This window comes from Panicum virgatum, chromosome 8N, assembly GCF_016808335.1.
Source record: "Panicum virgatum strain AP13 chromosome 8N, P.virgatum_v5, whole genome shotgun sequence".
Taxonomy (NCBI): Eukaryota; Viridiplantae; Streptophyta; class Magnoliopsida; order Poales; family Poaceae; genus Panicum; species Panicum virgatum.
In genome coordinates, this window is record NC_053152.1 from 11,596,622 (window position 1) to 11,668,710 (window position 72,089).

Below are 72,089 nucleotides of genomic sequence, written 5' to 3' on the forward strand. Positions count from 1 at the left end.
TATTTGCATCAGCCTGCATAGTGAAACTGCAAATAGCTATTTATAAGTGTTATTTCCATGTAGTCAAATCTACATAAAAAATGTGTGTGTACTCCGTATTCCACTCTCAAAAATTTTGTGTGCATGCCACTAAAATTTTGTGTCCGTGCCTCCGCGTGTGTAACACTACAATGTCCAGGGAAGTAGCACACACACAAATTCCAGCAGCATGCGCACAAATAGCAACTTCGAGGCACAAAACCATGAAGTCTAAATTGTGTACGGACAAGATCAATTTTCAAAAAGTAAATAAATAAGTGCCATGAGTGTTGGAATTTATGGGCTTGGCCCATTTAATTTCATTAGCAATAAAAGAATTAAAAGCCCACTAATAAATGCAAGGGAATCAAATGCTTAATCACATATGGCGATTTGAGGAGGATCTCAACAAAATTAAATGGTGATTCTTGTGTACATCCCCTTATGGACATTTAATTTCATTAGCTCGCTCGCCTCGCCTCGCCGAGCCGGGCTGGGCCAAGGCCGAGGGCGTGGGTCGGCTGGGCGGTACAGTGCGACGTGCTGAGATGAGAAAACATTTTGATGTTGAATGCAATTATTCTGAGACATTAAACGTTGATAGTTATAGGTGAGTTATGACAAAAAATTAACCATTAACCTTGGCTGTTAATTGTGATTCATGGAACCAATGACTGACGCTCATCAAAGCCCCCATTAGAGTGTGCTTAGGAGACCTCTCCCTTCTCCCTTAGTTGCTCTCTGCATTCCCATCGCTAGCACTGCGCATACAGTACTGGCGATGGCAGGCCTCCGGATCCTTCTCGGGATTGTGGGCAGTCAGGTTTTCGGGGAGCATCTTCATGTGGCTACTCGCTTGCTTCTCGAATGACTATGTCCTCTACATCCCGGTGGCCGTACCTGTGTTCCCCAAGTGAACATCAAAATCATCTCGACTACTTCCTAACAGCCATCTGCACTGCAACGACTTAGATCGGATACATCGAACACCACTGACCAACACAATGTCCAGCCATGGGAATGACACACCCGATGCCCCCGGCACTGGTTCCATCTTGGGGTACATACTGAATTATATCTGGTTTATTATTTTGTTCATGTTTATTAGTGAGATTAGCATTAACACAAGCATATATTTTGTCTTTGCAAAATCACTAATTTATGTCATGAAATTGATAACAATATTTGGAATTAAAATATACCAAAAACGGCCAATATTTCTAACAATGAGTTTGAGAAAGTACCCTTCACGGGAATCAAAAACCACAAGAAGTGGAGGGCATTGGCCTCTTTATTGCATGGTTCTACATAGCTCCATGGTTTGTTGATCCTCTTTGTGAAGAACCTTGAAAGTTGAATGCAAAATAAGATCAAAACACTGAATCGTTATAACACTGAGCCCTATTTTGCCCAACCTCATTAGTGTTGGATGGGTCATAACTTTTGTGGTTAGCTAGAGGAAATGAAGAGTGGGATATCACGGCAGGCCACCAACTTTTATGGTTAGCTGGAGGAAATGTTGAGAAAGTTTCTTTTCCATTGTAGTCACAATATAGCTTTTCTCCACAAGCTATATCACGGCAGGCCACCAACAATATATGGCTCTCCCCATCAATGTTGTAACCCACAAATTTGACATTTTGCTTCTTCTTTCCATCCCTTCATCAATTTAAGGGTTTCGAACTTTAGAAACAATACAGTACCACATCCTTTATTTAAGGTGAGAACACTAGGATACCAACAAAAAGTCCACTACTTATGGTGTGTGGTTATTGATGTCGCTCATAAAGCGAGAATTGTTTCCACGTTTGTCCGGGCAAATGACCAGCCTTTGGGAAGGATCAGCTGTCCAAAGGAGTGTCATAAGAGAGTCACAATCGTCATTTTCTCTTTTCTCCAAATAATCAACATCTCCAGCAAATTCAGCTATCAAGGTCATATCCTTAATATTTGCATCAGCCTGCACAGTGAAACTGCAAATAGCTATGTATAAGTGTTATTTTCATGCAGTCAAATCTAGATAAAAATGTGTTTTTACTCCATAGAGTCCATTGTTTTGCTCAACAATTTTTTGTGCATGCATGCATGCGACAGTGGAATTTCCAGGGAAGTAGCACACACACAAATTCCTGCAGCATGCGCACAAATAGCAACTTTTAGGCACAAAACCATGAACTCTGAGTTGTGTCCGGACAAGTTTGATTTCCAGAAAGTAAATAAGTGCCATGAGTTCGAGAAAGTACCCTTGATGGGAATCAAAAACCACAAGAAGTGGAGGGCATTGGCCTCTTTGTTGCATGGTTCTACACAGCTCCATGGTTTCTTTATCCTCTTTGTGAAGAACCTTGAAAGTTGAATGCAAAATTAGATCAAAACTCTAAATTGTTATAATATATACTATTTCGGGTAAAAAGATGTGCTAACCTGGATACCACCTTCCTCAAATCTCGCCTGATTGGAAGATCTAGGAGACATGTGAGTGATGTATGTCAATTCATTACTGAACTCTGCATTTGAAGATGCCCAAGCAGTGGCCAGAGAAGCCATTTATTTGAGTCTAGTAGCTCTATCTTCAGTTGGGACAAATGGCAGTATCCTCCTCCACTTCTTGTGCATAACGAGTGAACGTTTCCTTCTCCTTCTAACATCTGAAAAGGATGAAGTAAATTCCTTGAGTTAGTACCATCGTAAATGCATCTATTTTTGAACCAGAGTTCAGTTTAATTTTACTAAAATCTTGGTATCAATATAATATTATGTGAGATGGAAGTCTATATTGTTGATCAAGTTTTACATTTTACAATATATATGTGAGGTATATGACATATACACTTAACTCGCAAACTAATAATTACCAGAAGAATCTACAAAGTGAGTTACACACATTCAATGAGTAGTGCAGAATAATCAAACATACAAAACCAAAAGACATGAAGGACGTACAAACTTGAATTTTCGCTACAGATAGCTCTTATAAGGGACATTGAATAAATAACTTGCAGTTATCGAACCCCTCATAAGTAGAAGATGATGTGTTAAAACTATGGGCTCCTTATAGAAAGGCCAAAGGCGGGAACTATTATTTTTCGGGTTGTGATGAATACAATCAAGATGATAAAGGGGAAATCAACCAATCCATAAATGGTGCATAGAGTGAACATCATGATTTGCTCGCGCCGCTTGCCGAGCCGCGCCGCGCCGGGTCGCGTCGGAGCCGAGGGCGGCTGCTGTCGCTCCGCGTCACGCCGCCGCCCCCTCCACCGCCACCTGCCGCCATCTCCAGCGCCGTATCAGAACGGCCCCATGCCGCCGCGGCACTGGTCTCGCACCGCCGCCGACATGCGCCGGCTTCGCCTCCCGCCGTCGCCACTGGGGAGCCTCGCCGTGGCCCGGCCCCACCATGTGCCGTCAGGGACTCGCACCGCCGACGCCGTGCACTGGCCCAGCCAATCGCCAGGGATACGCCTCACGTCCTGAGGAGAAGAGTGTAGGAGAAGGGATAAAGGAGAGAGAAGGCCGCTGTGTGTGAGACAAGGGAGAGAGAAGGCCTGCCAACCATAAATAAAATGGACACCCACGCGCCACTAGTTTTGGATTCTGCCGCCACTGGTTTTTGATTTTTCTAGGGGCGGGTGACATCACCACCCGCCCCTGAAAATGGAGGGTGGCATCACCTGACCCTAGAAATGATATTTTTAGGGGTTTATCACCCCTTCACCCGCCCCTAAAAATACGTTCATTTGTAGGGACGGGTCAGGGGGTGATCCGCTATAGTAACTCAGCGACATTTGTTGCAATGGTTCAAACTTTGATCCGCCCCTAGAAAAAAAATCGAGGCATTCCTACAAATCATTTTTGTAGTAGTAGATGTTACTTTAGCATCTGATCCATCTTTGAAAATGAATTTTAAAGGGAGGGTAATAGCATCACCCGCCCTTGAAAATAGCATTTCTATAGTTCCATACTATAGTCTAGAAGTTTCACTTTTTGATTTGTCTCGCTATATTTAAAGATTTAAATAAATTTTCAGAATAAAATAAAAAATATATTCAGGAGCGGATGATGGCGTTTCCCGTCCCTAGAAATGGATTTCTAGGGTTAGTGATGATGTCACCGGCTCTTATAAATCGATTTCAAAGTTAATACAAAAGTACAGCATACCACGTAGAGTGATAAGTAACTATGTATTGTGGTGGGGAAGAGAGTACACACGAGGTTTTAGGTAAGCGCAGTTCGTAAAAGAATTGTAAATCTATATTAGAGGGGCTTATGGTGGTTGCTTGTTAGCTGGGATCCGCTCCTAACAAATCGATTTCTAGAGGGGGTGTCGTGTCCTAGAAATGGATTTCCAGGGACGGGTATGATACCCTCTCCTACAAATAGATATTTGTAACTGAGAAATGAAAGAGCAGGTAACACACTCTCCCCTACAAATACTGTTTTACCCGCACTAAAAATTGTTTGTTAGAAGTGTTATTCCCGGTTCGCCACTGATGTGAGCAAAAAACTATGGCTTACTTTATGGCACAAGTTCAGAACGTACCCACACATCAGATATCAGTTTAATTGCTGGTGAGAAGCTCACTTTTTAAGTGCTTGAGGGGCGGGGCGCAGTCCGGGCAGAACCATGGGCCGACGGGGACCTTGGTGGCGATCGGGCGGAGGCAGAAGGTGGGGCGGCCACAGTTGCCGTGGTCGTAGGCGCCTAGGGCCACGGCCCCTCCGTATCCGCCGCCCCCTCCACCGCCACCTGCCGCCGTCTCCAGCGCGGCATCGGGCCGGCCCCATGCCGCCGCGGCACTGGCCTCGCGTCGCTGCCGACGTGGCCCGGCTTCGCCTCCCACCGCCGCCATAGGGGAGCCTCGTCGTGGCCCGGCCCCGCCATGCGCCGTCAGGGCCTCGGACTGCCGACGCTGTGAACTGGCCCGGCCAATTGCCAGGGATACGCCTCGCGTCCTGGGGAGAAGAGTGTCGGAGAACGGATAAAGGAGAGAGAAGGCCGCTGTGTGTGTGAGATAAGGGAGAGAGAAGGCCTACCACCCATAAATAAGATGGACACCCACGCGCCACTAGTTTTGGATTCTGCTGCCACTGGTTTTTTATTTTTCTTGGGGCGGGTGACATCACCACCCGCCCCTAGAGTGGCGTCACCTGCCCCTAGAAATGATATTTTTAGGGGCTAATCACCCCTTCGCCGGCCCCTAAAAATGTGTTCATTTGTAGGGACGGGTGAGAGGGTGATCCGCACCTAAAAATAAATATCTTTAGGGGCGGGTCATTTTCTATAGTAACTCAACGACATTTGTTGCAACGGTTCAAACTTTGATCTGCCCCTAGAAAAAAATTGAGGCGTTCCTACAAATCATTTTTGTAGTAGTGGATGTTACTTTAGCATGTGATCCATCTTTGAAAATACACTTTAAAGGGAGGGTAATAGCATCACACACTCCTGAAAATAGCATTTCTATAGTTCCATACTATAGTCTAGAAGTTTCACTTTTTGATTTGTCTCGCTATATTTAAAGATTTAAATAAATTTTTAGAATCAAATATAAAAAATATTCTCAGGAGTGGATGATGGCATTTCCCGTCCCTAGAAATGGATTTATGGGGTGAGTGATGATGTCACCGGCTCTTATAAATCGATTTCAAAGTTAATACAAAAGTACAGCATACCTCGTAGGGTGATAAGTCACTATGTATTGTGCTGGGGAAGAGAGTACATAAGAGGTTTTAGGTAAGCGGTTCGTGAAAGAATTGTAACTCTATATTAGAGGGGCTTATGGTGGTTGCTGGTTAGCTGGGATCCGCTCCTAACAAATCGATTCCTAGAGGTGGTGTCGCGTCCTAGAAATGGATTTCTAGGGATGGGTTAAATACCCTCTCCTACAAATAGATATTTGTAACTGAGAAATGAAAGAGCAGGTAACACACTCTCCCCTACAAATGGTGTTTTACCTGCATTAAAAATTGTTTTTTAGAAGTGTTATTCCCGGTTCGCCACTTATATGAGCAAAAAACTATGGCTTCCTTTATGCCACAAGTTCACAACGTGCATGCACCGACGCCTCAAGATAGTACCACTGGTGTAACTGGTACTACTCGAACTTCTCCCCTTTGGCTGGGCATTGCTTGGCCCATTACACCGGTGGTATAGCACCGGTGTATCCGATGCCAACCGGTTAGACCGGTGCAGTGTCACCAGTGCATCCGGTGCCACCGTTTCCTGCTGAACTCGTCCAATTCAACGTTTCTTTGAGTTCTTTCTTCGTGTTTTGTTTTTTTTTTGACCTTTTTGCTTCATCCCTGGGACTATTAATGTTCACTTGACACACTCATTAGTCCCATTGATTGCGTTGTTACTCAATCACCAAAATCACAAAACAATGGCCTAATGGGGCCATTTTCCTTACAATCTCCCCCTTTTAGGTGATTGATGAGCACACAATCAAAGCAAGTATAAATTTTCAAGAATTTAAAAATGATACCAATTGAAATCTAATTTAAACCACTTACACTTGTTTGGATACTTACCATCATCCAATGATGACTTGACCTCCCCCTAAATCCATCATCCCCCTTTATTTCTCCCTATTTTCTCTTCTTTTTCCCCCTTTGAATCAAAGTTGCTCCCCATTTGGGTGATACTCATTTACTCCTGGTTTTGATCCAAATTTCTCCCCTTTTGGATTGGCAAACCAAAATAGCTCAAAGGGAAAAGTTAGTAGCCTAGGGAGTTAGTTCCATGAATTATGATCTAATTTATATGATATTAATGAAGATACCAATTGAATGATTACTAAGATGGATCACAAAATCACGAAACTAGCATGGAGGTAGCCCTAAAATAACAACAAATTGACAAGAATACCAATTGAAAGGGTTATAGACCATGCATACCTCCGGGGGTTTTGTTACCTTGCATGTACCAATTTTAAAGTGACTTGTGTCAATTGAAATTAAATACCAATTGAAAGTCCTGGAGATCAAAAACACTTGGTACACCAAGGTGAGCACAAGCACGAGCACATAGTCTATGAACTTGGATATAGAAAATTTTGTTCAATAGATCATGGCTCACAATGAGACTACAAAAGATGAGTTTGAAAACATGTTAGTCTCAAAATCACAAATCATAGGATGAACTCTCCATAAATGTGTGCATTTAGTGTTTGAATCACCAACCAAATGTATGCACCGTGTTTATGACAACAATGGGAAGTTTACCCTATAACTTGTGTTCATGGTACACAAATGAAACACATACCTCATGAAGTCCATGTATCATGAATGGTAATCTTGTGTAGCTTTCTACACACTTATCAAACCATGTAGGTTGCTCATGAGTTAGAATCATGACACAAGCAACCCACCATATATAACACTAGGTGATGCAATACATACAACCTAGCAAGGGCAATGGAGCTACATGATGCTTTGAATTGAAATCTAGCTACCATTATCTTATGGGGGACTTGGGCAACGAATGTCCAAGATGCGAGCTTGGCTTCTTTAGCTTAAATCCTTCATCTTCTAGTTAGCCAAGCCTCCAAATCCCCCGAAGCCGTTTTTTGGGCTTCAAGTCTCCTTTGGAACCATTTGAGGCCCCTTCATATTGGTGATGACATCCTTGGGCACCCAAATGGAGTGATTCCAACTCCTTTCTTGTTTCCCAATCTTGTGAGCAACCACCTTGTCATTGGTTTTCTTCTTGATCATATAGGTGGTACTATTGCTCTTGTTCCTCCGGTTGAGCTTGGTGTAGATGAGAGAACTCATGATTGTGAGTTTCTTCTTGTTCTTCTCATCCGAAAGCTTCTTCTTTGATTAAGAACACTTGTTGGACTTGTGGCCTCTATGATGTCACTTTGAGCAAGTCACGGTGGACCCCTTCTCAAGCTTCTTCACCATGTCTTCACGGTTATCTTGAGAAGGTTGGACATTGCTCTCTATGCCTTTGCTCTTCAACCTAGCCAAGTCCTTCATGAGTCTCTGTACTTCTTGCTTGAGTTCATCATTCTCCTTAGCAATAAGATCATCACATGATTCTACAACAACATTCTCATAGCATTTCTCATTGCAAGGGTTAGATTCATTAATTAAATCAAAACAAGAAGTTGAAGCACCATTTTTATCATTAATGCTCTCAATTTTCAACTTGAGCTCTTCATGCTCTTCGCTAAGCAATTTGAATTTGCATAACAAGTTTTCATAATTTGTAGCAAAGATAGCATTAAGATAATTGAGGGCACTAAGATTTTCAATTTCATTTATTTGCTTCTTAATTACTTTTTGGTGCTCATGAACTAGTTCAAGAAGTTCTTCATATGAAGGAGAGTCAGAGTCATCATCACTTATATCTCTATCCATACCTTTGGCCATGAGACAAGTGTTGGATGATGATCCCATGTTAGTGCGGGTGGTGAATTTCTTGCTTGATTCATCACTTGAGTTTATACTTGATTCTTCACCACCACTAACCTATTCACCAAAAATGGCAAATGATTCATGTTGAGGTTTCTTCTCCTTCTTTTTTTTCTTCTTCTTGAATCTCCTCTCAACCTTCATTTGTTGGTGATGAGGCCCATTTTTGAGGAAGACCATATACCGCATTGAGTTGATTTCTTGCAAACATTTGTTCATTTTTTGACTTGCATGTAGAGGTAGGGGTCCATTCGCTCTTTTTCATCATTTGAGGAGTTTTGGCATGCATCCTCTCCTTCCTCTTCACTTGAGCTACCTTTGATGGCCATCTTCTTCAACTTCTTGACTTGTTTGCATGCAAGTGCGCTATGTGTTGGTGAAGAAGGTGGCGCTCTTGGCTTGATGTCATAGCATAGCTCATGGGCGATCATCTTGTTTAGGAGTTGATTTGGTGTCAATGTGTTGATCTCTTTCTCACAAAGAATTGTGATCACCAAATCATACTCCGGCCTTCGAAGTGAATGAAGGGTCTTGCGAATGAGCTCCAAATCATCAATTTTCTTCACATCTAAAGAATTAATCTCATTCACAAGAATATTCAACCGTGAGTACATAGTTTCGGCATTTTCATGATCAAGTTGCTTGAAGCTATTAAGTTTATCAATGAGAATATGATATTTTTTATTTGCAACATCTTTAGTGCCTTCACGATTCTCACCAATTGTTTTCCATAATTCCATAGCATTTTTACAAGCAAACACATGGTTGAACACATTGTCACCAAGAGAGTTTAAAATAGCGCATTTGGCTATAGCATCATATTGCTTCTCTTGTTGACTATTGCCCTTCATTCCTTCACTAGTTACCCTCCAAACATTTAGACCCTTTGCTTAGAGGTGAGATTGTATTAAGATCTTCCATCGTTGGAAGCCCGTACCATCGAAACGTGGAGGAGGTTCTAGAGAATCCATCCCTTCTCCAAAGAGCTAACACACTAGTCGGTGAAGCCTAACCGATCAAGTGAGCCGGTAAACACAAATTGCCAATGGAATTGGCTTTCTTTGTGAGAGGTGTGAGTCCCGGCTCTGATACCAACTGAAAGTGATCGGACCGCGCTCTAGCCTAAGAGGGGGAGGGGGTGAATTAGGCAAACTAAAAACTTAGACATATGGCTCCATCTAAATCGCACAAATTTAAACTAAAATATGCTATCTAGATGTGTAACTATGGTTGTTCTAGTGAAAACCCCTATCCCAACAGAGTTTAGCAACCTATAGCCTTTCCTATCAAGAAACTACTCTATGAAAGTAAAGGCATACAAATTGCTAGTAAGAAATGCGGAAGATTAAAGAGAGGGATAGGAGAAAGCAAACTCTTGATGCGGGTGTTTATCCTGTGGTTCGGTTAGTCACAAAGGCACACCTACATCCACGTTGTTGTAGCACTCACTAAGAGTATTGCTACTCGGCCACCAAGTCTCTTCCGTGAACACAATCACGGTCACCATGGCCCCGGGTTCCACTAAGGAGCTTCTCCACAAAGGATGGGGGTCTCCACGTCCCCCGCACAAAGTTGTCGCCGCCGCTCCACACCAAGTCGGAGAGTCGATGATGTGCCGACGAGCCTTCAAAGCTCCAAGGTGCCGGCACACCGAAATCTTCTTTTGGTTCACTCAAGAACCACAGCACAAAGGCACAAGGCTTTGCAATCTCACTCACTAAGAGCTAACCTTTACACAACACTCTCAAATTGTGCTAAGGGCTAAGGATATGAACACTAAGCTCTTGGCTGGCTTGGAGATGTTCTTGGGTGTATTTGTGACTTTCTTGAACTCCAGCAATCTTCAAATGGCCGGGGGATGGCATATATATAGGCCTCCAAATCGAACTAGCCGTTTAGAGCCGTTACCCAACTTTCTGCGCACACACCGGTGTATCCGAAGGTATAGCACCGGTGCATCCGGTCACTCTGCGCCATGGGGTAGCCGTTGGGTGTCTGACAGCTAACGTGTATGTCACCGGTTAGACCGGTGCCTTGTCACTGGTGCATCTGGTGTAGCTATTCTTCTTTGCAACTGTCATGGCATTGCACCGGTGCACCACCAATTCAGCCGGTGCTGAAGAACTTCGTCTTGGCCACTTGACGTGCTCTTCGATGCATGACAATGTGCATGCACCGATGCCTCAAGATAGTACCACTGGTGTAACCGGTGCTACTCGAACTTCTCCGCTTTGGCTGGGCATTGCTTGGCCCATTACACCGATGGTATAGCACCGGTGTATCCGATGCCAATCGGTTAGACCAGTGCAGTGTCACCGGTGCATCCGGTGCCACTGTTTCCTGCTGAACTCGTCTAATTCAACGTTTCTTTGAGTTTTTTCTTCGTGTTTTGTTTTGCTTGGTCTTTTTGCTTTATTCCTGGGATCTATTAACGTTCACTTGATACACTCATTAGTCCCATTAATTACGTTGTTACTCAATCATCAAAATCACAAAACAATGGTCTCCGGCCATTTTTGTTACAATTCCCCGACGCCTCCTCCCTCTATCTGCTCCCTGCCTCCTATAGTGCGCACCCGATGTCCGCTCCTGAAGTGTCACCAGACATTGGATAATGCAACAACTCTTCTTTTATCTATCTTCTCCCACCCCCGCCGCTGCTTGCTGCAGCCCCATCACTGCTCGCGGCCTACCTCTTTGACGGCGTGCCTCCGGTGGGATGGAGCGACTCCGTGGTGTCGTATTCCTTTGTCCTCACTCAGCCCTTTAATTTAATTCACCCCTCTCTGTAACAACTCATATCCGCCCATCGCTTCCCTCTAGATCCGCTGCTGGCCATGGAAATAGGGGTGTCCCTCTGGAGCTCCACGTAGTCTTTAGAGCTTCAATCACCCCCAACTCCCGCCGCCAGCCATTGATTTGGACGTGCTCAGGCTTTGGAGTTTAAGAGTTAAGATATTCTCCTCCCGCACCAGGTAGGCCGCCACAAGTACAGGTCTTCCGTCTAGCTGCATCATCCGAAAGGGCACAGGCAAGAGTGATGATTTCACCACAGACAACCACAAGCAAACTCTCCTATTGGTCAATCTTCATACAAATAAATTAATTGATGTAGTTTTTCTCCCTTCATTTTACCATTGATCTTTGCTTGATTTTATTTTTCCCTGCATATATTGCCGTAATCATGGCAGCAACATAAAAAAATATTTCCATGTTTAACTGGAGCATAATTCCTATATCTCATATCCATTATATTATTCGGATAACAATCGTAGGAGTAGATACAGTTAGGCTATGTTTGGGATGGCTCCGGGGTGCTCTGGCTCCATCACTGTAGCGCACTGTGCTGCTATTGTAGCGCACTGTGCCGCTGGAGGTGAAGCCCTCCCAAAGAGGGACTTAGTATCACTAAGAGCAAGGACAATGTTTATGACCCAACCAGTCTTTAAAGTGGGCCCTCATACCAGCAGACTATAAGCTAAAAGAACACCAGCAATGTTGAGTCATGTAGTAGTCTTTATACATGGGACCCGCAGTCCATGCAAGATACACACAAATCGGGTTGGTGAGCAGAGAAGAGAGAGAAAGAAATAATATTTTAGGTTTGTGGGTGGGCAATAGCACTATGTACTACTTTACCTCTGACAGTATTATAGACTGCTTTTAAAACTAGCTCACAGTATATATAGACCACTTTAGGAGGCTCATGGACCAGTTTGGAGTAACATTGTGGGTGCCCTAAGTACATTTATAATTATTCGTGTTTGCCAATTAGATTATTTTATGTATGTTAGAAGTTTGATTTGCATAGATGAGTGCATTGGAAAAATAGTTTTAACTACACTGTCTGAAAATGCAAATATATCATTTTATAAGGTCCAACCTGCAGGTCGATTCATTTGACTACAAGAATACGTGCAGGTCATACTCTTATGCAGTGGTTTTTTGTTTACTTCTCTTTTGAATATCTTAATTTCAATGGTCATTTGGTTTGCATGATTCACTGCAAGTTGCCTTGGATCACGAAATCGATAATGTAGCAGTGGATAGTGAAAAGAAGCTACACATGTATCCATTTCTCAGTGAACTTTAAATAATGAACTACTTTGGGTTGGCTCCTAAAGAGATCATGCATCTTCATTTTTCTTCTCCTCTTCAGACTTGCAGGAGTGTGGTCATTATACCACTTTTAGTTCAGATTGTGTTTACAAGGCTCCTATGTTTAGTTATATTTGACCTACATCATTTTACTACCTGTGCTTGTGTTCATCCCTCATCACCCGTTGTACTTCCCTCACTTTTATAGAGTACCATTAATCACATGTAAACCATAATTTAATATTTTAGGAGCTACAAAATCATATCTTCTTATATTCCTGAAGTCATGATAAAATTTTCCTATAAGCTTTGCATCAAAGAATGCAGACGTTCATGATAATTTATTTTATAAGTTCTTTCGTGGTTTATGTTGCTTTGTGTCCCTGAGCTGTTACGGTTTAGAAACTGCAAATCTAATAGACTGTGGCAATTGGGTATCTTGCTTCGGAAGGTATCAGGTTGTTAGCCTGTCTGTTGCTGGCGTTATCAAATCACCTAAGGCTTTCGGTAAGTTGAATGAAAAGGTAGAATTTTTTCTACTTGGTTTCTAGACTGTGATGATTAGTTTTGTAATATTACTGTAGCGAGCTTTTGAATGAAGAATCTGACGGGCGTTAAAGCTATCTATTGATGAGACATTGTTGTCAGATCTTGAATTTACGGCATCCCATAGAGTTGAGTTAAAATATTATATTATATGTGATGCGTGTTCACCTTTTCTTTTTTTTGTTTGCCTACCTATCTATATACCATGTGTGTTTTGCTCTATACAAGACATGTTCCGGATATTGTAATTATATTGTAATTCTACATGGGTACAAACATGCCGGATAAACTTTGTGGAATAAAAATTTTGCTGCTACAGGTTTTGTAATGGATTTGTCTTTTCATTAGCTGCATATTTTCATTTTGCCTTGATTCTTTCTATTTAGATGGTCAATGAATTCCTGATCGGGCGCGCAAAGCGCGCCTTTTGTTCTAGTCAGTTTAATTGCTAGTGAGAAGCTCACTTTTTAAGCGCTTGAGGGGCGGGGCGCAGTCCGGGCAGAACCATGGGCCGACGGGGACCTTGGTGGCGATCGGGCGGAGGCAGAAGGTGTGGCGGCCGCGGTTGCAGCAGTCGCAGAGGAGCAGCTCGTCGTCGCGGTCGCCGGAGCCGCAGGTTTTGGCTGACGGCGGCGTCGTAGATTGTCTCGCGCGCGCGGGCGACGGGGGGCGCGAGCGGCGCATGACGTCGGCCATGGTGGAGTATCGGCGCGTCGACGGGGCGCGAGCTGCGCATGACGTCGGCCATGGTGGAGTATCGGCGCGGCGTCGGGGGCAGCTTTTTTACGGGACCCGAGCAGCGAATGACATCGGCCCTAGAGCAGTAGCGCCGAGGCATCTGGAGCTCTCGGAGCCGCATCGGTGCAATGCGCTTGCGGTCTACCTCCCGCGAGGTCGAGGACGACGGCGCGTGGCTGCCCATGCCTGAGGGGATGTGGGGGCAAGGGGATGGAGGTCTCGGTCAGGAGAGGAAGGGGATGGCGGCCGCCGGAGGTGCAGTTGTGAGTTAGGCCCCTACGTCATGTAGGAGGTGAGGTGACCGTTGCTACTTGGCACCGCATGCAGCCGCCGCGCACACAGGTTTTTTTTGTCTTGCCTATTTTGTTTTCGTATCTCGTGTTTCTTTCATAACACATCTTCTTTGTGTCCAAGTTTTCAAATATTGTTTTGTCTTTTCTATGACACATCTTACGAATTCGGTTATGTATGTTATGTTTTTATTGCCATTTTATTTTTTTGCAATGAACCACACAAGATAGTGCCAGTTTCTATTGTTATAGCAGAGAAAATACAAGAGTACAGTCCTGGAAGACTATAGGTATGAAAAATAAAAAACGACAAAAAAAACTAACCTGGTAAGGTTGGGACATCAACACGGGGAATTCTAAGACTAAACTCTCTCGGCTGAATTGGGGGCATCAAAACGGGGGACTTGACACCTCAACTCTCACCCAGTTGGATTAGAGCATCAACACGGGTAAAAACTGAAAACTGAAGGGCCGTGGGGGCCGAGTAAGCCAAGTTGCCGCGGCTACCAACCTTGTCCTGCCCAGTAAGATGCCGTCGAAACGCGATTCTGCGTCGATAAGGTGTCGAGAAAATATATGCCACCACACCGAGGAGGCCACCGCCATGCAGGACCTGTCGCCGCAATGCTGCTGCCCCCAACATACACCATCTGATAGAGTGAAACCACCGAATCCGGACCTCTCGCAGGCTGTCTCGGTCGCCATCGCCACCGCGATGACACAACACACCGAGGGCCTCACTACACCCGCCGTTGGACCTCCTCCTCGCTCTCATTGCCATGCTGAAGATACCGCCACAGTACTCCATGTCGCAGATCCATTGCTTAAGTCGCCGTCAGGATGATGAACAATGTTACCCCATGTTCCAAGATCCCTATCAAACAGCTGAAACATGCCCGTCGACGACCGCATCGCGTTGTGCCACCAAAACAACAACCACCGCCGCCATACAAGCAAGCCAAGTTGTCTCTTGCGCCGTCTTACAATGATGTACCACACCGGAGTCGCCGAGCAAAGCTGAACAATCCTCTGCAGTCCGCTGCAAGCCAAGTCGTCCCACGATGATGGTTTTGCAAGCGCCGCCTCTTGACGTAGTCCCACGCCACACTGATAGTTGCCAAGCAACGCCAGCTGCCGCAGTCCGCTACACGCAACCAGATCCATCATCCATGGGACAACCCCCGGCTGCCAGCATAATTTTGGTCACCGCCGCATGAGCTCGGCAACCCCCTTTGAGCTCGCCACCTGCACCGAGACGCCGTGCCATGCCACCAGCAAGTCTTCCACCATCTACCTGAGAAAGGTCTCCACAAACGACGCCTCCGAGAAGGTAATGACGTCAATTGCATTGCCGTCGCTTGTCCAACAAGTGGATAGAGTTTTCACCTGGAGAAACCCATGCAGAAGGAATGGACTCTAAGACGACATGCCCAACAGTGAGAATGACACCCTCGGGTGCCGTCGTCATCACCACTAGCAGCAAAGTCTCTCGAGCTCGCATCGAACCAGCTCGACCGGCATGAACCTGTAGAAGCGCCGTGACGACGATGCTGAAACACTTCCCTGCTATTCAAGTTCACCGATTTGGGTTAATCCATCCAAAAGCCGGAGAATCCCGTCCCTAGGTGGACGTCCACAGCCCAGCAAACCATGGAAGTCTTCCCGGGACCGACGGCGCAACCGTGCCACCACGTGCCACGGCTACCTCGCACCTCCTCACGCCGCACCACCCTCAATCACACTGCTGCTCACCGCCGCCATTCCGCCTCGCACCGCCCACGGCCACAATGAGCAGCCACTCATGCCACCCTTAGAGTTATGTGTCACTGTCGGCCGCAGACCAGACGCAGCCCCACGATGAGGACCGCTGCTCCTGCCGCCTCCGCTGCCGTGGCTATCTACCGAAGCAGCACGCCACGCCGAACACACCGCCCTCAGAGTCACGCGCCACCGTCACCCACACTCCCTGTGACCTCCGCAAAGTCTGTGCTTGAAGATGGCCTGACACAACTTGTGGCACCACCGAGTGTAGACAAACCACCCAGGCCCCATCACCATGGTGGCACCACAACACCTTCGTCACCAACGAGGAGGAGGTGAAGGGGAGCGTAGGTCGGCCGCCCCCATGGCCGCAGATCCGCACATGGGGGTGGCAGATCCGGCCATGAGGACAGCGGAACCGGCCACCCGGCATTACAAGACCGTGGCCACGGAAGCTCTCCCGAGTGGAGCGCCGCCGCCAATCCTCCTCAAGCCACTGCCAGCTCAAAACTTCACGCAACCTTAGCCACCGCTGCCCACGCTGGCGCCTGATTTTATGAAATATAGGCCCTAACCATGCCATAACCATTATTACTAATGAGTTCCACATGTTTTGGTATTTATTTGACTTCAGGAACAACATATCCAAATTTGACCCCAAAACAGACACTGTTTGGACCAGAAGGCCCGAATCCGGCCGACCGGCATACTTTCGGTGGAACCTTGGCATGAGACGTTACCAAAGTCACGTAGAGGAAGAATCCAAACCATTTCAATGGGCTAAATCCAGAAATATACAGCTTGGACCCATATCCAAAAGAGAAGCCAACCTGGGCCCTGGTCAAGTATTCAACATACACCCTATCCAAGATTGATCCATGGTTAGAGAGGAGCATGATGGTGCAACGGAGGACCAAGAGGCTGCCAGAGGCAGGCCACCCGGCCCAAGAAAATGACGGTTGAGCAAACCGCCAGAAGCACCGACCTCCTGGAGTGATCAGAGCCGTCCACGCGAAGTCGGTGGACAGGTGGCGCCACCCCCCAAGCCGGCCGGCATACGGGAGGCTGCCCGACCCCCCTTGTCAGCCTCTGACGATGCCCTTTCACATTGAGTTGAAGCCAAGGAAGAGGTAGCTTAGGCTTGCAGCGGTTAATTGTTTCACCGACCTTGGCAGCTATAAATAGGACCCACTCACCTCACTTGTAACAGACCTTGGGAGCTTGAGTGCCTCACAATTTCAGTTTCATCCTTAGTAGAATAGGGAGAGTGTGAGGTGAGAGCTTTGGCGGAAGCCGGGCTAAAGGGGCGGAGTTGAGTTCTCTCGACCTTACCCCATCTTGTACCCACCTCGGGGGAATCTTATAATCAAGTAAGTTTTCCTCACTTATCTTCAGTTCCTCGCTAGTTTACTTTTTACTTAAGTTACTTGCTTAGTTTCTCTTTTTGATCTGTGGGATCCCTTGTCTACGTGGACAGCAAGTTCTGTCCATTTGAGGTTTCTTCTTGCCTTAGCGCGAGGCGGAAGTCAGTGACTCGATAGTTTAGGCATGGTGCTTAGGCTTGGTAGTTACCTTGGGTTTTGTTCCACCCCACGGTACCGCAATGGTAGGCGGCAAGTGGTGACAGCCTTGTCCGTCCCTAGGAGTTCACCACGTTCGGGTGCTTTCATAGTAGTAGGATTGCCAAAAGTATGTTGGGCCCCTTCTCATCCCTTTCTGAGCCCTTCGCTTAGGCCGCCGAAACAGATCAAGTTAGTAGCTTTTCAAGTTATCTTAGTAATTAGGATTCTATCTGGAGATAAGCCCTCTACCCTTGCACCTCTGCTCCTCAAAGGGTCCGGCTGAATCGCTCCAGACCACTAGTCGACGCTTACCGCTCCTTGGATTCGATATCCCAGGCTTACTCACCTGGTGAAAGCTACAATCGGTATCTGTGTGCTTGCGGAGTAATTCATTAGGCTAAGGAGTGCCAACAAGCTTTCTGGCGTCGTTGTCGGGGAACGGTAGCAACACTAGTACTAGAGCTTTTCAGCTGTACACTTACCCATCCATCCACCCAACTTTCCACATGGAGTTTTCTCCTAGTTGTCTGGCAGTTCCATACCACGAGTATATGGAACCGCCTCCATCCTGCCATCCCATTTTATCTGATGCTTACGAGATCCGTCCCAGTCTCGTAGCCATGGTTCGTGCATCAACCTTCTCTGGTAGAAGAGATGAATGCCCCTACACTCACTTGCTAGAATTCAAGGAGAATTATTCTCTCCTTATCATACCCGGGATGAACCAGAACACCTTGCGGTGGAAGCTATTTCTGTTCTCTCTGACGGAAAGAGCGAAAACTTGGTACTACCGGACTGCAGTGAGAGTTGGAGGAGATTGGATTCAGCTGAAGGACGAGTTTTGTCTGTTCTTTTTCCCTGTCCCCAAAGTGAACCCGCATCGCATTCAGCTGCTCACTTTTGAGCAAGGTGACAATGAGTCACTTGGGGCAGCGTGGGCGTGATTTACGCATCTCGCGACCTCAGGTCCCGCTCACAAGATTGCTGAGGAGATGTTGATGGAACACTTCATCCACGGAATCAACCCGGAAAGTGAGCATTTCTTAAACCTCGCCTCCGAGGGATCGGTCATGTATAAGACAGCGGCTGAAGTTAGGACCATCCTAGAGAAGGTCCTTAACTCTACCCCATACACCGATGTCTTTGACGATCCTCCCGAGCTAGAAGTTCCGCCCACTGAAAGGCAGCCACTCCACATCCTTTCCGTTGTTTCCTCTCCACCTCCACCACACATCGAGGAAATCACCGAATCACCCAAGTCCTCAGATCATGAGCCACTCTTTGAAGAATTGCCTATGTTCATACCTGACCTCTTCTCAGAGGAAGAGTACATTGAACTCGGCCATGTTTCAAACATGCCAAAGGAACATAAGTGCATTTTCTCACGATCTGATGCGTTCATTCCCGAAGCCACCTCGCAGATTGAGGGTCTTTCTGCAATTATGAGCCGGGAATGGACAGAAGAAACGGAATCTTGCGGTAGCATCATCCAGAGCTACTGTAATCCCAGACTTATCTTCTGCACTATTGGGGATGCCTGCCGGCCACAAGAGGCCTTTTACGACCCAAGGGTCGGGGTGAACGTAATGTCTAGAGCTCTGGCAGATCACATCTCACCCGAGTAGCCCTTGACCCTGTCTTGTAAGCACCTGAAATGGATCGACAGCCAGAACATGGAGTGTCAAGGTATTCTCCGAGTTGTTCCCTTCATGATGGAAACCAACAAGGTCTACCTAGACTTCCACATCTTTGATATCTCTGAAGGTGTAGAGTTCCTCTTAGTCAGAAGGCCAATAGAGCCTCTCGTCAACCCCAACAGAGATCGAGCCATGCTCGAGGTTAAGGTTGGCAGAGAAATTATCCCGGTCAACTTAGTGCGTTCCTGCAACACCATTGCGGAAGCTAGGCCGGAGCAAGACTCACTTGAAGAGGCCGTGTGCATTATCCAGGAAGGGCTAATTCAACCCTCCCTCGATGATGTTGCCACTCATTTCACCGAGGAGCTAGAACCGGATTACCAGAGTAAGCTGGACGGGGAGGAGCCACCGCAACCTACTCTCCCAGAGCTAAAGCTGCTACCTCCTAGATTGAAGTACGCCTTTCTTCACAACAACAGAGCCACGCCAGTCATCGTCAGCGACAAGCTGACAGAGAGTGAGACTCGGTGGCTCGTTGCAGTACTGGAGAAGTACCGATCTGTCATCGGGTACTCTCTGCAGGACTTGAAGGGGATTAGCCCTAATCTGTGTACCCATCGCATCCCTATGGAACCGGACCATAAGCCGTCGAGAGAGCACAAGCGACGGCATAACGATGCGATGAGGGAGGTAGTCAAGAAGGAGGTTCTAAAGTTACTGCACGCAGGTATCATATACCCCATGCAAGATAGTGAATGGGTTAGCCTAGTTCAAGTAGTCCCAAAGAAGGGAGGCAAGACAGTGGTCCAAAATGAGAGAAATGAGCTCATACCTCAGAGGACCGTTTCTAGTTGGCGAATGTGCATAGACTACCGGATGCTAAACAAAGATACCCGGAAAGATCACTTCCCACTACCCTTCATTGACGAAATGCTTGAACGGTTGGCCAAGCATTCCTACTTCTGTTACCTCGATGGATATTCTGGTTATCATCAGATCCCTATCCGCCCTGATGACCAGAATAAGACTACCTTCACCTGCCCGTACGGCATGTTCGCCAATTGGTGGATGTCCTTTGGTCTTTGCAACGCACCCGCTTCCTTTCAGCAGTGTATGATGTCGATCTTCTCTGACTTAATCAAGAACATCATGGAAGTTTTCATGGATGATTTCTCAGTCTATGGAAAGAGTTTTGACGAATGCTTTGAGAATTTGAATAAAGTTCTCAAGAGATGTCAAGACACACACTTGGTCCTTAATTGGGAAAAGTGCCATTTCATGGTTAGAGAAGGGATTGTCCTCGGACATAGAGTGTCCGAAAGAGGAATAGAAGTGGATTAGGTGAAGATAGAGGTAATCGAGCAATTGCCGCCCCCGACAAATGTCAAAGGGGTGCGAAGTTTTCTGGGCCGCGCTGGCTTTTACAGGAGATTGAGTAAGGATTTCTCCCGTATAGCCTGACCCTTGACAAGTCTCCTTGCCAAGGATGCCCCTTTTAACTTTGATGACGATTGCCTCCTAGCCTTTTATACCCTCAAGAAGGCACTCGTTACCGCACCCATCATACAACCCCCCGATTGGAGCCTTCCTTTCGAGATCATACCTTTAGGAGAAGATAAGAAGAGGCTGATTCACCTCAGCAGATTCCACCTTTGGAACGACCCCTATCTGTTTAAGGTCTATGCTGATGGTCTACTTCGTCGCTGTGTCCCGCTTTGTGAGACCCGGAGAATTATTGAGCGTTGTCACTCCTCGCCTTATGGAGGACACTACGGAGCATTCTGTACCCATGCAAATGTTTGGCATAGTGGTTTCTTCTGGCCAAACATGTATGGAGATGCCAAAGAATTTGTCCGGTGTTGCCCAAGATGTCAAAAGCATGGGAATATCAATTCCCGAGATGGTATGCCCTCGAAGAGCAACCTTCAAGTGGAAATTTTCGACGTTGGGGAGTTGACTTCATGGGTCCCTTCCCTATGTCAGAGCAGTGCGAGTACATCTTGGTGGCTGTGGACTACGTGTCCAAATGGGTAGAAGCACTTTCTTGTGTTGGCCGACTCAAGGAGCTCCAAAAGAATGTTCCAGGAAATAATATTCCCACGCTTTGGAGTTCCACGAGTCGTGATTAGCGATGGAGGCTCGCACTTCATCAATAAAACCTTCAAGAAGTTCCTCAACGAACTTGGAGTAGACCACCTGGTTGCAACTCCAAACCATCCTCAAACCAGTGGTCAGGCAGAAACGTCTAACAAGCAAATCAAGAACATTCTGCAAAAGACCATAAATGCCATGGGGAAGGGATGGAAGAGCAAATTACTCGAGGCACTTTGGGCATATCGGACAGCTTATAAGAATCCGATAGGGATGACCCCCTACCAACTGGTTTACGACAAGACCTGCCATCTTCAAGTGGAGCTAGAATTCAAGTCCCATTGGGCAATCAAGAGGTGGAATATGGACCTCCAATCAGCTGGAATTAAGAGACAAATCCAATTAGCTGAATTGGATGAGTGGAGGGAGAAAGTGTACCATAGCTCCAAGTTATACAAGGAGCGTACGAAACGTTGGCACGATAAGCGAATCAAGATCAAGCAGTTTAAGGTGGGGGATAAGGTACTCCTCTTTAACTCCCGCATTCGATTGTTTGGTCATGGTAAGCTCAGAAGTAAGTGGGAAGGCCCTTACTTAGTGCCCAACGCCGCCGATCACGGCGCGGTTACCCTCCAAGATGATGACGGGAACACTTTCAAGGTTAATAGCCAAAGACTAAAAGTGTTCCTAGAACAAAAAATGCCGGAACTCGAGGAAGTAGACGTCTTCAAGCTTTCCGATATATGAAAAATCTCGTCTATGGTCCTCGCCAGACCCAAAACCGGCCTTATCATAGGACAGAACCCTTTTCTATTCTATTCTTTTCTTCCCTTTCTACCCCTGGGAAAACTACCCCAAGAATTGAGTCCTACGCTTGATGAGAGAGAATCTGCTAGAAGACCGAGGCCCACACTTTAGAGTGTGGGGCCGCCTGGCCCTGCCTGGGCCGCCCGGCCCTGCCTGGGCCGCCCGGCCCTAACTAAGCGGCCCAGCCTCCCCCGGTCTCGTTCCGGAGAGCCGTTGCACGGCAACGCTCCTAACCAAGTGAATATTCCACATCTGGAGGAGCTGCACCGATTCGAGTTGATTTAAGCCGGGAGACTTCTTCCTCCTTGCCATTCCACTCCTTCCCTGCAGTCCCAAACCTCGGCCACCAATTCTTGAGCCTAGATCACGTCCATGGCATCACAATCCTCACCCAAAACTCCGCAATCCATAGCCACTGATAGCTCCACCCCTTCTGCTCCATCCAAATCGATCCAGAGCCAAAGTTTAGACTACAGCCTTCGGATCATCGAGCCAATCCCTATGGCCGACACCCTCATGTCGCCGCCAGGCTAGCGGGCCAATGCCCAGGCCGGCCGGCCTAGGGGAGGCCGCCCGGCCACCCCCTCGCGCCGGTCATCTCCAGCTCGCGCGTTGTCACCCTCCAGAAGCCCTGCATCAAGGGGCAATGGGAGGATTGGTGCGCGCACTCCTGGACGGCCAACCATCGGGGTTCTTTCCCCGCGGAAGGTCATCGGGAAGCATCTCGTTCCGTCATCTTCCGGCGGCCATGTGATGCAAATCGCTGCCCTCCAGGCGGTGATGCCCAAGTCCCCGGAGTACTCTCCGGCCAGCCCGAGTCCGCCACGCATTCGTGTGGTTGGACGGAAGTTCGGCCGCGGGAAGGAGTTGCGCCCGTCGTTGGATCGAGAGGAGAGGGAGTCGATTGACTCCAACCCAGGATCAGTGCGACGGTTCAGATCGCCACCACCGATCCGGGGTCCTCAGGAGATCTACGCCTACACAGACAGCGACGAGGAGGAGGAGGAGAAGAGTGACATCGCCGCACTCCGTGAGCAGCTTGCTGCTCTTAAACTCCAGCTCAACAATATGGATGAGCGGGTGGCGGAGTCTGAGATCGACCGGATCGATCTGGATGAACGAGGAGCTCTACGGAGCCCCCGATCCAAGGGACTAGATCTAGATAGGGAGGATAGAATAAATAGATTAGGTGTAGGTGCTGTTTTGTTTCTTCCATTTTGTTTCCCTTCTCCAGCACCTTAGTTTGTGTTTAGAAAATTTTGAATAAAATAAAATTTCCCCCATGTCATATTTGTGGTTGGGACAAACTTGTGTGCCAACCACACCTCTGTTCTCACATTCTACGAAGTACCCATGAATCTATAGCATACACAATGAATGGAGAGCACCAGAAAAAGTTGAGGGCATTTCGCTTCAGAAAAGACCGGGAGGTCAAAATTGTGCCAACCGGCATATCAAATCTGCGATATGCGACAACACTCAACGGAATTGTGACACACATGGCCCAACAGACACATTGCAACAGGCCGTTTGCAAAACGGTGGAGGATTAGGCCGCCTAGCCCCACTGTCAGCGAAACGTCGAGAACTTTCTAGTGCTGCAGGTTTGCAACTCCTATAGCTTACTTCTCTAAAAGATCAGTTCAAATTGTGCCTGGTTTAATACAAACTAAAATTTGAACAAGAACTTAGAGAAAGATGAAATCATTTCATGACAATCAACACATCCCTCAGTTTTATTTCTAATACAAGTATTTACATGCCTTTGGAACTTAACTATGTTAGGATCATCTGATCTTTTGCTTATTGACTCCTATGATACTTTTAACCAAGGTCATGCTTGTTCTAATTCAAGGAGTTGGAGGAATTTATTTTGAAAAAAAATCATGGCAACTCTCCTTTGCTCAACCGCCACCAATACCACATACATACATGAGAGTAGTTTCTATGATTCCACATAGCTATCTTGTACATTTTGAGCTCGTTCAAACTTATTGCCTCTCGAGTGTGTTATGCATATTTCTTACTCTGACCATACACGTACACGACATCAATCACTGTTCGTCATGATCAATCATATGAAGGCTCATCATCCCCCTGAAACAAAAAGAAAAACAAGTGAAGTGAGTGATCATACTCATGAATCCTTGTTCAAAAAAAAAGAGAAGAAGAGAAGAGGGGAAGATGATAAGAGCAAAAGTATAGATGACGGACAAGTATCACTGTGTACACATGCACATGGTCAAAGTATTAGAATGACATGGCTACTTAGAGACATTTTGTTTGAACTTGCAAGATAAATGGAAAAAGATAAGCATATACCTTTGTCATCATACGAAAAAGAGAGGATTAGCCTTGAGAGAATCATACACCATGAGCATCTAGAGTTTGCCTTATTTCGAAAATCTGAAAACCCTCCAAACTCCAAGAAGAAAGACTTGCATTGATTTTTGTGACGAGTTCTGAGGGTCAATAGACAGAAGTGAAGATGTTAGCCACCTGGAATCCAAGGTATGCAAAGAAAGCTAAGAAATAACTCTTATGCATAGTTTGATTTCATGAAACCAGTCTTCGCTCTTTTCTCGAACTTATTCCTCGGGGTGAGCAAAGTCTGGCTGTGGGGGTGTGTTGGCGGTCGATAACGATGGTTTTTGCTGCCAACACTCCGCCTGATTTCATGAAATATAGGCCCTAACCTTTCCATAACCATTATTACTAATGAGTTCCACAAGTTTGGTGTTTATTTGACTTCAGGAACAACATATCCAAATTTGACCCAAAACGGACACTGTTTGGACCGAAAGGCCCGAATCCGGCCGACCGGCATACTTTCGGTGGAACCTTGGCATGAGACGTTACCAAAGTCACGTAGAGGGAGAATCCAAACCATTTCAATGGGCTAAATCCAGAAATACACAACTTGGACCCGGAAGGCTTGGACCCATATCCAAAAGAGAAGCCAACCTGGGCCATGGTCAAGTATTCAACATACACCCTATCCAAGATTGAACCATGATTAGAGAGGAGCGTGACAGTGCAATGGAGGACCGAGAGGCCGCCAGAGGCAGGCCACCTGGCCCCAAGGAGGCCGCCCGGCCCAAGAAAATGACGGTTGAGCAAACCGCCAGAAGCACCGACCTCCTAGAGTGATCAGAGCCGTCCACGCGAAGTCGGTGGACAGGTTGCGCCACCCCCAGACCGGCCGGCCTAGTGGAGGCCACCCGGTCCCCCTTGTCAGCCTCTGACGATGCCCTTTCACGTGGGGTTGAAGCCAAGGAAGAGGTAGCATAGGCTTGCAGCGGTTAATCGTTTCACCGACCTTGGCAGCTATAAATAGGAACCCCTCACCTCACTTGTAACAGACCTTGGGTGCTTGAGTGCCTCACAATTTCAGTTTCATCCTTAGTAGAATAGGGAGAGTGTGAGGTGAGAGCTTTGGCGAAAGCTGGGCTAAAGGGGCGGAGTCGAGTTCTCTCGACCTTACCCCATCTTGTACCCACCTCGGGGGAATCTTATAATCAAGTACGTTTTTCTCACTTATCTTTAGTTCCTCGCTAGTTTACTTTTTACTTAAGTTACTTGCTTAGTTACTCTTTTTTATCTATGGGATCCCTTGTCTGCATGGACAGCAAGTTCTGTCCATTTGGGGTTTCTTCTTGCCTTAGCGCGAGGCGGAAGTCAATGACTCGATAGTTCTGTCCACTTGGTAGTTACCTTGGGTTTTGTTCCACCCCACGGTACCGCATTGGTAAGCAGCAAGTGGTGACAGCCTTCTCCCACCCTAGTAATCCACCAAGTTCGGGTGCTTTCATAGCAGTAGGATTGCCAAAAGTATGTTGGGCCCCTTCTCATCCCTTTCTGAGCCCTTCGCTTAGGCCGCCGAAACAGATCAAGTTAGTAGCTTTTCAAGTTATCTTAGTAATTAGGATTCTATCTGGAGATAAGCCCTCTACCCTCGTACTTCTGCTCCTCAACGGGTCCGGCCGAATCGCTCCAGACCACTAGGCGACGCTTACCGTTCCTTGGATTCGATATCCCAGGCTTACTCACCTGGTGAAAGCTATAATCGGTCTCTGTGCGCTTGCGGAGTAATTCATTAGGCAAAGGATTGCCAACAGCGCCGCTGCTGCCATGCGTGGCCATTGCGCTCGATGCCAGACCATCGGTCCACGCTTCCAGCTTCACGCCGGCCACCACCACGGCGTGCCGCTCGAGATGCAGCTGCAATCTGCGTCGTGCCGCAACTTCGCATACAGCCCCACATGGCGCACTCAACGGCGCCACCACCCACCGCGCGGCACCTGCCTCACCATGCCGCTGTGCCCCGCCGCGCCATCGCTTCGGGCGGCGTCCAATTCCCGCGGCGCCCGCGGACGCACCACTCCCCGAGCAGCGGCATCACTGGCTCCCCCACTCTGCGCTCCTTACGCGATGGGACCTGTAGCTGTATATCTGGTGCTGTGACCACCAGAACCAGCTAATGAGGCACCGGATCCAATCGCCGGTGCCGCCACAGCCTGCCTCGCCGGCGGCTCCTTCCGCCCCTTTTTAGTGGCTGCCCTGCCATCACCGTCTTTGCAGGTCGCGCGGGCTTCCGGCGGCCGGCTCCGGCAGCGGCGCGATGCTAGGGAGGGGGAGTGAGGTGCTGGCGGCGGTGGGTTGGGGGTCTGCCCGTGATGCCCACACGGGGATGACACGGGGGTCTTTTTGGTGCAATTGCACTATAGCTTTTTTAGAATTTGCATTGTTTGGTTAGCTTATTGTTGGAGCGTATATGTACTGCGGTCAATTTTGTTTGATGTTTTCGACAGCTTGATATGTATAGCTAACAACTCTCAGTAAAAAATTAGCCACTCTCTATATTTGAATCAACTCTCTAAACAATCAACATCCCCAGAAAATTCGGCTATGAAGGTCATATCCTTAATATTGGCATCAGCCTGAATAGTGAAACTGAAACTAGCTATTCATAAGTATTATTTCTTTTTTTCTCAAATATGCATGAGAGCTACATATCTTTATAATAAGTATTTTTTTATATGTAGTCAAATATACATATAATGTTGTGTACTCCATATATTTAATTGTTTTTCTCACACAATTTTGTGCGGATGCCACTGAAATTTGTATGTGTGTGACACTGGAACATCGAGGGCAGTGGCGCACACACAAATTCTAGTGGAATGAACACAAATAGCAAATTTAGGGGCCAATACCACGAACTCTGAATTGTATGTGGACACGTTTCTAAAATTTAGATAACTGAGTGTGGTAATATCTATATTTTAGTATACATCACGTCACTTGAGAAAAAAGGAACATAATAGGTACAAGTACATTATCATCTAATAATAAGAGAAAACAAAAGCACTCAAGTGAACAGAGAAATTTTCTGTCCATTCAAAATTAACATATAGTTATCATAATATTCTTATACAGAGGAGATACACAGATAACTACTTACTTCCCACATAAGGGACCGGAAGTAAAAATCCACAAAAATGAATAAGAAGAAATGCATCTTGAGAACAGACACAATGACAGTTCCTATTGACTCTTCTACCAGTCGGCCAGCACCTATCAATTTTGGTCATTACGATCTCTATGCAAAGTGGATTAAATCTGTCCTTTTGTAGCACTGACAGTATAGTAAATTATAGGATTTTAGTGGCAAAACGGGAAAATTGCCACTGAGCCCTGTTTTACCCAACCTCTCATTAGTGTTGGATGGGTCATAACTTTTGTGGTTAGCTAGAGGAAATGATGAGTGGGATATGCATTCTCTTTTCCATTGTAGTCACAATATAGCTTTTCACCACAAGCTATATCACAGCAGGCCACCAACAATACATGGCTCTCCCCATCAATGTCGTACCGCACGAATTTGACATTTTGCTTCTTCTTTCCATCCCTTCATCAATTTTAGAGTTTCAAACTTCAGAAACAATACACTACAAAATCCTTTATTTAAGGTGAGAACACTAGAATACCAACAGAAACTCCACTACTTACGGTGTGTGGTTATTGATGCCGCTCATAAAGCGAGAAATGTTTCCGCGTTTGTTAGGGCAAATGACCAGCCTTTGGGAAGGATCAACTGTCCAAAGCAGTGTCATAAGACAGTCACAATCGTCATTTTCTCTGTTCTCCAAATAATCAACGTCTCCAGCAAATTCAGCTATGAAGGTCATATCCTTAATATTTGCATCAGCCTGCACAGTGAAACTGCAAATAACTATGTATAAGTGTTATTTCTGTGCAGTCAAATCCAGATAAAAATGTGTGTGTACTCCATAGAGTCCCACTGTTTTGCACAACAATTTTGTGTCTATGCCACTGAAAATTTTGTGCGTGCGCGCCCACGCGTGTAACACTAGAATGTCCAGGGAAGTAGCACACACACAAATTCCAGCAGCATGCGCACAAATAGCAACTTTCAGGCACAAAACCATGAACTCTGAATTGTGTATTGACAAGTGTAATTTTCAAAAAGTAAATAAGTAAGTGCCATGAGTTCAAGAAAGTACCCTTCACGGGAATAAAAAACAACAAGAAGTGGAGGGCATTGGCCTCTTTGTTGCATGGTTCTACACAGCTCCATGGTTTCTTTATACTCTTTGTGAAGAACCTTGAAAGTTGAATGCAAAATTAGATCAAAACACTAAATCATTAATACTATTTCGGGTAAAAAGATTTGCTAACCTGGATACCACCTTCCTCAAATCTCGCTTGATTGGAAGATCTAGGAGCCATGTGAGTGATGTATGTCAATTCATTACTGAACTCAGCATCTGAAGATGCCAAAGCAGTGGCCAGAGAAGCCAATTGTTTGAGTCTAGTAGCTCTATCTTCAGTTGGGACAAATGGCAGTATCCTCCTCCTCTTCTTGTGCATAACGAGTGAACGTTTCCTTCTCCTTCTAACATCTGAAAAGGATGAAGTAAATTCCTTGAGTTAGTACCATAGTAAATGCGTCTATTTTTGAACCAGAGTTCAGTTTAATTTTACTAAAATCTTGGTATCAATAAAATATTATGTGACATGGAAGTCTATATTGTTGATCCAGTTTTACGTTTTACAATATATATGTGAGGTATATGGGCATATACACTTAACTCGCAAACTAATAATTACCAGAAGAATCTACAAAGGGAGTTACACACATTCGACGAGTAGTGCAGAATAATCAAACATACAAAACCAAAAGACAGGAAGGACGTACTAACTCAAATTTTCGCTACAGCTAGCTCTTATAAATGTCATTGAATAAATAACTTGCAGTTATCGAACCCATCATAAATAGAAGATGATATGTTATTACTATGGGCTCCTTATGGAAAGGCCCGGGGTTGTGATGAATGCAATCAAGATAATAAAAGGGAAATCAGCCAATCCATAAATGGTGCATAGAGTGAACATCCTGATTTTTTTTTTCAACCAAAGGTGCCGTTACTACTTTAAAAGTATGCATAATTAACACAGATTAAATGTTTTCTGGTAATGCTTTCCTGCTTTTTTCTTATGATGTTATTGGCTGCAACACATTTTAACATAACGATATTCTTTGTTGCAGAGGGAGTATTTGCAGGCAATCCTATCCTTGATCATCAGGAAGACAGCCATGCAAACAATACAAGTACGTGCAAAATCAAACATACAATTTACAAATAAGCAAGTGTATTAACAGGAAATTTCACTACTCCTAGCTCTTATAATATAGCTATAGGCAGATCAAACCTTTATATACCAAACACATTTAAGACAACAATATTACAGTAACTGAAATGCTGATTAATAAAAAGGATCGGAAGCGCACAGCTAACGGAGCATGTATTAATACACTCAGCAATCAGCAATATAGACTAGAACAACTATGGATTTCTTATAAGCCTGAAATTAAACTATTTTTATGATTAAATGAATGGCGCCAAGACAACCAACTAGTATGCATGAAGCATATATCTAAAGAGCAAATAAGTTAATGGGTACAAGCATAAATGATATACAAAGTGAACAACATGATTTGTTTGAATGCATGTCACAGTTTCTGGTTAAAATCATGCATGCTATAATGTTTTTGTCAGGTATTTCTTCCCAGCCTATCATATAACTAGTACTTCATATTTTAATGTAGCCATATATTGCTTTTTGCCTAGACATTCCAATTTGAAGGGGATGTTTGCAGGCGATGCGCAGCATCTGAATTTTATCGGCCATGCAGTCAATATAAGTGCAGGTTACAATACAATACTGACAGGAATTTGCACTACACATAGTACTAACTCATAAGGTGCATCCAACCCTGTACCAAGCTTATTTTAGAGAGAATTTATTCAACTGTTCGCAAATAAAAAGAAAGCAAAGCTTACTGGAGCCATTACTATTTAAACAACCAGCAATCCACTACAAGAAAAATGGTCATTTGTCCCTGCACGTTAGTACCGGTCATAATTTGGTCCTGTATTAAAGTTGGCACGAAGACATTTTAGTACCGGGTCAAAATTTAAGAGCCCCCAGAGCCATTTTAGTACCGGGTTATAACACCACCCGGTAAAAAAAGTCACCTTTTAGTACCGGTCAGTGTTTTGCATCGGTCCGGTACTAAAATGGTGTGGCCATTTAGTACCGGCCAATGATACGGATCGGCACTAAAGGGTGACATTTAGTGCCGGTCGGCGATTTTGGCCCGATACTAAATAGGCCTCCATGGGTACTTCAAAAGGAATGCATCTCGCACATAGTCACATGTGATGCATAGGTGGAATGGTAAAGGAAGCTCTGCGTGAAGGCTGAGATTGTGGGTTCAAATCCTCAAAATTGCATGCATTTTTTCTTCTCTGTTGTCTGTCTTTAGTACTGGTTGCTGCGACCGGTACTTAACAGCCCACCATTTAGCCAGTACCGGTTGAAGCAACCGGTACAAAGCCAACCCTATGACCGGTACTAATGAGCCATTCTCTAGCTGTGAATCAGAAATAGAAGCTAGGGGTGAATAACACAGGGCCCGACGAGCCTCTGGTCACCCACCCGTGCTTCGGCAGCATGGTCGCTATTCCCTACGGGCAAGATATCCAAATTGTCCGTCCGTCCTTGCTGCAACCTTGTTCTTCTATAAATGAGAGAAGAGCTGCTTTGTGGTTTGTCCAGAGCTCCATTCACTACTACAAAAATGATTCATAGGAGCGGCCCATTTTTCTAGTGGCAGTTCAAAAAGTAGTAATTCACTCCTACAAGAGGAGCGATGTTACTTTAGCATCTGATCCATCTTTGAAAATGCATTTTAAAGGGAGGCTAATAGCATCACCCGCACCTGAAAATAACATTTCTGTAGTTCAATACTGTAGTCTAGAAGTTTCACATTTTGATTTGTTTCGCTATGTTTAAAGATTTAAATAAATTTTCAGAATAAAATATAAAACATTTTCAGAAGCGGGTGGTGGCGTTTCCCGTCCCTTGAAATGGATTTTTTGGGTGAGTGATGATGTCACCGGCTCTTATAAATCGATTTCAAAGTTAATACAAAAATATAACATAGCTTGTAGAGTGATAAGTGACTATGTAGTGTGGTGGGGAGGAGAGTACACATGAGGTTTTAGTTAAGCGGTTCGTGAAAGAAATTGTAACTCTATGTTAGGGGAGCTTATGGTCGTTGCTGGTTAGCTAGGATATTTCTTTTTTTTCTATTTTAACGTTTTCAAATTTTTTATTTTCTAGAAAGATCCGCTCCTAACAAATCTATTTCTAGAGGGGGTGCCGCGTCCTAGAAACGGATTTCCAAGGACAGGTACGATACCCTCTCCTACAAATAGATATTTGTAGCTGCGAAATGAAAGAGCAGGTAACACACCTTCCCCTACAAATGGTGTTTTACCCGCACTAAAAATTGTTTTTTAGCCCGCACTAAAAATTGTTTTTTAGAAGTTTTATTCCCGGTTCGCCACTGATATGAGCAAAAAACTTTTGCTTCCTTTATGGCACAAGTTCAGAACGTACCCACACATCAGATATCAGTTAATTGCTACAAACATAAATAATTTGTTCGAACTGCTCTTTGTATTATAACTACTTCCAGTTCCAGCCATGTGGTGTAAGTGAATAGGTCACAATTTAACGTAGCCATATCAATGTTTGTTACATAGTATTTCCTACTCGCAGGGGATCGGGTGATATTTGCAGTGCATCGATCAGCTAGCCATGCAGTCAATACAAGTGCCGAATGAAACAAAAGAAGAAAAACACACAAAATAGACGCGGAAGATGACATTTTGCACAAAGAAAATTACAATGCAAAACAATCAACAGCTAGCTTTGAATGCTCAAAAACCCCTGACTGAAATGAATTCAACAGTAGCTAGCTATGCTGTTGTTCCATCAATCATTCATGCAAGCAATGGAAACAAAAGGTCGCACATTTCACATGATCTTCGCCTTGAAGGAATAATTACCTTGGGAGAGCCTACATTTCGCGGGCTCTCCATCCTGGTCATCGTTCTGAATCCGAAAGAATCCATGATCTTCGCCGGCTCCATTGGAAACCCTATGATTCAATGCAGAATGAAGCAGGAAAAAAAGTGAGGTGAGGACATATAGAGCAAGGCAACAATCTAAACGAAATCGAGATCTGGGTAGCTAAGGGATCCCATAACAGAAGAAAGTTGGAAAACAATGACAAGGTGAGATAGCACAGCAAGGCAACAATCTAAAGAAATGAAATGAAAAAACAGGAACGGAAGAAGGGAATGTGGAAAGGGATCGGGGAGGTTGCGAGAAGCTCACTTTTTAAGCGCTTGAGGGGCGGGGCGCAGTCCGGGCAGAACCATGGGCCGACGGGGACCTTGGTGGCGATCGGGCGGAGGCAGAAGGTGTGGCGGCCGCGGTTGCAGCGGTTGCAGAGAAGCAGCTGGTCGTCGCGGTCGCCGGAGCCGCAGGTGTCGCAGACGGCGGCGTCGTAGATGGTCTCGCGCACGCGGGCAACGGGGGGCGGCGGCGCTGGCGCGTCGACGGGGCGCGAGCGGCGCATGATGTCGGCCATGGTGGAGTAGCGGCGCGGCGTCGGGGCCAGCTTTTTTACGGGACCCGAGCAGCGAATGACATCGGCCATGGAGCAATAGCGCCGTGGCATCGGCAGCTCTTGGAGCCGCATCGGTGTAATGCGCTTGCGGTCTACCTCCGGCGGGGTCGAGGACGACGGCGCGTGGCTGCCCATGGCTGAGGGGATGTGGGGGCAAAGGGATGGAGGTCTCGGCCAGGAGCCCAGGACTCAGGAGAGGAAGGAGATGGCGGCCGCCGGAGGTGGAGTTGTGAGTAGGGCCCTACGTCATGTAGGAGGTGAGGTGACCGTTGCTACTTGGCACCGCATGCAGCCGCTGCGCACACAGGTTTTCTTTTTCTTGCCTATTTTGTTTTCGTATCTATCTCGTGTTTCTTTCTTAACACATCTTCTTTGTGTTCAACTTTTCAGAAAATGTTGTCTTTTCTATGGCACATCTTACGAATTCGGTTATATATGTTATGTCTTTATTGCATTTTTAGGATTTGTTTGGTTAGCTTATTAGGAGGGGTGTACTCCGGTCAATTTTGTTTGTTGTTTTCGACAGCTGTGTATGTATAGCTAACAACTCTCAGTCCAAAATTAGTCACTCTCTATATTTGAATCAACTCTCGACCCAAATATCTTTCATATGTATGGAATTTTCTTTCTGACCCGAATCAAGAATATCTGTGACCAACTTTTAATTACAGCACTAACTTTTGCTACAAACTAATGAGTAACACAGTTGCACACTACCGGAAACTATCCCTTTGCCGAGTGCACTACCAGGACTGGGGTACCCCCTCTTGCTGTGTCTAGGCAAGGGCCTTTGTAGTTATCCTTGACTACATCCAAACAGCTGGACCCCTGCGGTCCGAAGTCCACTCCGGTGGCCCGCTCCGGCGGAGACCGCTCGCCACGGTCGCTCCAAGTCCACTCCGGTGGCCCGCTCCGGCGGAGACCGCTCGCCACGGTCGCTCCAAGTCCACTCCGGTGGCCCGCTCCGGCGGAGACCGCTCGCCACGATCGCTCCAAGTCCACTCCGGTGGCCCGCTCCGGCGGAGACCGCTCGCCACGGTCGCTCCAAGTCCACTCCGGTGGCCCGCTCCGGCGGAGACCGCTCGCCACGGTCGCTCCAAGTGCCGGGTCCGGGAAGTGGTGCTTGCTCCCTGAGCGACCCGAGGTCTGTGTAGCCGCTTAGTTTGGTTCCGTACCCTAAGCCTACACCCTCGTCGCCCTGAGGAGAGCGCTCTAGTACCTGAGCCTGGCAACAGGTGTACCGGCCTCAGGGGTCCGGGGCACCCGCTCTCTGCATGAGCACACCAACGCAACCGAGCTTGCGTAGAAACACATCACGATAGTGGCCCACCCACGGGTTCGTACCTCTCCCGAGGTGGGCCCGGGGGCCACTATCGGTACCCCAGGACTGGGGTACCCCCTCTTGCTATGTCTAGGCAAGGGCCTTTGTAGTTATCCTTGACTACATCCAAACAGCTGGACCCCTGCGGTCCGAAGTCCTGTTCTCCCGACAACAATCCGGAACCGTTCCACGACTGGGGAAGGTCCGGAGACGCCACGTGTCCCGGGAGAGGCAGGCACTCAAACGCAAACAGCTGGGGCTCCGGACCTCCTGAAGAGTCCGGACCCCCGCGGAGTCCCCGGACCCCTCATGGGGTCCTGGACCACCTGTATAGTGACCGGACCCCTCTCTGAGGGAAGAAGTCGACACCCTGCCTCGGGGCGGTCCGGAGCCGACACGTGTCTACAGGGACAAGGCCGCTTGGTCTCCATACCAAACCTCACCCACCGCTGCATTCATTGTGGTAGGTGGACGTCCGCATTGATGCAGCAGAAGCCGAGGCGATTCCTTGACCAGGGGGCTATTGATCACGTATTACCAAGACGCGTAGTGGAGCCGCTGGCGCCGCCCACTCTGCGCCTGCCAGTCTGCCATGACAGAAGGATGTGACTGCTCGGCTTCTGCCATTATGACGCCTACATAATAGCCTCAGCAGGCCACGCCGTAAGCTATGTTACTCCAACGGGCACCTAGCTGACGGGACAAGAGAAGACCCCCCTGAGTCAGAAGGGCAACAGTGTGCGGAAGCATATCGGAGGAAAGATTCGGAACTACTGTAGCCGTTTGAGTGCTCTGCGCTGTATGCAGCACAGTCACGTTGGGCCCACCTGTCGGGGCCCCAACGTCCAATGTATCCGCTCCCCCCCTTGGTCTATAAAAGGAGGGGGCGCCGTTAGGAAACGGGGGGGCTGGGTGAGTGCCAAGGCCAGCAGAGGATAGGTTCATACACACCACCAAGAACAAAACATCTCCCAGTGGACGTAGGGTATTACGCTCCGGCGGCCCGAACCACTCTAAATCGTGTGTTCTTGAGTCCTTGTCTCAGCATAGATTCAGCCCCATCGCCTAGTACTTCCCCGAGTACTCCCTCACAAGGGAATAGGCGGGTGCGCTCCGCCACCCGGCTGTGGGTACCCCTAGAAACTCCACGACATTTTGGCGCCGTCCGTGGGGACGACAGGCGTTGGCTGGATCTTCAGGCTTCCGGGGCCGTGTTCATCCTCTGCAACGACGAACAAGAAGATGAAGGAAGGTAGGGCGTCACCCACGCCGCATGCTGTGGCTCTAAGGCGCCAGCGCCCTCGGTGCGGCGGTGCACGGCAGCTGCGCCTGCTGTGCGTCGCCACTGCGACGCCTCAGAGCCGGCACGGTGGTGCGCAGGGGCGACGCCTGTCACATGCCGCCCCGCGCCATCCCGGTGTCGGTTCAAGGTTTTCTCTCAAGTAACGGCCATCCTTCCCCTCCGGTGGCATGACGTCGGCTCAAGGCTTCCTCTCAACATGGAGCCCGGAGCCGACGGCTATCCCGGAGGAAGTTGGCCGTGTCGTCCGGCCGTCGCCAGCACCGGAGATCCACCTCAGCGTAGCTCGGTGCTGCTGCAGACAAGGCCCCGTCGCCAGGCGCGGGGACCCCTGGCGCTAGCACCAAGGACAAGCCGGCGAACGACCGCACCTCTCCGCGCTCCACGTCCGGTCCATCTGCTGCGCAAGGGCGTCTGGTTTCCATCGGCAGACGGCGACGACGGCTGGGGGCCTCTTCCATTCAAAGCCAAAGAATTTGTCTCATGCTATGTAATCATGTGACAGCTCTTAGGCAAGAAGAGATCCCCCGAGCTCCCAAGGTGATGCTGGATGATGCGGTTCAGGCACATCCAGGGCGCCTTCGCCTCCGACGACTATGAAGAATTCGGGAGTGGTCGCACCACTTCCAACCGGAGAAGGACACGCTGTATAGCATGCAGCCGTAGGTTACTCCTAAGAAAAGACTAAGAGAGAGTTCCTCCTTTGTAAAAACATGGCGCCTACGTGTGTGTCCAGAGCGGTCAAGGTCCGACCTTGTAAACCCGACCTCTGGCCCTATCACACAAACAGGCAAAAAGCGGTCCGGAGCGGTGGAGGTCCGACCTCGTAATCCCGACCTCTGATGTATACCGTGACAACCACAATAATAAAGGAGATTTTCTTCCTCAGTTTTACCTAGGCTCCATCCTGATTACATTTATTCGCCTTGGTTTAACTATTCTTTCCTCTTAAACGGAGTTACCCTTGTTGCTAACAATCCAAGTTAAGTTGCTGGCTTGTGGTCAGGTGAAGACACCCCTTCTAGCTGGAAGGCAGTCCGGACCCCTAAGGACCTGCTCTGGAGAAGTGGTATTTGTATCCTGGGGCAGAGAAGATCCGCGTAGCTTAGCCTGGTAATGTACCCTAAGTTTACGTACTTCACTACCCTGTTACAAGTACTCTAGTATCCAGGACTGCTGTCTTTAGAGGTCCCGGGGTTTCTTCTAGTATAAGGTTTGGTTTCTTTGCACCTTACTCAGAGGTCCGGTAACATACTTCATCGGATTGTCAGCAACGGTCGCTCCAAGTCCACTCCGGTGGCCCGCTCCGGCGGAGACCGCTCGCCACGGTCGCTCCAAGTCCACTCCGGTGGCCCGCTCCGGCGGAGACCGCTCGCCACGGTCGCTCCAAGTCCACTCCGGTGGCCCGCTCCGGCGGAGACCGCTCGCCACGATCGCTCCAAGTCCACTCCGGTGGCCCGCTCCGGCGGAGACCGCTCGCCACGGTCGCTCCAAGTCCACTCCGGTGGCCCGCTCCGGCGGAGACCGCTCGCCACGGTCGCTCCAAGTGCCGGGTCCGGGAAGTGGTGCTTGCTCCCTGAGCGACCCGAGGTCTGTGTAGCCGCTTAGTTTGGTTCCGTACCCTAAGCCTACACCCTCGTCGCCCTGAGGAGAGCGCTCTAGTACCTGAGCCTGGCAACAGGTGTACCGGCCTCAGGGGTCCGGGGCACCCGCTCTCTGCATGAGCACACCAACGCAACCGAGCTTGCGTAGAAACACATCACGATAGTGGCCCACCCGCGGGTTCGTACCTCTCCCGAGGTGGGCCCGGGGGCCACTATCGGTACCCCAGGACTGGGGTACCCCCTCTTGCTATGTCTAGGCAAGGGCCTTTGAAGTTATCCTTGACTACATCCAAACAGCTGGACCCCTGCGGTCCGAAGTCCTGTTCTCCCGACAACAATCCGGAACCGTTCCACGACTGGGGAAGGTCCGGAGACGCCACGTGTCCCGGGAGAGGCAGGCACTCAAACGCAAGCAGCTGGGGCTCCGGACCTCCTGAAGAGTCCGGACCCCCGCGGAGTCCCCGGACCCCTCATGGGGTCCTGGACCACCTGTATAGTGACCGGACCCCTCTCTGAGGGAAGAAGTCGACACCCTGCCTCGGGGCGGTCCGGAGCCGACACGTGTCTACAGGGACAAGGCCGCTTGGTCTCCATACCAAACCTCACCCACCGCTGCATTCATTGTGGTAGGTGGACGTCCGCATTGATGCAGCAGAAGCCGAGGCGATTCCTTGACCAGGGGGCTATTGATCGCGTATTACCAAGACGCGTAGTGGAGCCGCTGGCGCCGCCCACTCCGCGCCTGCCAGTCTGCCATGACAGAAGGATGTGACTGCTCGGCTTCTGCCATTATGACGCCTACATAATAGCCTCAGCAGGCCACGCCGTAAGCTATGTTACTCCAACGGGCACCTAGCTGACGGGACAAGAGAAGACCCCCCCTGAGTCAGAAGGGCAACAGTGTGCGGAAGCATATCGGAGGAAAGATTCGGAACTACTGTAGCCGTTTGAGTGCTCTGCGCTGTATGCAGCACAGTCACGTTGGGCCCACCTGTCGGGGCCCCAACGTCCAATGTATCCGCTCCCCCCCTTGGTCTATAAAAGGAGGGGGCGCCGTTAGGAAACGGGGGGGCTGGGTGAGTGCCAAGGCCAGCAGAGGATAGGTTCATACACACCACCAAGAACAAAACATCTCCCAGTGGACATAGGGTATTACGCTCCGGCGGCCCGAACCACTCTAAATCGTGTGTTCTTGAGTCCTTGTCTCAGCATAGATTCAGCCCCATCGCCTAGTACTTCCCCGAGTACTCCCTCACAAGGGAATAGGCGGGTGCGCTCCGCCACCCGGCTGTGGGTACCCCTAGAAACCCCACGACATTTTTTCCTTTCTGCAGGGGTCTTGACCGGCTTTGACTACCCGTCGGGTTGGTTGCTGCCTCATCACATCGCAACGGCTTACTGACTTTGGGCCCCACGATTAGTGGTTCACCTAGTCACACGCGCGACGTTCGGCATTGTTGCGGCCGGAGTAAACGGATCATTTACCACCGGCGCAGCTCCCGAAAAGCTCGGCCACGCCTGCGATTAATGCGCGCACGTCAGCCCAGCTTTCGCCTTGCTCCACGCGCGCAGGCGACGGTTCGGATCCCGCCTTTTCACAGCTCCGTTGTTTACCCGCTCTCCCTGACAGGTGGGCCTGGGCCCCCACGTCATGGAGCGGGCGGTTAACTCTAGGCGCGGGCGTCGCTTGAGTTTCGGCGACGGTTCCGGGGCGCGCCGGTTGGGTCAGGCTTTATAACGGGGCGCACCGCATTCCGCGGTTGCTTTCCCGCATTCGTCTTCTTCCTCCAGCCTTTGCGCCCTTTTGCCTTCTCTCCCCCCTACACAGGCACCCTTCTCACTCCACCAAGAGATGGCATCCCTTGTTCATCCCCGTCGCTTCCAGACCGAGGGAGAGCTGAACACAGTGCGCTGCCTGCTTGGGTGGAGTGCTCAGGAGACCGGCTGGGGGGTGCGAGCAGGCTCGGTTCCCCTTGGCAACCTCCGCACCGGGGAGTTCGTGCTATTCACCTCGCACGTCTTCGCCGGCGTGGGACTGCCAATTTCTTCATTCTTACTGCTGCTGCTGGAAGACTTCGGCCTCCAGCTTCAGCATTTGACGCCCCACTCCCCCCTACCTGGCGCGCCAAATGTCGTGGTGCTGCAAACTACAGCCGGGTGGCGGAAGGCACCCGCCCTAGCCCAGAGGGTGTATACTCAGGGGGTAGCTAGTCTTAGATCGGTCTCACTCAAGAACTCGAGGAACACAGCAGGATTTAGAGTGGTTCGGGCCGCCGGAGCGTAATACCCTACGTCCACTGTGTGTTGTATTGCCTTCCCACGAGAGTGAGAAGGTTGCGAGAGCTTGAGTCAGTCTGGATTGTCCTGTGCATAGCGAGCGCCTCCCTTTTATATCTCAAGGGGGCGCGTACACAGCCGTTGGATCCCCGACAGGTGGGTCCAACAATGCAGTATAAAATAACGTACTGTTCATACATTATGGCGTCGCAGGCAAAGGAGATCTCTCTCTTGGATTCTCTTACCTGCTCCCGGAGCCCTTCGTCCATCATGTCCTGGCATTGTCTTGTCAGGTCGGGCCTGTCGTAGCTAGTGGCATCGCCCGCCACGTTGCTTAACCGGGCGGTGTAGCTTGCGGCGTAGGCGGCATGATGGAAAAGCGTCGTGCTGTCGTATCCATTTAATGCTGCAAGCGGGCTCTGCGTGGTTGCGGCACAGGCGGCTCCACTGTGCTCCTTGGTAATACGCGGTGCTCAGCGAGGCCTGACAAGGCTGTCTTGCGTACTGCGGCGGCAGAGCACGCCTTGTCCACCACATTAAATGCGGCAGGTGGGCGAGTCTTCCTGCGGAAGACTCGCGCACGATCCCGCGTCTCCGAGACACATGGCGGCTCCGGACCCCTACACGGTGAGGGGAGTCCGGACGGGCGCAGGAGGTCCCGGACCCCTCTGGGGGTCCGAGGCCTCGGCGGTCAGCTCGGAGCTTCCCTTCCTTAGAGACACGTGGCGTCACCGGACCCATCCTCAGGCGGGGAACGGTGCGGGGCCGTTGGCCTGGTGAGGGAAAAGCCTGGCCTGTGGGGCCTGGCTACTCCGTCTTTCCCGCGCAGCTACGGATAACTACGCGGGTCCTGCCTTGCTGCAGTAAGAGTGGGTATCCCTGTTACAGGGTACCGACAGGAACTGGATGGAAAGGGCCTTAGAAATCGGTTTTCCAACCGGTTCCCTGAAACCGAGACCCTTAGGACCCATCTAGGACACTGAGATTATAACATGTGCCTTAGGCAACCATTGGTACCGGTAGGAAAGACCAACCGGTACCTTTGAGGATGCCACGCTGACTCAAGCGAGCAACCTCTTTGGTACCAGTTACCGGTACCAAAGAGTTTTACTCATTTCTCTAGAATTCAATTCTATTTATTTTGTAAATTCTTTCATAACTGCGACGCATACACGAGCTCCATAGTACTATACATCCATTTGTCGTGTTTGAGTTCAAAGAATATTTAAAAATAACTAAAAGTCAAAGACAAACATATAATTAAGTTATTTAGCTATAATATATATTTACAAATATACAAACAACACGACATTACGTTTACAAGTATTTAAAAATTTACAAGTCATGTTTATAGTACAAATACTAGACCTCTCACGACATCGAAGCAGACACTCTATTGATGTGACTGTCGTGGTAGAACTCTCCTTTAGGATTCATGATCTCCCTCATAATGAACCTTGCGAGCTGCTCGCACACTACGTTAATCCGATCGACATCGTAAACTCCATTCCTGATTCCAATCATCTATCATTTTGGAATAAAAGGACCGGTATGTTAATTTCATTCGCGTTAGTATAATTAGAAAAATGTACTTGTGAATGGTTTGTACGTACTCTTAGATTCTAGAAGGTGCGTGAACTCGCATACTTAGTACCCACACCAATCAGTTCCTTATTTTTGTCTCGCACACTTTAGGAGAAATAAATTAGTTATTCAATATTTTTGAATGCCTATACAGAAAATTGAGATTACTTAATTAGAAAAAGGTTCGCGACCCAACATACCGGAAAATTCATTCTAACGTTTAGTTCCTCCCTCCATTGACAAGCTCCTTTGTTATTTTTCACAAATTTCCACACCCTGAGCTAAAGTTAAGTTTGATATTGAACTCTTGTTATGAACATAAAAAGGATTTGATTGTGCAAATTGTACTTACCTGTTCAATGGGTCTAAGAAGTGTTGGATTGTGTCCTTCGGATACCTCATAGAGTCCAACACTATAAGATTGCCACTCTCAATGGAAAGTGGGAGCAAAACCCAATGATAGCTGCAGATGTAGATACATATGCATTTATACATGCATTAGACATAGCATTTATTTAGGAATATAAAATAAGTATGAGTCTACCAAGACGTACACATAGTTGTATGGTATCATTATATAGGATTTCTAATGTTGTCTAGTCAAGGAATGGTACATGTTTTGACATGTCTCCCTATAATTTTCGTGAAGAACTTTCTGGTTGAATAGCAATGGACACATGAAGCCCACCTGATGCTGTCATCCTTCTTTTCAGCATCTTTGAACCTCCATACAAAACGATAAAATACAAATTATATAGTGCACAAAGATACTTACATAGCAGGTTAACAAAAAGTATTAATCTAGAGATAAGTGATACTTGCAGAACCCAAATGGTGATGATAGAGACGTCGAGGGCTTATCGACAGTATATTTGATGTACAAGTTCGAAGTCCACCCAGAAGTCATCCTCCCCGTGGACGAAATCGTGGTCGCGATACTTGACTCCAAACATTTTCATTTCGTTCTTCGACATCTGTAGGTACCATTTACGCAAATTGTACATCTGCGAGCCTAGACTCATCTCCTCCTCATCAGTGAAAAAAGGTTTTCATTGCTCGTATGGAACAACAACAACTGGAGCGATTGGGGTGTCCTCCGTTCTCTCTGTTGTCTGCTCAAGCATTAATCCTATTCCGGCAAAAAATTCTACCTCGTGTTGGGCTGGCACCCTCAGCACCACGAGGGGCTCAAGTTCCGTTTGTTGTGAGCCTAGCTGATGACTGGTCTTTCCAAATTTTTTATTTCTCCGCTGGTGGGCCCTTATCAGCGTTCGGTCATAGTCCGAGGGTAGTTTTTTTGGTGGTTGTGGTGGGTTGTTCAAACTTGCGTAAACCTTTGCTGCTACTTGTGGATCTACTAGTACCCTCTTCTCTGGGACTTTAGGTTTCAATTGTTCTTTCACATAGCGATCCACTTCCTCGTTCATCTCCTTGTCGGTCATCTCGTAAGCTAATTTCTTCCGCAGGCCTATTTTCTTTTCGACCCTTTTCTGCTTCTTGTTTGTGGGTCCAGCCGGTGGGAGGGATGATGTCTTTTTGTTTCCTTTTTCTGGTGCTGGAGGAGTTGGAGGACTCGTGCCCCTTTGCTTGCCAGAGATGGTGGTTAGGGAGGTTGCAGAGACTGTGGCGAGGGAAGTTGCGGAGACGGACAACTGGGATCTGTTGACGACTAAAATTGGCATAGGTCAAACAGACCGATCTGACCGGAGCCTGGGAGCGGTCTGACCGGTCTGGACCGTGTAGCCGGTCTGGCAACACCGACCGGTCTACCTAGAATCCGAATACAACTAGGACTTTTTGTAGATTTAGATCTGTAATAGGATTCCTTGCTGAATAAGTCCACCCCACCCTATAAATATAAAGGGTCACGGCCGATTGAGGGTATCCAATCAATCAATCAATACAAATTTTATCTTTTTATTTTTCTCTTGCTCTAGCTTTTCTAATCTACTACATGCTGTTCTTCCTTCGTCTCTATGACGATTGAAGGCGTTCTAGGTGGCCTACCGACCCTAGAACACCCTTGCATGCGCCTGCCCTGACGGGTCTTCCTGGGCTAGCCTTCGAAGGTTTCGTCACCATTCCAGCTGACGGCGACTGATCTGACCGCTCCAAGGAACCGGTCTGACCGGTCTGTGCGGAGGTGCTGCATCGCGCGCCTCTGCTCGCTGCACGTTCGAGTGCGTTCATGTGTTGGCCCTAGTTTGCGTCAACATACTTTTTGGCGACTCCGCTGTCGAAAGAATCAATCGGCTGCCATGGCCGGTAAAATTCCTAAACCTAGTGATGTTGATGCCACCAACATCAAAAGGCCGACTATTCAACAACTTTCGGCTGAACATCAGAAGGCTCTTGATGACATCCAGAAGGTCATTAGAGAGGAGAAGGAGAAGGAGATCCAGGAACTGGAGGAAGAAGCCATAAAGCAATACATCTCGCACTTCTCTATCGACCGTCAAGGGAAGGTCACACCGGATGCCGCCTTCGATGCTTCAATGTTTGAGGTACAATTTGATGAGAATGAACAACCTGCTCTTACTTCAGAAATAGCTAATGCTATAGATGATGCTGTTTCTTCTCATGTTAATAATAAGTTGGAATTTATTGGTCAAAATATTCATAATATATTTGATGATCGCTTTAGCTGAATAGAATCACATCTTGGTATGAAGCCTATCGGTAGTGATAATAATGCATCTACATCTAATACTGATAAGGCAATGAATGATTCGGCTAATTGCAAAAGTCCAACTAATAATGCTTTAGTAATTAATTCGGCTAACCAGCGTAACTGAATTAATTATAATTCAGCACATCATGCAAATGTGCCACATGGAGCAGCAAGTTCGTTGCAGCATTCTACGCCGCCGAATTTTGCTCAACATTATGGCACACCTAATCAGCCTATGGCCGATGATTTTGGATTCGGCAGTATTAAAGATGAAGTGATTAAAATCTTTAGACAAACTTTTGGTATAGATCCAAAAGGTAGATGCCGATCCTATAAGAGACCATACCCTGAAGAATATGAGCATGTTGCATATCCATATGGTTATAAAATTCCCGAATTTGTTAAATTCACTAATGATGATGATAGTAGAACTACATTAGAGCATATCGGCCAATTTATTATACAATGTGGTGAATCTAGCACTAGTGATATTTATAAATTGAGGTTATTTCTTTTATCTCTATCGGGTGCTGCATTTACTAGGTTTTCTTCTTTGGAGCTTTCCGAACATCATTTTTCCCAATCTCTTCGCATGGCCGCACCCTTGCTGATTTTTTGTAGGAGTTGGGCGGCTTCCGTGAGTGTTTTCTACGTGAGATCTCCTCCTGCACACATTTGAACAAACTGCATGCACTCGGGGGTTAGGGAAAAATTAAAAGTATGCAAGAGTACTTCACCGGAAAATCCGAGCTTCGGTCCTTGTTCAATCAATCCATTGAATCTATCCCATGCTTGATCTATCCCTTCTTCTTCTCCTTGCGCGAAGTTGATCACTTGCTTCCGAATATGTTGAACCTTGCTTCACGGAAAGAACCACTCGCAAAATTTCTTCATCAAGTCATCCCAATTTCCTTTTACCTCGAAGGATGCAAGTGCAAACCATCTTCTCTCTTCTTCCGCAAGTGAGTATGGGAAAAGATTCCATCTAAACCAAGCTAGCGGAACTCCGTCTTGTTGTACCGTGTTGCATAGCAATGTGAACCACTTGATATGTCTATATGGGTTGTCCGTCTCATCTCCTCTAAAGGGGTTTGCCACCGCCATCTTGATGATTTGAGGCTTGATCTCGTACTCGGTGGCTCGCAACACCGAATCTGATTTTTGCATGTCGAAGTCCTCCGATCGCGGGCTTGCATAATCCCTTAGTGATTTTTCTCCTTCCTCCACGTGTTGAATGAGATGGCCCATCTAGACAATCAAAACAAAAACAAGAAAACAAAAATTTTCTAGGGAAAAGGTTAGGTGTTAGTAACCAACAAAATTAATACAAAGTTAAACATAGCAAAATCGCTTGTTCCCCGGCAACGGCGCTAGAAAAGCTTGTTGACGCTTCTTAAAGTGCCAATTTACGTACCGCAAGTGCACGGATTGTGTAGCTTTTCCCTTAGAGTATTCCCCCAAGGTTTATCAATCCACGGAACAAGTGTATTACTATGCTTAACTAAGCACTAATGATGTTGGTAAAAGATCTATATTGAGTGATTGAGTGTGAAATAGATCTAATCTAACCAATCTAATCTAATCTAGACTAGTCAGCAATGATAGATGTGTGCACAAGATATGAAGAGCATTTGTCCATAGGGTCTAGGATCACTAGAGACGTAATCGCCAAGCAACGAAGAATAGATCTAATCTACCAAAGGTGTGTTCCAAGATCAAAAACTTTCCCTCCCGCATACTGTCACTACACGAGGATAATCGGTAACGAAACAATAAGAACACGATAGTTGATGTAATCTAAGTAAACCATGCAAGAGCAAAGCAAACCCAAAGCCAAGTCGCGAACTATTAGGCATCAAAGCATCATCAACAAGAATCGTGATAGATCAATCTCATAAAGGATTCGGCAATTACAACTCAAGATCTCCTTACAACCCCATGAACAAACGAGGACTTTACCCCATGAAGCTAAGCGAAGCGTAGTCGATCATGGTGGTGAAATCTCCGACAAGGGATGGATCCCTTGCTGTCCTCCAAATTGCAGCGGCACCGAGGGATGATGAGGCCTCCGGTGTCGCCTTTCTCTTGTGTCTAACTCGAATGTATCTCTGGATGCTGTTTCTCTGCGATCTTTGCGATCTCCCTGGATGCTCCTCTTTGACGGCAGCTTTGGGGTATTTATAGGCAGATATAGTCGGCGGTTTTGGTAAAACATAGATTAGGGTTGACGCATACTTCGCGCTGAAGAAAACCGAGATCGATTGGGCTCCGAAAAGGGCTAGGCCGGCCGGCCCAAGGACTCCAGGCCGGCCGGCCTGGGCCTTTTCTGGCCCCTTTCGGTCCCATCTTTCGCATGTTGAATCTTCCGCTTATTCCTCATCTTAGCCCAGTTGTAACCATGCGTCAAAACATCTCCGAAAATGTCCAATTTCCTGTCAAAATGCAACATGCTCCAAAATCCAGGACAAAATCGAAAACGGTCAAGTTCGGGTGCCAAGTGGCGGGTTAGTACATGAATCATCCGAAGAATTTACCAAAACAACTCCTAATCATATAGTAAAATGGGTACTTAAGGAGCGCCAACACCTCAACTGGGAAAAATGTCAGTTCATGGTCCGTGAAGGCATCATCTTAGGACATTTAGTGTCCGAAAGAGGGATAGAGGTGGATAAGGCGAAGATTGAAGTCATTGAACAACTTCCACCTCCCATCAATGTGAAAGGAATCAGAAGCTTCCTTGGCCATGCCGGATTCTATCGAAGGTTCATCATGAACTTCTCCCAGATCGCTAGACCCCTCACAAGTCTCCTAGCCAAGGATGTTCCTTTCCAATTCATAGATGAGTGCCATAAAGCCTTTGTTACTCTCAAAAAGGCACTCATCTCAGCTCCAATCATTCAACCCCCGGATTGGAAGCTCCCGTTCGAGATCATGTGTGATGCTAGTGATTACGTGGTGGGGGCCGTACTTGGTCAAACCAAGGATAAGAAGCATCACGCGATCGCGTACGCAAGCAAGACATTCACTGGAGCTCAGCTCAATTATGCCACCACAGAAAAAGAGTTCCTAGTAGTTGTCTTTGTTATCGACAAGTTTAGATCCTATCTAGTGGGTACCAAGGTCATCATCTATACAGACCATGCCGCACTCAAGTACCTCTTCACTAAGAAGGATGCTAAACCAAGGTTGATCAGATGGATTCTTCTACTCCAAGAGTTTGATTTGGAAATTAAAGATAAGAAAGGAGTAGAGAATTTAGTGGCGGATCATTTATCGCGCATGACCAATACGAATACCCAAGACCTGCCAATAAATGACTTCCTACGGGATGATATGCTTCTCAAAGTAACAGCTTCACACCCCTGGTATGTGAATATCGTGAACTTCATGGTCTCGGGGTATGTACCCCCAGGGGAGAGCAAAAAGAAGTTAGTTCAAGAGAGCAGACGCCACTTATGGGATGCACTATATCTGTACCGAGTCTGTGTAGATGGGTTACTCAAACATTGTGTACCTACGGCAGAAGGACAAAAGATCATAGAGAAATGCCATGCAGCACCACATGGAGGTCACTACGGTGTATTTCGCACTCAAGCGAAAATCTGGCAGAGCGGTTTCTATTGGCCATCTATGTACGAAGATACAAAGAACTTCATCCACAGATGTCCAAACTGCCAGAGGCATGGAGAGATCACAGCTTGCGATTCAATGCCCCTGAACTACAATCTTCAAGTTGAACTTTTTGACGTCTGGGGCATTGACTATATGGGACCCTTTGTGAAATCCCAAGGATGTGAGTATACCTTAGTCGCTGTAGATTACGTCTCTAAATGGGTTGAAGCCATGCCATGCAGAGCTGCTAATGCAAAGCATGCCCGGAAGATGTTCCATGAGATTATCTTTCCAAGGTTTGTCACACCACAGATGGTAATCAGTGACGGAGGGTCACACTTCATTGACTCGGCCTTCCGTAACTTCCTCAAGGAACTAGGGACAAGGCACAACATCGCAACTCCGTACCACCCTCAGACTAGTGGTCAAGCAAAAACATCTAACAAGCAAATCAAGAATATTCTTTAGAAGACCGTGAATGAGATGGGATGGGGATGGAAGCTAAAATTACCAGATGCACTTTAGGCATACCGGACAGCATACAAGACACCCATTGGAATGTCACCCTATCAGCTTGTCTACGGGAAAACTTGCCACTTACCCGTAGAGCTGGAGCACGGAGCGCACTAGGCTATCCGGAGGTGGAACATGGATCTTAAAATAGCCGGAGAGTATCGGAGGCGCCAGTGTTATCGCCATAAATTAACAGGATTAATTTATGGGCCGAAAGCAAGATGGGCTTAAAGCAGAAGACTAAGAAGGCTTGTAAATCGGCTCCTGCGTGAGCATCTGGGCCACATGGGCCATGTATCTTAGATTTGGTTTAAGATTAGAGATAGAGTCCGATCGGGACAAGATTAGTTTAGATTGTTTCCCAAGTCTCCGAACTATAAATATGTATCCTTAGTTATTCGTAAAGGAGAGCATCATTACGTCTCGCAAACAACAACTCTCGGCGCATCGCCACCCCTAATCCTAGGGTTTCATCCAAGTAAGTGCCATGCTGCCCTGATCGCTTCTTGCGATCAGGGCAGTATTGTTCTTGCTTTTACCTTGGTATTACTCGTACTGAAGCATTTTTGATGGCGAGTAGTACTAGTTATCCTGATGTTCGTAGCATGGCTTTTGGTAGATCTGTCGTGCTTCGTTGCTTATCATCTACGAATATCATGTTGTCTCTGTGCAGTCACGTTTCAATCTCATGCTAGTTCTTGTCGCATAGAATTAGTTGCACAGAGGCAACACCCTGCTTCTTTTGAGTTTAATAGATCTGATCTGTTACGGTTTGCTCTTGTTCTTAAGAGTTGGCGTAATATCTGCTAGGTTAGTCCTTGCAAACGGATTGGATGATCTGGTAGTGTAATAGATGCTTTATCTTAGCCTTGATAGGGATTGTTCCGGGAATCGGCTCTTGCTAGTTCTTAGGCCTCTGTTTTAGGTTGTGGTTTAGTTGTCTGTTATGTTCATTAGGCCTAGTCACGTGTAGGATGTTCCGATCTAGCAGTGAAGCCTTTATCGTTGTGGATTAGATCAACTAGATTTAATCGAAGCAGCTTTATAGTTATTTGCTTTATTCATCAATATCCGGATAGACACGGATCCAATTTGACACCGGGACTCGATCGGCTCTTTAAAGCCGATGCAAGAGTCGTCTCGGGGAGCCAACCATGGCTCGGACTTACTTTTACACGTGTCTTTGTATGCAGGAAACTGTTTAGAGCACGTTCGCACCCTCCTGATCGGGTATAGGTCAGGTGGCACGCCCGGCTTTCCATACATTCTCCGGGCGCGTGACAGAATTGCGGGCCGTCGACGAGGGAGCAGTGCCTGCCAGCGCCACGGCGACCTCCCGGCTCTTCGTGTTGCCTGTCGTTGCTCGCCGGTGGGTTTCGACCGACAACACATTCTGGCACGCCCGGTGGGACCACTCTCGGCAACAACGTCCACTGCAACAATGACTGGAGCTCAAGATCAAGAACCCGCTCCCAAGCCCGTCACGTATGAAGAGCTCCCTCCTGAACACAAGAAGAAGTATGATGAGATCAAAGCTCTGCTGGAAGCCGATCTCATCGGCTCTTTTGAGAAGACCTGCAACCATGACATCAGGTGGAAGGGGTTCTCACCAGAAGGCGCTCTTGACAATGTAGATCCGTCTGTACCATCTGAAGAGCGCACCAGAGCTCTGCGTCAGGAGATGAACTACATGATAGCCTATGCGCTTCATCGGCACTCTCAGAGCCTGATGAACAAACTCGAGCGCATGGCGCATCGCGTCATCCAGGAGATAATCAAGAACCAGTACTCTCCATCGGGGCCAACCCTGGGGAGTCACACAGAGGAAGCTGCATTGCATTCTAGACCGGTATTGCCGTTCTCATTTGCGGCTCCAGGACCACAAAATTTGCCGATCTACGTCGTCCACAAGATCGGCGGAGATCCTGGAGAAGGCCAGTTCCTCACCGAGCCACCCAAGGAGATTCCGCACGGCTACACGTGCGCTTACATCCCTGACAGCGTTAATCCAACACACGCGGTGCAGATAGTAAACCCAGGAGCTTCTGGAGCAGACGCAGAAAAACAAGCGTGGCTGGCAAAGTACGCTATTGGGCCGAGTGCTGAGCCATCGGCCATAGGAGTTCTTAGTGTGGAGCAGGTCAGTCCAATACTGAGAGACCAGTTCGGCATCCTGCCCAAGAGGAAAGCGATCGGCTATTCCAAGCCTTATCCAAGTGACTACGACTTGATCCCACTACCACCCAAGTATCGGCTTCCTGAGTTCACCAAGTTCAACGGGTCAGAAGGAGCTAGCTCCATCGAGCACATGAGCCGATACTTGACGCAGCTTGGGATGATCTCAGTGTCGGATCCATTGAGCGTCCGGTTCTTTGGCCAATCCCTTACAGGCCCAGATTTTGGATGGTATGCATCGCTGGCTCCGGATTCAATTCGAACTTGGAGGCAGCTTGAAGATCAATTTCATACCCAGTACCACTCGGAGGCTGCTGAATCTGGAATTGCCGACCTCGCCCAAGTCAGGCAAAAGCGAGGAGAGACTGTGTCGGAATACATACAGTGCTTCAGGGAAGTCAAGAACTGATGCTACTCGTCGCACATCACAGAAAAGGAGGCAGTCGATCTGGCTGTCCTGGGACTCGCTAAGCCGATCAAGGATGCGGCTTTTCAGTTGGAGTTCACATCTTTGGCGCACCTGGTGCAAAAACTTACAGCATATGAACATTACCATCCTGAGCTGTACCAGGACAAGTTCAAACGCCATGTGAACATGACACAGGCGGAAGAATCTGATGACTCTGGCGAGGAGCAAGAAGTAGCCGTGGCAGAGTGGACCCGGGGGGCAAACCCTGTCCTGTGCAAGTGGGTCAAACAGCAGGGACTTGTGAAGGGCTTCGACTTCGACGTGACCAAGGCGGAGCAGATATTTGATCTGCTCCTCAAAGAAAAACAGCTGAAGCTCCCAGAGAATCACAAGTTACCAACGGCACAAGAGCTGCAGGGAAGACCGTACTGCAAATGGCACCACTCGTTCACTCATTCCACGGGTGAATACAAGGAGCTACGTCGTCAGATTCAATCAGCTATTGAGCAAGGCCGGTTAATCCTGGCTCAACACACGATGAAGGTTGACACGAAGCCCTTCCCGCAAACTAACATGGTGGAGCTGTCAGCTTTCGGATCCGAGGGCCAGGATTTGGCATTCCAGATCAACATGGTGGGACCCATGCGCCGCCATGACAAGCAGAGGAGAGAGGCCGCTTCTGGCAAACGGCCGCAGGATAGACGCGAACTGGAATAGCAGCATGTGACCGAAGAGCAGGTGCATCACATCTGCAATCAGCTTCTAGCTTCTAATCAACTTCTGGAAAAATACCAGTACCAGTACAAGTTGTGCCGCCGATACGAATCGGAAGAAGACGAGTACGAGCACCGCTCAGGAAGGACATTGGGGAGACGCCAGGCTATACGCGACCACTGGCATTGCCCGTTCATCAGGTACTGTTGGAATTCCGGCATGAGCCGATTGCCTACTATAGATGATTGCTTGGAGTGCAGGCCTCAAGGACGCCAGCAGGACGAGACATCGGTGTTCCAACGCTTAGGGCCCAGAACACGTCATGGTGACCATATAAAGAGGCCAACCAGGGGTGATTCCGAGCAAGAAGAAGAAGAAGACAGGTACCATCACCCACGATGGTGTCCTGACGGGCTTAATCGGTCACAGAAGCGCAGAGTGCAGCGCTTGCGTAATCTAGAAGAGGCAGAAGCAAAGTACCTCGACGTGCTAAGGAAGGCGCGTCCGGATCTCGCGGAGCAAGTCAAGCGACCGTGAAGGGAGGAGAGGCGCCCTCCAAGAAAAGAGTGGCGCCCCAAGTAGACAAAAGCCGATGAGAAGCCATCGGCTGATGTGAACATGGTGTTCGTGCTCCCATCGGAGTTTCGGGCACCCCAACTGGAAGAATCGGCCATCGCACAGTTGGATCTGGGCCCACGGCAAATCATCTTCGCGAAGCCCAAGGAGAAAAGCTACAAGCACCTGAAGGGATTGTATCTCAAGGGCTTCATCAATGGCAAGCCTGTGAACAGGATGTTGGTCGACACTGGCGCCGCAGTCAACCTGATGCCATACTCTGTGCTGCGCCGATTGGGTCGTTCTTCTGCCGATCTGATCAAGACCAATGTGATGCTTAATGACTTCAATGGACAGCCATCAGAGGCGATGGGGTCCCTGAATCTGGAGCTGAAAGTGGGTCGCAAGACTGTGCCAACATCGTTCTTCATCGTCAACAACAAGAGTACATACACAGTACTGCTTGGGAGGGATTGGATTCATGCCAACTGCTGTATCCCTTCCACAATGCATCAGTATCTAGTCCAATGGGATGGCGATGAATTAGAAGTGGTCCCTGCAGACGATTCCAGTGAAGTCTCACTCGCAGATATGAATGCCTAGGACGCAGATGGACAAGAGCCGATCTCAGGTATCGCCCTGGAAGACTGTGATTAGATCGAGGCAACAAAAAACGGACTGAGGCTAGTCTTATCCACTGGCCTCACAAAGTAAACGCATCCTGGCATGCTACGAGATGTAATGGAAATAGATTGGCCGATCCCAGCGATCGGCCCCAAAAAATAGAAAAATCATGTTTTGGTTCGGAGTTGTTACATCATGTACATACGATGGCCTGCTTTGGCGGTTGGCCACTCATCGACTATTTGGTTCCGAATGATAATGGAAGTGTGGAAGCGGCCAGCCTATGCGGTTGGCCAAATAATTTTTCTCGTCATCTCCCTGTGTTTGCCGCTGATCTTGTGGATAACAAAGACTCGCCTGCGTTCGCAGTTGGTTTTTCAGATGACGGCAAACTTGGATACGGGTTCACATCAGCTGATGATTTGGAAGAGGTTGATATCGGTCCTGGGGATAAGCCACGACCGACATTTATCAGCAAGAAGTTGGATCCGGCCTTGCGAGAGGAGATGATTGCACTGCTGAAAGAGTACCAGGACTGTTTTGCATGGGACTACACCGAAATGCCCAGTCTGGATAGAAGCATCGTCGAGCATCGGCTCCCGCTCAAGAAAGGGTTTCAGCCATTTCAGCAACGAGCACGTCAGATGAAGGCCGAAGTCCTCGAAGAAGTCAAGAAAGAGGTGGAGAAGATGTTAGATGCTGGGTTCATCAGGCCATGCCGGTATGCAGAATGGATCTCTAGCGTGGTACTGGTACAAAAGAAGGATGGCAGATGGCGTGTTTGCGTCGATTTTAGAGATCTCAACAGAGCGACGCCAAAAGACGAGTACCCGATGCCTGTTGCAGAGACATTGATCAACGCAGCTGCCGGCCACAAGATGATGAGTTTTATGGACGGTAATGCCGGCTACAACCAGATCTTCATGGCCCCAGAAGACGTGAACAAGACCGCGTTCAGAGTACCTGGCGCGGTCGGCTTGTTCGAATACTTGGTGATGACCTTTGGACTGAAAAATGCCGGTGCAACGTACCAACGTGCCATGAATTATATCTTTCATGATCTCATCGGCAAACTGGTAGAGATCTATATTGATGATGTCGTGGTCAAGTCCAAATCAGCTGGGGGGCATCTAGAAGATCTACGTCAAGTTTTGGAATGGACTCGAAGGTTTGGGCTCAAAATGAACCCAAAGAAGTGCGCCTTTGGAGTATCGGCCGGTCAATTTTTGGGGTTCCTGGTGCATGAACGGGGAATTGAGATCGGCTTGAAGAGTTAAGAAGCTGTGAAGACGATGAAGCCACCTACTACAAAGAAAGAGTTACAGAAGCTCATCGGTAAAATTAACTTTGTCAGACGATTTATTTTTAATCTGTCTGGGCGCATTGATCCATTCATGGGTTTAATAAAGATCAAATCCGATGATGAGTTTCGCTGGGGGGTAGAACAGCAGCAAGCTTTCGATGAAATCAAAGAATATTTGTCAAAGCCTCCAGTGTTGGTTCCTCCTCAGCAAGATAGGCCGTTCTACGTGTACCTATCCATGGGTGACACTTCTATTGCTTCAGTGTTAGTCCAGAAGCACGACGGCCAGGAGAGGGTGGTTTTCTACCTCAGCAGGCGCATGTTAGATGCCGAGACCAGGTATCCTGGAATCGAGAAGCTTTGTCTTTGCTTATACTTTACATGTACAAAGCTTCGCCATATTTTGCTCTCGACGGAAACAATTGTCATATGCAAATCGGATGTCATAAAGCACATGCTGTCGGATCCTGTCCTGAAAGGCCGGCTGGGAAAATGGATGTTTGCATTGTCAGAGTTCGATATTCGGTATCAGCCTGCAAAAGCAATCAAAGGGCAGGCACTGGCGGATCTTGTTGCAGACAGGATCAGCACGAATATTGCTGCACTATTTGTTCGTGCTTGGGCTATGTTCATCGACGGATCGGCTTGTGATGATGGATGCGGTGTGGGAATTCTGTTGGTGTCGCCTCGAGGGGTAACTTATTCCTTTTCCATCAGGATGACTGCCCCGTGCACTAATAATTTGGTGGAATATGAAGCCGTTCGCAAGGGGATGGAACTGCTCCTTGAAGCTGGTGCAGAAGCGGTGGAAATTTTTGGAGATTCAAAGCTGGTGATCTCTCAGCTCATGGAAGAATATATATGCGAGAGCGGGGCTCTTTTCCCAATATGGATGCAGTGCCGTGAGTTGATGTCGCAATTCAGGTACATCAATTTCCACTGGATATGCAGAACTCTGAATAATGAAGCCAATGATTTGGCACAGATGGCTTCCGGGTACAGGGAAGCAGTCGATGAAGTCGATGTGGAGGTTCAGTTTTTAGAACCCGGAGACTAGAGAGCCGATATCTTCAATTACTTGAAAGATTCGGCTCGGGGGGCACCCAGAAAGATAAGACTCAAGGCTATGAAGTATGTTCTGATAGGGGATGACATGTTCTACAGAACCTTGGAAGGACTACTACTTAAATGTCTGGGACCTTCAGAGTCAAATCGGCTCTTGCATGAGGTTCATGAAGGAGCTTGCGGTACTGTTATCGCCATAAATTAACAGGATTAATTTATGGGCCGAAATCAAGATGGGCTTAAAGCAGAAGACTTGTAAATCGGCTCCTGCGTGAGCATCTGGGCCACATGGGCCATGTATCTTTAGATTTAGTTCAAGGTTAGAGATAGAGTCCGATCGGGACAAGATTAGTATAGATTGTTTCCCAAGTCTCCGGAGTATAAATATGTATCCTTTGTTATTCATAAAGGAGAGCGTCATCACGTCTCGCAAACAACAACTCTCGGCGCATCGCCACCCATAACCCTAGGGTTTCATCCAAGTAAGTGCCATGCTGCCCTGATCGCTTCTTGTGATCAGGGCGGTATTGTTCTTGCTTCTACCTTGGTGTTACTCGTACTGATGCGTTTTTGATGGCCAGTAGTACTAGTTATCCTGATGTTCGTAGCATGGCTTTTAGTAGATCTGTTGTATTTCGTTGCTTATCATCTACGAATATCATGTTGTCTCTGTGTAGTCACGTTTCAATCTCATGCTAGTTCTTGTCGCATAGAATTAGTTGCACAGAGGCAACACCCTGCTTCTTTTATGTCTAGTAGATCTGATCTGTTATGGTTTACTCTTATTCTTAAGAGTTGGCGTAATATCTGCTAGGTTAGGCCTTGCAAACGGATTGGATGATCCGGTGGTGTAATAGATGCTTTATCTTAGCCCAGATAGGGATTGTTCCGGGAATCGGCTCTTGCTAGTTCTTAGGCCTCTGTTTTGGGTTGTGGTTTAGTTGTCTGTTATGTTAATTAGGCCTAGTCACGTGTAGGATGTTCCGATCTAGCAGTGAAGCTGTTACCATCGTGGATTAGATCAATTAGATTTAATTGAAGCAGTTTTATAGTTATTTGCTGTATTTATCATATCTGGATACAATCAGATCCCATCTAACACCGGGACTTGATCGGCTCTTTAAAGCCGATGCAAGAGTCGTCCCAGGGAGCCGACCACGGCTCGGACTTACATTTACACGTGTCTTTGTATGCAGGAAACTGTTCGGAGCACGTCTGCACCCTCCTGATCGGGTATAGGTCAGGTGGCACGCCTGGTTTTCACACATCCTCCGGGCGCGTGACGGAATTGCGGGCCGTCGACGAGGGAGCAGTGCCTGCCAGCGCCCCAGCAACCTCCCGGCTCTTCGTGTTGCCCATTGTTGCTCGTCGGTGGGTTTCGACTGACAACACATTCTGGCACGCCTGGTGGGACCCTTCTCGGCAACAACGTCCACTGCAACAATGACTGGAGCTCAAGATCAAGAACCCTCTCCCAAGCCCGTCACGTATGAAGAGCTTCCTCCTGAACACAAGAAGAAGTATGATGAGATCAAAGCTCTGCTGGGAGCCGATCTCATCGGCTCTTTTGAGAAGACTCGCAACCATGGCATCAGGTGGAAGGGGTTCTCACCAGAAGGCGCTCTTGACAATGTAGATCTGTCTGTACCATCTGAAGAGCCCTGCGTCATGAGATGAACTACATGGTGGCTCATGTGCTTCATCGGCACTCTCAGAGCCTGATGAACGAACTCGAGCGCATGGTGCATCACGTCATCCAGGAGATAATCAAGAACCAGTACTCTCCATCGGGGCCAACCTTGGGGAGTCACACAGAGGAAGCTGCACTGCATTCTAGGCCGCAACTGCCATTCTCATTTGCAGCTCCCAGACCACAGAGCTCGCCGATCTACGTCGTCCACGAGATCGGCGGTGATCCTGGAGAAGGCCAGTTCCTCACCGAGCCACCCAAGGAGATTCCTCACGGCTACACGTGTGCCTACATCCCTGACAGCATCAGTCTAGCACGCTCGGTGCAGATGGTGAACCCAGGAGCTTCTGGAGCAGACGCAGAAAAACAAGCGTGGCTGGCAAAGTACGCTACTGGGCCGAGTGCTGAGCCATCGGCCCAGGAGTTCTTAGTGTGGAGCAGGTCAGTGCGATACTGAGAGACCAGTTCAGCATCCTGCCCAAGAGGAAAGTGATCGGCTATTCCAAGCCGTATCCAAGCGACTATGACTTGATCCCGCTGCCACCCAAGTATCGGCTCCCTGAGTTCACCAAGTTCAACGGGTCAGAGGGAGCCAGCTCCATCGAGCATGTGAGCCGATACTTAACGCAGCTTGGGATGATCTCAGTGTCAGATCCATTGAGGGTCCGGTTCTTCGGCCAATCCCTTACAGGCCCGGCTTTTGGATGGTATGCATCACTGGCTCCTGATTCGATTCGTACTTGGAGGCAGCTTGAAGATCAATTCCATACCTAGTACCATTAGGAGGCTGCTGAAGCTGGAATTGCCGACCTCGCCCAAGTCAGGCAGAAGCGAGGAGAGACTGTGTCAGAATACATACAGCGCTTCAGGGAGGTCAAGAACCGATGCTACTCGTCGCGCATCACAGAGAAGGAGGCAGTCGATCTGGCTGTCCTGGGACTCGCTAAGCCGATCAAGGATGCGGCTTTTCAGTTGGAGTTCACATCTCTGGCGCACCTGGTGCAGAAGCTTACAGCATACGAGCATTATCATCCTGAGCTGTACCAGGACAAGTTCAAGCGCCATATAAACATGGCCCAGGCGGATGAATCTGATGACTCTGGTGAAGAGCAAGATGTGGCCGTGGCAGAGTGGACCCGGGGGGCAAACCCTGTCCCGTGCAAGTGGGTCAAACAGCAGGGACTTGTGAAGGGCTTCGACTTTGATGTGACCAAGGCAGAGCAGATATTTGATCTGCTTCTCAAAGAAAAACAGCTAAAGCTCCCAGAGAGTCACAAGTTGCCAACGGCCCAAGAGCTGCAGGGAAGACTGTACTACAAATGGCACCACTCGTTCACTCATTCCACGGGTGAGTGCAAGGAGCTACGTCGTCAGATACAATCGGCTATCGAGCAAGGCCGATTAATCCTGGCTCAACACACGATGAAGGTTGACACCAAGCCCTTCCCGCAAGCTAATGTGGTGGAGCTGTCAGCTTTCGGATCCGAGGGCCAGGACTTGGCATTCCAGATCAACATGGTGGGACCCATGCGCCGCCATGATAAGCAGAGGAGAGAGGCCGCTTCTGGCAAAAGGCCGCAAGATGAACGTGAGCTGGAACAGCGGCATGTGACTGAAGAGCAGGTGCGCCACATCCGCAATCAGCTTCCAGCTTCTAATCGGCTTCTGGAAAAATACCAGTACCAGTACCAGCTACGCCGCCGATACGAATCGGAAGAAGATGAGTACGAGCACCGCTCAGGAAGGACATTGGGGAGGCGCCAGGCTATACGCGACCACTGGCATTGCTCGTTCTTCAGGTACTGTTGGAATTCCGGCATGAGCCGATTACCTACTATAGATGATTGCTTAGAGTGCAGGCCTCGAGAACACCAGCAGGACAAGACATCAGTGTTCCGGCGCTTGGGGCCCGGAACACGTCATGATGACCGTATGAAGAGGCCAACCAGGGGCGATTCCGAGCAAGAAGAAGAAGACAGGTACCATCGCCCATGGTGGTGTCCCGACGGGCTTAATCGGTCGCAGAAGCGCAGAGTACAGCGCTTGCACAATCTGGAAGAGGCAGAAGCAAAGTACCTCGACGTGCTAAGGAAGGCGCGTCCGGATCTCGCGGAGCATTTCAGGTGACCGCAAAGGGAGGAGAGGCGCCCTCCAAGAAAAGAGTGGCGCCCCAAGCAGACAAAAGCCGATGAAAAGCCATCGACTGATGTGAACATGGTGTTCGTGCTCCCGTCAGAGTTTCGAGCACCCCAACCGGAAGAATCGGCCATCGCGCAGCTGGATCTCGGCCCACGGCCAATTATTTTCGAGAAGCCCAAGGAGAAGAGCTACAAGCACTTGAAGGGGTTATATCTCAAGGGTTTCATCAACGGCAAGCCTGTGAACAGGATGTTGGTCGACACTGGTGCCGCAGTCAACCTGATGCCATACTATGTGCTGCGCCGATTGGGTCGTTCTTCTGCCGATCTGATCAAGACCAATGTGATGCTTAATGACTTCAATGGATAGCCATCAGAGGCGATGGGGGTCCTAAACGTGGAGTTGAATGTGGGCCGCAAGACCGTACCAACATCGTTCTTCATCGTTAACAGCAAGAGTACATACACAGTGCTGCTTGGAAGGGACTGGATTCATGCCAATTGTTGTATCCCTTCCACAATGCATCAGTACCTCGTCCAATGTGATGGCGATGAAGTAGAAGTGGTCCCTACAGATGATTCCAGCGAAGTCTCGGTCGCAGATATGAATGCCTGGGATGCGGAAGGACAAGAGCCGATCTCAGGGATCGCCCTGGAAGACTGTGATCGGATCGAGGCGACAAAAAACAGACTGAGGCTGGTCTTATCCACTGGCCTCACAGAATAGATGCATCTTGGCTAGCCACGGGGTGTAATAGAAATAGAGAGGCCGGTCCCAGCGATCGGCCCCAAAAAATAGAAAAATTCTGTTTGTGGTCGGAATTGTTACACCATGTACACACGATGGCCTGCCCTGGCAGTTGGCCACTTATCGACTATTGGGTTTCGAATGATAATGGAAGTGTAGAAGCGGCCAGCCCACGCGGTTGGCCAAATAATTTTTCCTGTCATCTCCCTGTGTTTGCCGCTGATGTTGTGGATAACGAAGACTCGCTTGCATTCGCAGCTGATTTTTCAGACGACGGCAAACTCGGGTACGGGTTCACATCAGCTGATGATTTGGAAGACGTTGACATCGGTCCTGGGGATAAGCCACGGCCGACATTTATCAGCAAGAAGTTGGATCCGACTTTGCGAGGAGATGATTACACTGCTAAAAGAATACCGGGATTGCTTTGCATGGGACTACACTGAGATGCCCGGATTGGATAGAAGCATAGTCGAGCATCGGCTCCCGCTCAAGAAAGGGTTTCGGCCGTTTCAGCAACGAGCACGTCAGATGAAGGCCGAAGTCCTAGAAGAAGTTAAGAAAGAGGTGGAAAAGATGCTGGATGCTGGGTTCATCAGGCCGTGCCGATATGCAGAATGGATCTCTAGCGTGGTGCCGGTACAAAAAAAGGATGGCCGGTGGCGTGTTTGCGTCGATTTTAGAGATCTCAACAGAGCAACACCAAAGGACGAATACCCGATGCCTGTTGCAGAAACATTAATCAACGCAGCTACTGGCCACAAAATGATTAGTTTTATGGATGGCAATGCCGGTTACAACCAGATCTTCATGGCCCCAGAGGACGTGAACAAGACTGCGTTCAGAGTACCAGGTGCAGTTGGTTTGTTCGAGTACTTGGTTATGACCTTCAGGCTGAAAAATGCCGGTGCAACGTACCAACGTGCTATGAATTACATTTTCCATGATCTCGTCGGCAGGCTGGTAGAGATTTATATTGATGATGTCGTGGTCAAGTCCAAATCAGCTGTGGGGCATTTAGAAGATCTGCGTCAAGTTTTGGAGCGGACTCGGAGGTTTGGGCTCAAGATGAACCCAAAGAAGTGCGCTTTTGGTGTGTCGGCTGGTCAGTTTCTAGGATTCCTGGTACATGAACGGGGGATCGAGATCGGCCTAAAGAGTCAAGAAGCTGTAAAGACGATGAAGCCACCTACTACAAAGAAGGAGTTGCAGAAACTCATCGGTAAAATTAATTTTGTCAGGCGATTTATTTCTAATCTGTCCGGACGCATTGAGCCGTTTATGGGGTTAGTAAAGATCAAATCCAATGATGAGTTTCGCTGGGAGGCAGAACAGCAACAAGCTTTCGATGAAATCAAGGAATATTTGTCAAACCCTCCAGTATTGGTTCCTCCTCAGCAAGATAGGCCGTTCTATGTGTACCTATCCGTGGGTGACACTTTCATTGCTTCGGTGCTAGTACAAAAGCATGACGGCCAAGAGAGGGTGGTTTTCTACCTCAGCAGACGCATGTTAGACGCCGAGACCAGGTATCCTGAAATCGAAAAGCTTTGTCTTTGCTTAAACTTTACATGTACGAAGCTTCGCCATATTTTGCTCTCGGCGGAAACAATTGTCATATGCAAATCGGATGTCATAAAGCATATGTTGTCGGCCCCTGTCCTTAAAGGCCGACTTGGAAAATGGATGTTTGCATTGTCAGAATTCGATATCCGGTACCAGCCTGCAAAAGCAATCAAAGGACAAGCACTGGCGGATCTTGTTGCGGACAGGATCAGCACTGATATTGCTGCATTATTTATTCGTGCTTGGGCTATGTTCTTTGACGGATCGGCTTGTGATGGTGGATGCGGTGTTGGAATTCTGTTGGTGTCACATCGTGGGGCGACTTACTCCTTCTCCATCAGATTGACTGCCCCGTGCACCAATAATTTGGTGGAATATGAAGCTGTTCGCAAAGGGATGGAATAGCTTCTCGAAGCCAGTGCAGAAGCGGTGGAAATTTTTGGAGATTCGAAGCTGGTGATTTCTCAGCTCACAGAGGAATATAGGTGTGAGAGCGAGGCTCTTTTCCCGATTTGGATGCAGTGCCGTGAGTTGATGTCACGATTCAGGTACATCAATTTCCACTGGATACGCAGGACTCTGAACAATGAAGCCAATGATTTGGCACATATGGCTTCTGGCTACAAGGAGACAGCCGATGGAGTCGAGGTGGAGGTTCAGTTTCTAGAACCCGGAGACTGGAGAGCCGATATCTTCAATTATTTGAAGGATTCGGCTCGGGGGGCACCCAGAAGGATAAGACTCAAGGCCATGAAGTATGTTCTGATAGGGGATGACATGTTCTACAGGACCTTGGAAGGACTGCTACTTAAATGTGTGGGACCTTCAGAGTCAAATCGGCTCTTGCATGAGGTTCATGAAGGAGCCTGCGGTACTCACCAATCGGCTCATAAGATGAAGTGGCTGATTAGGCGATCAGGTTATTACTGGCCCAGTATGCTGGAAGATTGTTTTAAATATTACAAGGGATGTCAAGCATGTCAGAGGTTTGACAAAATTCAGATAGTGCCAGCATCAGTGATGAATCCTATCATCAAACCCTGGCCATTCAGAGATTGGGGCATGGACATGATTGGACAGATCAACCCGTCGTCTCGCAAGGGTCACCAATGGGTCTTAGCTGCCACAGATTATTTCACAAAGTGGGTAGAGGCAGTACCCATGAGGTCAGTGGCGTCAAAAGATGTGATCAGCTTTGTCAAAGAACACATCATCCATAGATTTGGGATCCATCAGACCATTACGACCGATGGAGGATCGGTCTTTATATCAGAGGAATTCAGAAAGTTTGCCGATGACATGGGGATTAAACTGATCAGATCATCTCCGTATTATGCCCAAGCTAATGGACAGGCTGAAGCATCCAACCAGAGCCTCATCAAGCTCATAAAAAGAAAGATCGATGAATATCCTAGGCGCTGGCATGAGGTGTTGTCAGAAGCTTTGTGGGCATATCGTATTTCATGTCATGGGTCCACCAAGACGTCGCCGTACCATCTAGTTTACGGCCAGGATGCTGTGCTACCGTGGGAGATCACGGCCGGATCAAGGCGTGTTGAGTTTCAGAATAGTCTATCTGCTGAACAGTATGCAGCCTTGATGCATGACAACGCGGAGGACCTAACGGAATTAAGACTTTGGTCGTTGGAAAAGATTAAAGAAAATAAGGCTAAAGTCTCCCGTGCATACAACAAGAAGGTCAAGCCTAAGGATTTCCAGGTAGGAGACTTGGTTTGGGAGGCAGTATTGCCGTTGGGAACTAAAGATAAAAGTTTGGTAAATGGTCTCCAACTTGGCATGGGCCGTACAAGGTTGATCAGGTTTTGCCTGGGAATGCGTACATGCTCGAGGAATTAGATGGCGTCAAGTTTCCTGTTGCTGTCAATGGACAGCATCTGAAGAAGTATTTCCCGAGCATGTGGAAAGGCGAGTAACGAAAAGCCGATGAGATCCATCTGGCTGCAGTATAATAGGCCAACACGTTGAGTTGGCCACGCAAAAAAAAATCATAATAGGCCAACACGATGAGTTGGCCAGTAAAAAAAATGAAGAAAAAAAAATCATGACAGGCCTACACTTTGAGTTGGTTATTAGTAAAGTATATGAAAAGCAAACAGCCGATGTGTAAACATCGACTTAAGATGTTTTTAAACAAGTACAAGTTTCAGGTTAACAGGCAGTCCTGATTGTCTCTTGAGCCTATCTACTAGTTCAGGAATTCTTCTATGGCATGGATGGCTTCAGTACGGACGGCATCTGCTCGTGCTACAATCGCTTCGTCGTCCTTGTCATTGCCTGAAACTATCTGCTGACTCAAGGTGTTGATCTCTGCAAACTCTGCTTGTATCTGTTCAGATATTTTCTGGGTTTCTTGTTTGGAGTTTGCAATGGAAGCTTCCTCGGCCTGGATGAGTTCTTTGGTAGTGCGGACCTTTTCTTCGAGTTCCGCCAGTTCTTTCTTCAGGAGATCGAGTCGATTCATGTTGGCAGACACGTCAGCTTTGATATCTAGAGTTGCCTTCTTCCGGTTAAGAGCCTTGCACTTTTGGGTAATATCAGCTTTCAGAGAAGCTTGAGAGCGACATGCTTCCATCCTTTGTTGTGCTTTACTCACTTCTATCCGAAAGAATGGAAGGTTGCTGGCTGACCAGAGTTTGATTTGCAACGGCTCCGGGAGCTGGGATTCTATTTGCTCGAAGATGTCCTTTGTCTTGCTGGAGTCGTTAACTAGAGCAGTGATTGGAGCAGATAGAAGATCCTTGATAAGTTGAAGCTGATGTGCCAAGTTAGCCGATTGTTGCAGAGAAGATGTCTCTGCTCCAGGGGTAGTAAGGCCCATTGATGCAGGGTCAAAGGAAAACAAACCTGAAATATCGAAATTCTATGGGCATGTCTGGAGTTAGCGCAAGATGCATGTATGGAGTTATCGGCTGGTTCAGAATTGGTTTTGTAATGTTACCTGTTCTGAAGAAGAAGTGTTGGGCGGTTCAGGAGCAATCGTCCTATCAGAGCTGGTGTTGACGTCAAGAGCATCTACTGCATCGGCTTGTTCCTCGCTTGCATCCGACAGTGCATCAGGAGTTGCAGCCATCTCATGTTGATCCGGATTGGGGATGTCTTCAGCTGCATCCTGAACATAGAACTACAGTCAACCGGAGCATACGTATACAAAATAAAAAAAAGGGGGTTTTAGAAAGATGAGTTACCTGGTTGGTGTTGGACTCTGATGGACTTGGGGATGCTGGTGCTGATTTCTTGATCACTCGCCTCGTGATCATCTTCCTTTTCTTGGTCAAGACTCGGGGGGCAACGCTTGCAGAAGTTTGTCTTCGCTTGGAAGCCGACTGAAGTAAGTCTGGCTGAACAGACATTATCACTTTCTTCATTGGTGGTGATCCTTTGCAGAAGGGTACATCAGGAGCAATTGGAAAAAAGTGGAATGGCTTCCCAGTGCTGGTCGTAGGTTCTGGACCATCTTGTTGCTGATAACAGGATGAGCGGGATTAGCCAAGAGAAAGGGATAGAGGACTCAGAAGGAATAAAGTGCATAAATTCAGTACCTCTTCCTCGGGGATTACATATTCAGGATCGATTTGCTGCAGTCGAGGACCTAGAGCTTTTCTGAAGACATGAGTTTTCCACATGTTCCACTAGGTATCAAAGCCGATTGATGAAAAAGTGAAGGACAGATCGGCTGGTATTGGAATGTGGAGATTGTCAAACATGTTGTAGCATCTCGAGCTGGTGAGACCATCAGGCAGATCGGCTCTGCTCTCCACCAAGTGGTGAATATGGAAGTGGGGAGGGACCTGTCCTAAGCCAAATTGCCGAGCTGCTATAACTGGTTGGTAAGATTCATAACCTGGCTTGATAATTCTGTTAGAAGTGCTAATGCCAATAGGAAGGAAACCGGGTCGAATCATCAAAGAATACAGATGCCGAGTGCTATCGTCATCGGCAAAGTTATCTAATCTAAAGGCAGTTGGGTTCTCAAAGGATTCAGATTCAGTAAACGGGAAGTAGAGAGGATTGTCTAGTCCTTTGTAGAAGACTCTAAACCAGTTTGCTGCGTCTGTTGAATTCAGTTTACTGCCAGGGAGACTGAACAAAGCTTGGCCGTAACTAGTACATCTGATTGGTTTGCCACTTTCATCGGGGAAAGAGTTCTTGGTCAGGCCTTGGAAGTTGGGAATATGATGTTGGAAGTACAGTTGTGCCCACAACTGAATGAACCACCAAGGGCCTCCAGTTCTCAATTTCTTTTTATTAAGCAAGTTAGATGTCATCAAGTGGAGATATCTATAAATTTCTCCAAGGAAGAGTTTGCCTAGGCCGGTGTGGTTACCATGGGCCAGGTGGTAGGCCAAGGGGAGATAGTTCTTAGTTGGAGCTAAGAAAGGGCCACAGAAGATGAAGTGCTCTAGCCAAAGATTTAAGAAGGCTGTGTGTTCCTTCTCAGTCACTGGACCTTTTGTTTTCATGTGCTGACTCATGTAAGTACCCCAATTTGTGCAGTTGACTTTGGAAGAGAGTTTAAAGGGGACTTCTGCCATTTTGTGAGCAGCAGGATTAGGAGAGCTAATGTCTAGTCCAGTGATCATGGTAATGTCTAGTAGAGTAGGGGTCATGGGTCCATGACCAAAAAAGGAAACAATTCAGAGCATCAGACCAGAAATAGCCGATGGTTTTCAGAAGATTTTCATCTTTGTCAAGGGGTGACAGTGATAGGCTAAGTGCATCGGCTATGTTCAAATCTTGCCACAAGGGCATGTAGGCTTTTGCTACTCTGTTGTACCACGTAATCCAGCTCTCGGGTGGATTAGGCCAGGCTCTTAAGCAGTCGGCCCAGAGGTTCAGGTCGATGTTTTGACTCACAAAAGGGATCCTATTTGCTTCACAAGAGATCAAATCTATGGGGTTTTCATGGGTTTGTGGGCCAAGACAGAAAGATTTTGGATTGGAGGGATGCGGCAGAAGGATGTTTGACACATGAAGTTCAGAGGTTCAGAAGCATACGTATGGTATCATGTTTCAGAATTTTAGTTTCAGAAGCTTAATAAGCTGAAGAAAACTAAAAGATTAGGCCGAATATTACCTTCAGGCCGTGGATTGGCGCATCGTGGATTGCAGAGCTTGTCGTTTGAGCTGAAGAATCTGCCATGGTCAGATCTGTTGACTTAGGGTTTGATTGCTAGAGATTCTGATTCAAATTCCGGTTGCTTGGGGAGTTATTGCTCGGATTTGTAAAGCTTGGTTTTCGAATTGTGCTCGGATTCAAGAGTTTGTTTCAAGTTGGAGGTGTTACTCTATTCCTGTGCGGGTTGCTTCTGGTTCGAATTTCGTCGGCTCTTGGATATTTATGGAAGCCTGATGCGTTGCCATCGGCTTTTTGGAAAGTAGATATCAGACATATGGAATTGAAAGGAAACTGATTTCATTAAGGGAAAGTTCATTACAAGGAAAGCCGATTGGTACAAAGGAATTAATCCTTCGGCTTTATGATCCTACCCCTACAATGCTACCTACATCTACCAGTCGTAGGTGTCTGAACTCCTACGGCGCTTCGGGCTTCGCGACGGTGCGTCTCCACCATCATCGCCGTCATCATCGCCATCGTCGCCGTTGCTGCTGCTTCCCTCTTCGCTTCCCTCCATGGGGGCTTTGAGGAACTGGTGGGGTTTCCTCCTGCCGCCGTATCGTCGCTGGAAGAAGAGCCGATCTCTTCGAAGGAGTCGGCTCCTTCCCAGGAGAAGGCGTCGTCTTCACTACTCTCCAGTTCCTCTTGGAAGAGGAACTAGAGGTCTTCCTCTCCTTCAGTCATGGGCTCGTCCTCCTCAGAGGCGACCCCCGAAGTCGAACTCCTCTGCATCCCAGTGCAGAGGAGCCAGCGCCTCATAGGCTGCTGTCAGGTCCCACTCGGGGGTCGGCTCTCGGCTCTCTGAGATAGAGTCGATGGAGGAGGCCGATAGGGAAGAAGAAGAAAGAGGAGGAGGAGGAGGAAGAAGAGGAATCTCCAAAAGAGTTGGAGCCGGAGGAAGAAGAGATGGCCATGGCTGGTGGAGGATTGGGATTTCTGCGCTACTGGCTCTAGGAGGAAGAAGGAGTTTCTGTGGAAAAGAGCCGATTCGGGTGAGATTAAATAGTGAAAATATGGAAGATGGATCGGCAGTTTTCACGTTCTACGAGGAGCCAGTTGCAGAGACGTTGCGTCTTCCTTGGTGGTTGCAGTATGTTTAATGAGCATTAACGGGAAGATGAAGCGACGGATTGGTTTTGGAACTATCATTGCCAAAATCAGGGGGGCATGTGTTATCGCCATAAATTAACAGGATTAATTTATGGGCCGAAAGCAAGATGGGATTAAAGCAGAAGACTGAAGAAGACTTGTAAATCGGCTCCTGCGTGAGCATCTGGGCCACATGGGCCATGTATCTTTAGATTTAGTTCAAGGTTAGAGATAGAGTCCGATCGGGACAAGATTAGTATAGATTGTTTCCCAAGTCTCCGGACTATAAATATGTATCCTTTGTTATTCATAAAGGAGAGCGTCATCACGTCTCGCAAACAACAACTCTCGGCGCATCGCCACCCCTAACCCTAGGGTTTCATCCAAGTAAGTGCCATGCTGCCCTGATCGCTTCTTGCGATCAGGGCGGTATTGTTCTTGCTTCTACCTTGGTGTTACTCGTACTGATGCGTTTTTTATGGCGAGTAGTACTAGTTATCCTGATGTTCGTAGCATGGCTTTTAGTAGATCTGTTGTGTTTCATTGCTTATCATCTACGAATATCATGTTGTCTCTGTGTAGTCACGTTTCAATCTCATGCTAGTTCTTGTCGCATAGAATTAGTTGCACAGAGGCAACACCCTGCTTCTTTTATGTCTAGTAGATCTGATCTGTTATGGTTTTCTCTTATTCTTAAGAGTTGGCGTAATATCTGCTATGTTAGGCCTTGCAAACGGATTGGATGATCCGGTGGTGTAATAGATGCTTTATCTTAGCCCAGATAGGGATTGTTCCGGGAATCGGCTCTTGCTAGTTCTTAGGCCTCTATTTTGGGTTGTGGTTTAGTTGTCTGTTATGTTCATTAGGCCTAGTCACGTGTAGGATGTTCCGATCTAGCAGTGAAGCTGTTACCATCGTGGATTAGATCAATTAGATTTAATTGAAGCAGTTTTATAGTTATTTGCTTTATTTATCATATCTGGATACAATCAGATCCCATCTGACACCGGGACTCGATCAGCTCTTTAAAGCCGATGCAAGAGTCGTCCCGGGGAGCCGACCACGGCTCGGACTTACGTTTACACGTGTCTTTGTGTGGAGGAAACTGTTCGGAGCACGTCTGCCCCCTCCTGATCGGGTATAGGTCAGGTGGCACGCCCGGTTTTCACACATCCTCCGGGCGCGTGACGGAATTGCGGGCTGTCGACGAGGGAGCAGTGCCTGCCAGCGCCCCAGCAACCTCCCAGCTCTTCGTGTTGCCCGTCGTTGCTCGCCGGTGGGTTTCGACTGACAACAGGTACTCACCAATCGGCTCATAAGATGAAGTGGCTGATTAGGCGATCGGGATATTATTGGCCTACCATGCTTGAAGATTGTTTCAAATATTACAAAGGGTGTCAGGCATGTCAGAGGTTTGACAAAATTCAGATAGTGCTAGCATCAGTAATGAATCCTATCATCAGGCCGTGGCCATTCAGAGGTTGGGGCATGGATATGATTGGACAGATCAACCCGTCGTCTAGCAAGGGTCACCAATGGGTCTTAGCTGCTACAGATTATTTCACAAAGTGGGTAGAGGCAGTGCCCCTGAGATCAGTAGCGTCAAGAGATGTGATCAGCTTTGTCAAAGAGCACATCATCCACAGATTTGGAATTCCTCAAACTATTACGACCGATGGAGGATCGGTCTTCATATCGGAGGAGTTCAGAAAGTTTGCCGATGACATGGGGATTAAGCTGATCAGATCATCTCCATATTATGCCCAAGCTAATGGGCAGGCTGAAGCATCCAACCAGAGCCTCATCAAGCTCATAAAGAGAAAGATCGATGAATATCCTAGGTGCTGGCATGAGGTGTTATCAGAAGCTTTGTGGGCATATCGTATTTCATGTCATGGGTCCACCAAAACGTCGCCGTACCACCTAGTCTATGGCCAAGACACTGTGTTACCATGAGAGATCACGGCCGGATCAAGGCGTGTCGAGTTTCAGAATGATTTATCCGCTGAACAGTATGCAGCCTTGATGAACGATAATGTGGAGGACCTAACAGAACTAAGGCTTTGGTCGCTGGAGAAGATCAAAGAAAATAAGGCTAAAGTTGCTCGTGCGTACAACAAGAAGGTCAGGCCTAAGGATTTCCTGGTTGGAGACTTGGTTTGGGAGGCAGTATTGCCATTAGGAGCTAAAGATAAAAAGTTTGGTAAATGGTCTCCAACTTGGCATGGGCCGTATAAGATTGATCAGGTCTTGCCTGGGAATACATACATGCTCGAGGAATTGGACGGTGTCAAGTTTTCTGTTGCTGTCAATGGCCAACACCTCAAGAAGTATTTCCCGAGCATGTGGGAAGGCGAGTAACGAAAAGCCGATGAGATCCATCTGGCTGCAGTGTAATAGGCCAACACGTTGAGTTGGCCGCGAAAAAAGAAGATCATGACAGGCCAACACGCTGAGTTGGCCAGTAGAAAAAAAGAGAAAAGAAAAAGAGATAGGCCAACACGTTGAGTTGGCCGGTATATATATATATATATATATATATATATATATATAGTAAAATACATATGAGAAAGAAACAGCCGGTGTTTAACCATCGACTTAAGATGTTTTTAAACAAGTACAAGTTTCAGGTTAACAGGCAGTACTAATTGTATCTTGAGCCTATCTACTGGTTCAGGAATTCTTCTGTGACATGGATGGCTTTTATACGGATGGCGTCTGCTCGTGCTATGATTGCTTCATCATCCTTGTCATCGCCTGTTGCTATCTACCGACTCAAGGTGCTTATCTCAGCAAACTCTGCTTGTATCTGCTCGGTTATTTCCTGGGTCTCTTGTTCGGAGTTTGCAATGGAAGTTTCTTCGGCCTGAATGAGCTTCTTGGTAGTACGGACCTTTTCTTCGAGTTCTGCCAGTTCTTTCTTCAGGAGGTCGAGTCACTTCTTGTTGGCAGACATGTCAGCTTTGGTACCTAGAGTTGCCTTCTTCTGGTTGAGGGCCTTGCACTTTTGGGTAATGTCAGCTTTCAGAGAAGCTTGAGAGCGACGTGCTTCCATCCGTTGTTGTGCTTTATTCACTTCTATCCGAAAGAATGGAAGGTTGCTGGCTGGCCAAAGCTTGATTTGCAATGGCTCCGGAAGTTGGGTTTCTATTTGCTCGAAGATGTTCTTTATCTTGCTGGAATCATCAACCAGAGCAGTGATCGGAGCATAGATCCTTGATGAGTTGAAGCTGATGTTCCAAGTTAGCCGATTGCTGTAAAGATGATGTTTCTGCTCCAGGGAGAGTCAGACCCATTGATGCCGGGTCAAAGGAAAGTAAACCTGAAATGTCAAAATCCTATGGACATATCTGGAGTTAGAGCAGGATGCATCTATGAAGCTATCGGCTGATTCAGAATTGGTTTTGTAATGTTACCTGTTCTGAAGAAGTGTTGGGCGATTCAGGAGCAATCGTCCTGTTAGAGCTTGTGTTGACATCGAGAACATCGACCGTATCGGCTTGTTCTTCATTTGCATCCATCAGTGCATCAGGAGTTGCAGCTAGCTCATGTTGATCCAGGTTTTCTGCATTGGGGATTTCTTCAGCTGCGTCCTGAAGATGGAATTACAGTCAACCAGAGTACACATGTATGAGATAAAGAAGAAGTTTCAGAGAAATGATTTACCTGGTTGGTATTGGACTCTGATGGACTCGAAGAAGCAGGTGCTGGTTTCTTGATCACTCGCCTTGTGATCATCTTCCTTTTCTTGGTCAAGACTCGGGGGGCAACGCTTGCAGAAGTTTGTCTTCGTTTGGAAGCCGACTGAAGTAAGTCTGGCTGAACAGTCATTATCACTTTCTTCATTGTTGGTGATCCCTTGCAGAAGAGTGTATCAGGGGCAGTTGGAAGAAAGTGGAATGGCTTCCCAGTGCTGGTCGTAGGTTCTGGACCATCTTGTTGCTGCTAACAAGATGAGCAGGATTAGCCAAGAGAAAGGGATAGAGGACTTAGAAGGAATAAAGTGCATAAATTTAGTACCTCTTCCTCGGGGATTACATATTCAAGATCGATTTGCTGCAGTTGAGGACCTAGAGCTTTTCTGAAGACATGAGTTTTCCACGTGTTCCACCAAGTATCAAAGCCGATTGATGAAGAGGTAAAGGACAGATCGGCTGGTATTGGGATGTGGAAGTCATCAAACATGCTGTAGCATCTTGAACTGGTGAGACCGTCAGGCAGATCGGCTCTGCTCTCCACCAAGTGGTGAATATGGAAGTGGGGAGGGACCTGTCCTAGGCCAAATTGCCGAGCTGCTATGACTGGCTGGTAAGATTCATAACCTGGCTTGATAATTCTATTAGAGGTGCTGATGCCAACAGGGAGGAAGCCAGAGCGGATCATTAAAGAGTATAAATGCCGAGTGCTGTCGTCATCGGCAAAGTTATCTAATTTGAAGGCAGTTGGGTTCTCAAAGGATTCAGATTCAGTAAATGGGAAGTAGAGAGGATTATCTTGTCCTTTGTAGAAGACTCTGAACCAGTTTACTGCATCTGTTGAGTTTAATTTACTGCCAGGAAGGCTGAACAGAGCTTGGTCGTAGCTAGTACATCTAATTGGTTTGCCACTCTCATCAGGGAAAGAGTTCTTGGTTAGGCCTTGGAAGTTTGGGATATGGTGCTGAAAGTATAGTTGTGCCCACAACTGAATAAACCACCAAGGGCCTCCAGTTCTCAGTTTCTTTTGGTTAAGCAAGTTAGATGTCATCAAATGGAGATATCTGTAGGTTTCTCCAAGGAAGAGTTTACCTAGGCCGGTGCGATTGCCATGGGCCAGGTGATAGGCCAAGGGAAGATAATTCTTAGTTGGAGGTAAAGAAGGACCACAGAAGATGAAGTGCTCTAGCCAAAGATTTAGAAAGGCTGTGTGTTCCTTCTCAGTCACTGGACCTTTTGTTTTCATGTGCTGATTCA

At 47.7% G+C, this 72,089-nt stretch overlaps 1 protein-coding gene and 1 pseudogene across 2 annotated transcripts; both read right to left on the minus strand.

Moving 5' to 3' along the window:
* Window positions 1-1,535: 1,535 nt before the first annotated feature.
* On the minus strand, window positions 1,536-13,604 carry LOC120686675 (probable Histone-lysine N-methyltransferase ATXR5). 2 transcript variants are annotated; one of them, XM_039968889.1, is made up of 4 exons: window positions 13,551-13,604; window positions 2,443-2,666; window positions 2,262-2,362; window positions 1,536-1,991 (listed from the first exon to the last, which is right to left on the minus strand). In XM_039968889.1, exons 2-4 carry the CDS (start codon window positions 2,563-2,565, stop codon window positions 1,775-1,777), a joined length of 441 nt encoding a protein of 146 aa, XP_039824823.1. In that variant the 5' UTR covers window positions 2,566-2,666; window positions 13,551-13,604; the 3' UTR covers window positions 1,536-1,774. The 2 variants fall into 2 exon arrangements, with proteins under 2 accessions (XP_039824823.1, XP_039824822.1); XM_039968888.1 differs by lacking the exon at window positions 13,551-13,604 and adding an exon at window positions 4,604-5,033.
* A 14,107-nt stretch (window positions 13,605-27,711) lies between these two features.
* LOC120684623 lies at window positions 27,712-33,021 on the minus strand (annotated as a pseudogene).
* Between the last annotated feature and the right edge of the window lie 39,068 nt (window positions 33,022-72,089).

Coding starts and splice junctions, on each gene's coding strand:
- LOC120686675 (XM_039968889.1), bottom strand. CDS start 2,565: ATGGCTTCTCTGGCCACTGCTTGGGCATCTTCAAATGCAGAGTTCAGT. Junction 2,363..2,442: donor TTGAGGAAGGTGGTATCCAG/GTTAGCACATCT, acceptor TCAACTTTCAAG/GTTCTTCACAAAGAGGATAA. Junction 1,992..2,261: donor GTTTTTGATTCCCATCAAGG/GTACTTTCTCGA, acceptor AGCTATTTGCAG/TTTCACTGTGCAGGCTGATG.